Source organism: Adiantum capillus-veneris, chromosome 7 (genome assembly GCF_014529385.1).
Source record: "Adiantum capillus-veneris isolate H3 chromosome 7, ASM1452938v2, whole genome shotgun sequence".
Taxonomy (NCBI): Eukaryota; Viridiplantae; Streptophyta; class Polypodiopsida; order Polypodiales; family Pteridaceae; genus Adiantum; species Adiantum capillus-veneris.
Genome location: NC_140937.1, coordinates 63611290 through 63683378, shown reverse-complemented (window position 1 = coordinate 63683378; position 72089 = coordinate 63611290). Strand labels below are relative to the sequence as shown.

Sequence of the window (72089 nt, the reverse complement as noted above, 5' to 3'; positions counted from 1 at the left end):
CAACTTGTAAACCCACTTTGTACTAGTGGAATTTTTTCCAGGAGGAAAATCACATAAAGTCCATGTGTCATTTTCTATAAGTGCATCATATTCTGATTGCATGGCAACCATCCATTTTTTTGAATTCTATGCTTCATCAAAAGACAGAGGTTCCTCAACATCATGTAAGCTAGGCACAGCCAAAGCATAACAATTTGGTGCATAATATGCATGGCAAGAGAGAGCCTAAGTGAGTGCAACTAGAAATGTGCATCAAATTTATTGTCACGCACTGTATGCATCAGCCATTTTGGCATACCTCTAGCATGCTCATTTCAGCCCTTTCCTCATCAAGTACATCATGTACATCTACATCAGTATGAGGATGATCTGTAACATTTTCAAAAACCCCCATAGGCTGTACATTTGCCTCGTTGGAATTTGCATATGAACTTCCACCACTAAAAAGAGGCAACAAAGTGTCATAAATGTCATACAGGGTCCTTTTGCCCCTAGTGAATCAGGCTCTAACGAGTTGACAACATTATGAGGCCGTGTGAATCCATCCTTGAGACAAAGGTTAATCGCTTTTAATCCAAGATTTGAAAAATACCTCATCCATGTCTCTGAATTAAGGTTCAGAGGATGCTTCGTTAGCCAGCTCTTTTTTAGGGTATCTTGGATGCCTCTACTATGAGTTGCAGTAGCTAGTTGTTAATTTTGATCAAGCTCTAAATATTGAGGTGGTCCGGGGTGGGCAGCAAGAGAGGCGACCTCTAAACACCCCTCAAGGCTCACGTGCTGCTCAATTGGGGCTGGGGCAACCACAAGCACAACAAAACAACAAACCCACGGCCAAAACCCAACTTCACAAGGGGCACCACCTAGTTTAAAAGCAAACTAGGACGCTAAAAAAGGAGAATTTTTAGAGCAACCCAAAATAAAGTAAGGAATTTACACTAACCCTAACACCAATGAAACACTCTCACGCATTAAAACACAAGAGAGAGAGAGAGAGAGAGAGAGAGAGAGAGAGAGAGAGAGAGAGAGAGAGAAAGATGGTGCACAACTTAGCTTCAACCTTATGATTTGCACAAGAAGGCACCTAGAGCTTGCAGATTCAAGTGACAAGTTTTGGTTATAGCATCACTAGCACATTGTCTTAGGGTTATGGGAGCCCTCTCACCATCCACCCTTTTACAATGGTAGCCAACCAACAATAGCCAATGAATCACAAGGACAAGCAACAAAACAACAAACTTCACTGAAACAAGTCACCTTATGAAGCTAAATGAGTTTGTCAAGGAAAACTCGAGGAGAAGCGTGAGCCTTTGGACATGAAATTGCACCCAAAACTACCAATTCATTAATGTTGGGTTAGATACAACAATGGTAGAAAGAACTTCTTCTACTCGCACTCACTCAACTAGCTCAAGATTTTCTATGCACCAAAGTGATGGTGTATAGAAAGCTTTCTCTCTCCTTATAACCAAGATAGAATTGGCATGTGCTACGCTCAATCTAGTGTGCAATGGTGTAGAGATACCTTTTACAAGGAGAGATGGGTTCTATTTATAAGTTTTTGGAAGCTTTGATTAGGATTAGTTCTAATCAATTTTATTGACAAAACAAGAGATTAGAAAATATTTTGATTTTTTAAAATGGGAGTGGGTCTTCCTTATCCCTTAAGCCACATGGATGTAAGCTCAAGGGGGAGAATTATTGAGAGTGAGATGAGTAACTTGGAGGTGCCTACTCTAGTAGATAGTAGAGGGTGCAATTTACGAGAAGGGTTAGTTGTTAGTGATCACTAGAAAATGTTAGTGGCATATTTACAAAAGTGATGATGACTTGATTGTCGAGTAACCAAGGGTGAATGAGGTGGATGAGCTCTTGAGATTGGTGAAACCTCCAAGAATTATGGACTCGCCCTTATGAAAATGACCGCCGGTTCTTCTTCTTCTTCTTATACTTCTGCTTCTTGTGCCGCCTTCACGGTTGATCTCCACGATGAGGATGAGGATTATTGATGAAAAACCTCTGATCTGTAGAGGTTATGCAAGGATAAAGTGCTAAAAATTCATGCCTTTTAGAGGAGTTAACATGAAATTGTAATTTCGGGATAGTAGAGAGCGGTATGAAAGAATATGTGTATGTAGAAGGCTATGGTGGTAAGAGGGGAAGGAGAGATGGTGAAGAAGGTGGGAGGGCATGGAAATCTATACATTTGAAAGAATTATGGAGAGGGATGAGTGTGTATGTGGGTGGAAGTGTGAAAATGTGAGAGAAGAGTGAGAGGATCCTTGTGTGCATAGAGTGGGCAGACTGGGTGGCACCAAAACATTCACCAAAATTCGTGCTGTTCTCCAAAAACGCTGAAATATTTATGTAAAACAATTCAACTCACGAGCTTCATTTTGTATGTTGACAACTTTCGCTGATTTGGATGATAGAAGGGTGCCAAAATTTGCCCAAAAAGCTGTGTATTGTGGGACTGCAAAGGTGCTTATGTGGGACCCTTTTTGGTTGAATTCTCCTTGTACATCCAAAGGTGAGGCCCCCATGAGCCATGCCATGACCTAAGGATTTTAAGTGGCCCTTGACACATGCATGGATGATGAATTTTGAAGAATAAAAAAAAATTGCACATGATAGACCTAGTGCTTCAATTTTTCCTGGCCCTTGTCTTTATGAGCACGTGGTGTATGGAAAAAAATATGTGTAGGACCCATGAAGGAATACCATGATAGGAGTATTTTATTTTGTTTTTGGGTGAAAGAGGAAAATATGCAAGCGAGAAAATATCTAGTGAAAGTGAGTGACATTGTAGAAACAAATTTTGACTTCCACGAGGGTGCGGGATGAAATGCATGGGTTTATTTTGTAAAAAATAAATATTATGGGGTATGTACACACTAACATAGAAATATTTCATGCTGTGAAAGGATGGAAAGAGATTTAGAAAAAATGCACACTTAGGAATATATATTTATATAAATACAAAAATTTTGAAAAAAAAACCTTTATACTTAGGTCCTTCATTTGATAGAAAATATTTACATGTAAAGAGGACCGTAATATTATAAATTTATTTTTTTGTCTCCTAGCCCAATGACTCTCAACAATTTGATAAAACAAATGTGATAAAAATCATAAACGCACGAACATAATTTATAATGAAAAAGCGAGCCTAGTCATTGTGCTAGGGTGTTTCTTTGGGGTGAAGTGGCTTCTTAAAACATTGTATGAGAGCCGAAAAAATGGCTATCATTTAGCCCTCCCCTAGATGATGGTACATTCATGTACCATCAAAAGACATACCTTCCAATGACAGTGTTTTTTGATCCTTCGTGATATTTGGTGCGTTAAACGAATCTTTATCTTGTAGTACCAAGCTCAAAGACTTACATGATATTTTAGTTGTTTGTTGCTCTTGTAGATCCTCTGGTAGAACTCGACTCAAGTAAGGCTTTAATCAATACCCATTCACCTTCTTGGGGTGCTCCTTTCCATCCAAATCCATGAGTTGATAGTAGCATGAAAAATAGGCCTTCTTTACAATGTAGGGACCCTGCCATTTAGTATTGAACTTCACATCAAAGCGATTGTCAAGGCGATTATCGTACCTTAGCACCAAATATCCTTCCTTGATCCCTTTGTCTTTCACCTTTTTGTCGAGCTTGTCCTTTATTTGCATAGCCTTTCTTTGATAGCACTCATAAGCCACCTCATGTTTCCATTCTAGTTGTGCTAGGATGAGAAGGCAAACTTCCCATGCCGCTTCTTCTCCTTGTGCCACCTTTCCATGAAGTCGCATTGTTGGAATGTTGAGCTCGATGGGTTGCAAAGATTCTTGACCATAGACTAGGTGGAAGGGTGTGAACTCTGTCGCTTCCTTGTAAGTAGTTTGATAGGCCCACAATGCTTCATCCAAGAAGTCATCCCATAGCTTTGTCTTGTTCTTTACCATCTTTCGGATGATTCCTGCAATGATGCCATTAGCCTTCTCTACCAAACCATTTGACTGAGGATATTGGGGTGTGCTATGCCGATGTAGAATGTGAAGCTCATCACAAACTTCTGTGAGCAAGCCCTTCCTAAATCCTGGACCATTATCAGAAACAATCTCCAAAGGTGTGCCAAATCTGCAACAAATGTGAGTGTACACAAACTTGCTAGCTGTCCTCTCATTCACTCTTGCCACACTTTGAGCTTCTACCCACCTAGTCATGTAGTCTATGGCCACCAAGATATACAATTATCCATTTTTAGTCCTAGGTAATGGACCCATAGCATCAATGCCCCATTTTTCAAACTAACCATTTGCAAGGACTAACTGACGTGGACCATGTAACAGACGCTTGTTTCCATTAATCTGACAATTGTGGTAGCTTTTACACCAATGTTGAACATCAATGTGCAAGCTTGGCCAAACATATCCGGCAAGCAAAATATTTTTTGCAGTGAGTTCCTATGCAAAATGACCACCACACGTTTCCTCATGCAAACCTTCAAGAATGGCTGGAATCTCCTTGGTTGTTGGTACTCTCCTGCATACTTGATCTTTTCCTCTTTGGTAGAGGACACCTTACAAAAACAAATATGACCTCACCTTCTTAATGAGCCTCCTCTTTTGAGACTTTGTGAATCCTTCTGGAAACTCACTCTCTAAAATGTAGCTCACAATGGGAGGCAATGACTCCATCCCCTGGTACCTTGGTTGTTCAATCACTATTTCTACCATGATGACCTGCACTTCACCTTCAACACATGCAATTTTATTTTGGGCAAGTAAATCAGCATCTTCATTTTGTTTCCTAGGAATATGATACAATTGTACTTCTTCAAATTGATTGAAGAGTTTACGGATGGCATAAACCTTTTGCCTTAGCCTTTCATTCTTACAAGCCCAAATACCTAGAATTTGCTTCACAATGAGAAGTGCATCCCCTTTTACCATGAGATGTTCTATACCTTGGCCAATGTACATCTTCAAACCATGAAGTAGTGTATCGTATTCCGCTTCATTGTTGCTAGTTGAACCTGGTAGATTGACCTTCTCTTTCATGACCACCTCTCCACTTGGGTTGAGCAATACTAGCCCTCCCCTTGATTTTCATGTGGCTCGTCGAAAAGCTCCATCAAAGAACAAGGTAAAAGCATTAGGAATAATTTTAGGTGGTGGCAATGGTAAGGTCTTTACTTCAGGCACCTTTATTTCCTTCTCATGTACCTTATAAGTGAGAGTCCCTGCCATTTGTGCATGCACACTTATCTTATACCTTAAAAGAGTATTGAAACTCTTGCAGCTCCATAATCCACTTTGAGATCCTAGTACTAAGATTCATTTGAGATGACACCCAAGGGAACAAATTTTCTGCTGTGATAATTACAAAAGGTTTTGGTAGCAAGTAGGATCTAAACTTTCTTACTGCAAACATGAGAGAAAGCATCATGAGTTCAGCCTCCGTGTAGCCTCTTTCTAAAGCATTCATGACCCTACTAGCAAAGTAGATGGGTCGCATCCTGGTACTATGGGGATCTTGTTGTAATAAAACTGCACCAATAGTTTTCTTCCCAACACTAGATCTAACAAAGAATGTGTACTCCCAACAAGGAGGCATGAGTGTTGGTAGCTCTAACAGAATGAATTTAATATTACAAAAATACTCTTCAAGATCATCAGACCATGCAAATTCTACTTGTTGTGTCAAATTTTGCAAAGGGTGAAGTAACTCTGAGGCTAAGTGAATGAAGCGTGACATATACTTCACCTTTTGAATGAATGAGATGACCTCCTTAAGACTCTTTGGTGATGATAGCTCAATGAGAGCTTTTGCCTTTGCTAGATCCACCTCAATACCTTTATAGGAAACCTTGTGACCAAGCAAGATCAATTCATCCTCACCTATGTGGCACTTGTCGGGGTTGAGTTGATCTCACATGTCATAAAGTTTTTTTAAACCTTCTTCTACCTTTTGTAGATGCAATGATTTTGAGCTATAAATGCAGAAATCATCAATGAACACCCTGATTGACTTTCCAAAGAATGCTCAAAACACCATGTTCATGAAAACATTTGTCAGGCCAAATGGCATAGCTCTAAAAGCATAACAACCCCAAGGAGTGATGAAGGTTGTTTTCAATTGTTCCTCCAAAGCAATCCCTATTTGAAAGTAGCCTGAGTAGCCATCACACACAGTGTACTTCTCATGACCACCTACCTCATTTAGTATCTCATCCTGAAATGGGAGGGGAAAGTGATCTCTTTTTGTTGCCTCATTGAGTGGACGATAATCCACACACACCCTCCACTTGCCGTTTTTCTTAGGAGTGACAACAACAGGAGAGACCCACTTTGAATTATCCACTGGGTAGATGAACCCTACTGCTAGAAGCTTCCTCACCTCTTTGAGTAGTTCTTGCTCCTTGATGACTCCTAACCTTCGTAGCTTTTGTGCTTTAGGTTTGGCCTCTAGCTTCAGCTCGAGCTTGTGTTGAATGGCATCCACTCCACGTACATCTGTGTAATCTTTAGCAAAAAGCCTAGGAAACTTTTTTAGCACGCTTTTGAATTCCTCTCTTTCCTCCCAAGTAAGAGTCTTTGACAACATACCATCTAGCATTTCTTCATCATGCAAACTTTGCTTCTCCTGGGGGCCTACCTCTTTTAAACCTTTTCAAGATGTCTCTTCGTTATTTGGCCTAAAACTTACACCCATGACTTCAATGGATGACTCCTCCTCCGTAGTACTACCACTGCTTTCTTCTTTCGAGGTGTCATCGGTCCAATCATCCCCGCTTTCACTTTGAGAAGATTCCTCCTGAAGCTCCTCTTGACGTTGCTCCTTCATGTCAAAGACAACCTTCTTGTGATTGTCATTCCTACAAATCAACTTTCCAGTTTCCCAATCCTGTAAAGCTCGCATCCTCATTAGCCACGGTCTACCTAGGATAAATGGATAGCCATTTCCCCTTGTAGACATAACATAGAAATCAACAGCCTTCTTAATGCCAAAAGCTTCCACATAAACATTCTTACAAACTCCCAAACACGTAGCCTTGCTATTATTTGCCATTTTTACTTTGACTTCAGGCGTTTCATGAATGTGCATGCCTAGTCTCTGCATAAGTCCTCTGTCATGATGCAAATTTGTGCGCCCCCATCCACTAGACCCTTCCTAACTAGTTCTCCCTTGATATATCAATCTAGCACAGGTGTACTATCCTCATTCATTTGGGCATGTGCAATTTTAACAATAGGAACATTTTCTTTTGTCCTTCTCCTAGTGCTACCTGCCTTTGTTGACTCCCTCTTAACTTGTGGGCACAATGCAAGAAATTGAGGCCATGATATGCTTGGACCTTTACCTCTCATGTCCTCCATAATGTTGTAGGGAGCCATACCATGTCCAAGAGGAATGTCTTGAATGTTGATGCGGCGCCGGGTCCTCTTGGCTTCCTTTGCTTCCTTTCCTCGTCCATGGTCACATTGTGATGTTACTCCTTCCTTTTCCTTACCTTTTCCCCGCCCCACGTTCGATTCCATTTGCTTCAATGTCACCCTCTTTGGATTGTGTGACTTCTACAACATTGACATTTGGGTCAGTGTGAGGTCCCTGCTCCTTGTCGAGAGGAGCGGAGTACCTTTGATAGGTCTCCAATCCTGATAAGGAAAAACCAACGGACATTGCCTTAGCTACTACGTAGCCACGGGCATGAACCGTTAGTGAAGGATTGGTCCTATCTCGCTATGGCGGAGCATGACCACCATAACCCTATCTAAAAACTATCTATAATGAATTATACTTAAAAGTATAAATCTTAGAGTGACCAACCTGTGCACTATTTTCTCCATGTTTCAGAAGCATAGCCGCCAAGGTTTGTCTCTTTTAAGATTTATGACTAAAAAAACATTCTAGCATTGGAAAGTTACCCGACTCATCGGGTCCACCCGTCCACAGAATGATACCATCGGGGTATCATTCTCCCACTTTCCACACCACACTCACCCTTCTTTTGTTATCTAATTACTACCACACTGTTAAAACATACATGTTCCTTTATTTTATTTATGATACTGGTTCGTTAAAACAGTCCTTCAAACAGTATTACAAACAATTGTCAAACAAGAAGTCGTCCAATTTTAAACCAACAACCCTTGGATTAGGTTCACTCAAGAATCTCTACTGGCGCTATAATGTCCGATCGGTATATACATTATTTATAAAAACCTTTGTCCTCATGAGTGTCCCATACCACTCGACAAGTATTCTTTGTGCTAATGTGGACGTACTCCCGTCACAGCAACAACGGTGCCAATCTGGGCGTCATCCTCACGCCACGGCAAAACAAAACCGCAGTATCCAGCTGGGCTAATCTAGGTGTACTCCCACCACAGCATCAGCGGTGCCATCCTGGACGTCATCTCACACCTCGGAAACTGCCACATAATACCAGCGCTAATAAGTAGAGAGACTTGAGAGAAACCATACCGAAGGTTTTGGACAAACATTCTTTCCTATAGCAACCAGTTTAACCAGACAATCTTTCCTACTTGTCAAACATATGACGAGTTTCTTGGGGTTAAGCTCCGTGGTTTCGGTCCGTGTTTTCTTTTCATAAGGTAAATAATATATTCCTATGGTCTCGCATATGCAATGATGCATAATTTGAAACTGCAATACTAACCTGTACCATAGCTCCGATTGGTCCGATTGGTGGATACATAGCATGTTCCGCAGGAGTTCCACCGTTACTTGTACCGGCTTCATGATCATTAGCGCCTTGTGTTCGAGCACGCTTTGGAGCCATTTTTTTGTACTTATTAGTCCACTAGAGTTTTTGCTCCCTTAGTGGTTTGTGGACGCCTTCTCTCTAAGAGAAGTGACAGCACTTCGTGAGCGCTATAGAGGCAATCTCTATGTCTAAAGTGTGAGCATGGATGCTCTATTTATAGCAGAAAGAAAAACGTCCAACTTTTAAAAAAAAAATATTTTTTTAATAAAAAAATATATTTTTATTTTTTATTTTTTTCCAAAAATCATACCCGCGTTTTTGGTACCCATGAGCTTGACCACTTTGTCATTATCATCAAAAGATAAGGCCACACAAGCCCCCCCTCATTAAGATTAGTCAAGAGTAGCCTCTCCTTTTTCATGTGACAGTGTGTCCCACTTTTTCCCCTCCTATGTGATCCATGTGCCTTCAGTTGTCATCACTGTGTATTCTTTTGTCTTTATAATTATTATTTTTATGTTCTTAATGATAATTTACTTTACATTTTGAAGTTAAACTTTACAGTCTTATATTAACTTTACAGTAGTAAAAGAAAATTCTACAATCAGTAAATAAGTCTTACAATAAGTTAATTAGTGATTCATATAGCTAAACATGTCAGAATTTTGTAGCGTAAATTTTAAATTCTAGGTTTTCTCAACCTACAATTCATAATTTGAACTTGAATATCTTAAATAATGAGTGATGGTTTAAAAAAATTCAAATGCGTAATAGAACTTGTGTGAAATTTGAAAGTAGAGACCTTACAATCTCCCCAACTTAGAATTTGAGATGTTCTCATCTCAAGAACAGTGAAGGGTAATCCTTAAGAAGGGATGTCTCATCTTCCCAAGTAGCATCTTCTATAGGGAAATCCTTCCATAAGATAAGATGTTCTTTGATGGATCTATTCCTAAGCTTTCTCTCTCGAGTTTCTAGGATAGTATCAGGTTGGAGTTGTAGAACATCTTGAGCAGGTAAAATGATTTGCTCATCATCAAGGACATGTTCAGGGTTATATACATAAGGTTTTAACAGACTTACATGAAATACATCATGCACTTTGAGATGAGAAGGGAGTTTTAGTCTATAAGCTTGATCACTTACAACCTTGATTATTTCGTAAGGTCCACAATATCGGTAGCTAAGCTTCTTATACCTTCCAAGAGATAGATTGCTCTTTTTGGGTTTTACTCGTAAGAAAACTTTGTCACATTCTTTGAAAATCCGATCAGATCTTTTTAAGTCGGCGTACTTCTTTTGTCGATCTTGAGCCGCTTGAATATCCCTTCGAATAGCTTTGGTTTGAGCTTCCATTTCTTCAAGCATTTTCTTTGAGGCTTCTACCCTTATAGTGGGGTCAGAAAAGTTAAGAGGTGATAAACATTCTTGACCACAAAGATCATTAAAAGGTGTCATTCCAATACTTCTATGAGTAGAGGAATTGTATGCATACTCTACCAAGGGTAGGTATTGAATCCACTTGCGAGGTTCTCTATTGCAGTAGGCTCTAAGGATGTCTTCAATTACTTGATTAACTCTTTTAGTTTGGCCATCAGTTTGAGGATGATAAGCAGTACTAAAACATAATTGGGTTCCAATAGCTTGAAACAATGACACCCAAAACTTTGAAGTAAACTTGGCATCACGATCACTGACAATCCTCTTGGGTAAACCATGAATTCTAAAAACCTCTTTCACAAATAGACGAGCAATATCTAAAGCTGTAAAGGTTGTCTTGACTGGGATTAAGTGAGCCACTTTAGTAAGCAAGTCAACTATGACCATGATTGAATCATATCCAGCTTGGATAGAAGGAAACCCAGTGATAAAGTCCATGCTAATACATTCCCATTTCATTTGGGGAATATCTAAAGGATGTAATTTACCTGGCATCTTTAGTCTCTCTGCCTTAATCCTTTGACAAGGCAAACACTGCTTGACATAGCAAAGGACATCACCCTTCATACCTTGCCAATAGTAACTTCTCTGAATTGCATTGATGGTTTTGGCATAACCTGGATGTCCTAAAGTTGGGCCATCGTGTGCTTCATATAGGATAGCATTCCTTAGGGTAGAATCCTTAGGTATGCATAGTCGATTCCTATAGTAAATTTTCCCATCTTCTAAGGAATAATGTAGAGGTTTAGGCTGATTTGATGATACCCTCTCTTCACGTAGGATACTAGCAAGCATCTGGTAATCTGCATCTCTGACAGCAGCATAGGAGACCTTGTCTAAAATAGGGTTGTTAGCCATGGAAATTGCCCCCAGAAAAGCTTTACGGCTTAGAGCATCTGCCACAACATTATCCTTACCTGGTCTAAATTTAATATCAAAATCATATTCGTGCATGAGATCTATCCATCTCCTCTGTCTCATGTTAAGGTTAGGTTGGGTAAAAATCCACTTAAGGCTCTTGTGATCTGTTACCAACTGGAATTTGCGTCCCAATAGATAATGTCTCCATAGCTTGAGAGCATGAATAACTGCTAGCAATTCTAAATCATGTGTAGCATAATTCACTTCATGAATCCTAAGCTTCCGAGAAGTATAAGCTACAAGCCTTCCTTCTTGAGTAAGGACTCCTCCTAATGCAAGGTTACTAGCATCTGTGATCACCTCGAATTCTTGGGTGAAATCTGGAAGTTTTAAGAGAGGTTCTGAAGCAAGATACTCCTTCAGCTGTTTGAAGCAAGATTCATGTTTTTCTTCCCAAAGTATCGTAGCTCCTTTATTTAGCAAGTCAGTTAGTGGTGTAGCTTTAAGAGCATAGTTCTTTACAAAGATCCTGTACCACCCTGTGATACCTAAGAACCCTCTGACTTCGGTTTGTGAAGTGGGTTGAGGCCATTCCACAATATCTTTGACTTTGTCAGGGTCAACAGAGACTCCTTCAGGTGAAATGATAAACCCTAAGTAACAGACCTTAGGGATAAAGAAGGTACATTTGCTTTTCTTTGCATACAGCTTATTTCGGCGTAAAAGCTCTAACACTTTCCTAACATGTTCTTCATGCTCTTCCTCTGATTTGGAATAAATTAAGATATCGTCAAAGAATACTAGGACAAAATCATCCAACAATTCTCTAAAGATATCGTGCATCAGACAATTGAAAGTTGCAGGAGCATTCGTAAGTCCGAAAGCCATCACTGTAAATTCGTAATGACCATAACGAGTGTTGAAAGCTGTTTTGGAGATATCAGCCTCCTGGATTCGAATTTGATAATAGCCAGATCGAAGATCGATCTTTGTGAATATTTTGGCTCCATGTAATCTGTACAGCATCTCATCAATACGAGGAATTGGATATTTATTCTTGATGGTAACCTGATTTAAGCCCCTATAATCTATGCAAAGTCGAAGAGAGCCATCCTTTTTCTTTTGGAAGAGAACAGGTGCACCCAATGGAGATGTACTAGGTCGAATAAACCCTTGATCAATCAACTGTTTGAGCTACTCCTTGAGTTCTATAGCCTCTGGAAGTGACATCTTGTATGGCACTCTTGAGATTGGTTCACTACCTGGAAAATTTTTGATTTCATGGTCTACCTCCCTAGGTGGTGGTAGTTCAGAAAGTTCAGCAGGGAAAACATCCGAAAATTCTTCTAGCCACATTGGTTCAGGGTTGGAAGAAGATTTTTCTACTTTGTTTATCTTGACTACAAAAATTTGTTGACCCTTGCGTAACCATTTCAAAAGACAATTAGCTTTGACCAAGTAAGCTTTTGGTCGTCCATTCTGGCCTTGAATAGTAACTTCTTGACCTAGGTTGTCCACAAAAGTAACACTTCCTTGGGCACAATGGATATTGGCATTATGACTGGCTAACCAATCCATTCCAAGAATTCCGTCATAGATTCCTATTGGTAAGGTTCGAAAAGTAGCAGAAGTAGAGTATTCTCCTAACTTGAAATCTATTTTTCCCACAGTGTACTGAGATAACACCTCCTTTCCATTGTCTAATTCAACTCTCATCTTTCTTGCAGGGTGTTGATTAAGTCCTAACCTCCTTAAACATTAAGGTGACAAGAAAGAATGAGTACTACCACAATCAATAAGAAGCTCAAATTTTTCCCCTTGGTGATTTGCACGTGTTTGAATGACAGCATATTGTTGTCTTGCTCTTGGGTTATCAATTGCAGCATGTAGAGTTGCTCTTTCCTCTTGTTCTTCTCGCAATGTTGGTTCTCCTATGATAGCATTGACTCTGGCAGCCATTCCGTGCCCTCGACCTCGTCCTCCATTTCTTCCTCCACGATTTATTATTTGGCCTCGTCCTCTAGCTTGATTAGGTGTATTTGTTGCGGAGACTCGCCTAGGACATACATTCCTGAAATGTCCTAGCTCATTGCATTCATAGCATCTAAGATCTTCATTTTAAGCTCCATTTGCTGAAGCTGCAACTATTGGATGAGTTTGGTGAACTGGGTGAACTTGCCTTTGGTTCCACATCATAGACCGTCCTCTCCTTCCAGCATTCCTTAAATTTCCATTTCGTACCCTTTGAGAGTTTGACATCTCTTTAGCTAAGGGTTTAGCTCTTAAAAGAGCATCTTGAAAATTTACAGGCCTCATGGCTTCTAGACGTGTATTTAAAGGAGCATTTAGCCCTTGGCAAGAATGGGCTACGAGTTACAAATTTGGAGTAGTATTCTTCCACTGTAAGATGAAACTGACATAAGTTGAAGAATTCATTCATCTTAAGGGATTCGTGTGCGGGTTGAAGATAACGTCCTTTGATAGCATACTTAATGTCTTCCCAAGTTTGAGTGTTTTGAGCTACTTGATTATCTTTGCAGTGTTGTTTCCACCAAAGCTTGGCATCCCCCATGAGACGAAACATAGCCAACATTGCCTGGTTATCGAGAGTAGTACCAACAGCAACAAAATAATCCTCCATCGCTTCGAGCCACACTTTAGCATCGCGCTCAACTAGGGCTCCCTCCCCTTTGAAAGAGGGAAGTTTAGCTTGCTTGAGAAGTAGCTTTTTCTCTTGAAGAGATGTGTACACCGCACTCTGTGCAATATAGATTAAGTGAAACTTTATTGGATACTCTAACTTTAATCCACTTTAAGGCAAGACTTGATCAGACAAGAATACAAACAAAAGATAATATTAATCCAAACTTTATTTATATACACATTTTATCTGCTACCAAGGTTGGTAGTCTTTAGGTACGAGGATTGTAATGTCTCTATATTTTGAGTTTAGTGACTACAAAAGGATAGGCTAAAGGATCAAAATAATAAGTTTCCTTTGACCCTTGAAAGCTACGAGATACACATATGGGTTGAATCCTACCACCATGGATAACTTTTGTAACTTGGTTATAGACCCATTGAGTTTTAGATATCTTTTCTCCTCCCAAGGTAATGGTAGCATCCGGATTCTTAGTACCAAGGAAAAGATAAACTTCGATGACTTTTAACTCCTCTGCCCAACGAAGTTTCTTGAGATTGGTATCCATGCACCATATCTTGTCAGCATCGATGGTATAGATTCCTCCAGATGGACTCCAACTGATACCCCATCCTCTATGCACCCTTGGAATAGGTGGTGCAAACACCCTATTCAAAATCATCATCACCCTTTTTCGAAACTGATAATTTGGTGATTGACATGCATTTTCAAACATGATGGTGGATACCTGGAATTTCTGGTAGGTTGAATGAACATTTTCCTGTACCAGGAAAGTTCAGTCTTCAATACCATATAAAAACTCAAAACAATTTTTCTAGGTTCTTCTATTATTTCAAACATTCGCATTCTTCAATATCCAAACATCAATCTAAAAATCTCCCCAAGCTTTAACCTAGGCTCTGATACCAGTGTGAGGTCCCTGCCCCTTGTCGAGAGGAGCGAAGTACCTTTGATAGGTCTCCAATCGTGATAAGGAAAAACCAACGGACATTGCCTTAGCTACTACGTAGCCATGGGCATGAACCGTTAGTGAAGGATTGATTCTATCTCGCTATGGCGGAGCGTGACCACCATAACCCTATCTAAAAACTATCTATAATCAATTATAGTTAAAAGTATAAATCTTAGAGTGACCAACCTGTGCGCTTTTTTCTCCATGTTTCAGAAGCACAGCCGCCAAGGTTTGTCTCTTTTAAGATTTATGACTAAAAAAAAAATCTAGCATTGGAAAGTTACCCGACTCATCGGGTCCACCCGTCCATAGAATGATACCGTCGGGGTATCATTCTCCCACTTTCCACACCACACTCACCCTTCTTTTGTTATCTAATTACTACCACACTGTTAAAATATACATGTTCCTTTATTTTATTTATGATACTGGTTCGTTAAAACAGCCCTTCAAACAGTATTACAAACAATTGTCAAACAAGAAGTCATCCAATTTTAAACCAACAACCCTTGGATTAGGTTCACTCAAGAATCTCTACTGGCGCTATTATGTCCGATCGGTATATACATTATTTAAAAAAACTCTTGTCCTCATGAGCGTCCCATACCGCTCGACAAGTATTCGTTGTGCTAATCTGGACGTACTCCCGTCACAGCAACAACGGTGCCTATCTGGGCGTCATCCTCACGCCACAGCAAAACAAAACCGCAGTATCCAGCTGGGCTAATCTAGGTGTACTCCCACCACAGCATCAGCGGTGCCATCCTGGACGTCATCTCACGCCTCGGCAACTGCCACATAATACCAGCGCTAATAAGTAGAGAGACTTGAGAGAAACCATACCGAAGGTTTTGGACAAACATTCTTTCCTATAGCAACCAGTTTAGCCAGAAAATCTTTCCTACTTGTCAAACATATGACGAGTTTCTTGGGGTTAAGCCCTGTGGTTTCGGTCCATGTTTTCTTTTCATAAGGTAAATAATATATTCCTATGGTCTCGCATATGCAATGATGCATAATTTGAAACTGCAATACTAACCTGTACCATAGCTCGGATTGGTCTGATTGGTGGATACATAGCATGTTCCGCAGGAGTTCCACCGTTACTTATACCGGCTTCATGATCATTAGCGCCTTGTGTTCGAGCACGCTTTGGAGCCATTTTTTTGTACTTATTAGTCCACTAGAGTTTTTACTCTCTTAGTGGTTTGTGGACGCCTTCTCTCTAAGAGAAGTGGCAGCACTTCGTGAGCGCTATAGAGGCAATCTCTATGTCTAAAGTGTGAGCACGGATGCTCTATTTATAGCAGAAAGAAAAATGTCCAACTTTTTTTGTTTTTTGTTTTTTTTAAAATTAAATTTGTTTTCAATTTAAAAAAAAATAATTATTTTTTTATTTTTTTCCAAAAATCATACCCGCGTTTTTGGTACCCATGAGCTTGACCACTTTGTCATTATCATCAAAAGATAAGGCCACACAAGGCCCCCCTCATTAAGATTAGTCAAGAGTAGCCTCTCCTTTTTCATGTGACAGTGTGTCCCACTTTGTCCCCTCCTATGTAATCCATGTGCCTTCATTTGTCATCCTTGTGTATTCTTTTGTCTTTATAATTATTATTTTTATTTTCTTAATGATAATTTACTTTACATTTTGAAGTTAAACTTTACAGTCTTATATTAACTTTACAGTAGTAAAAGAAAATTCTACAATCAGTAAATAAGTCTTACAATAAGTTAATTAGTGATTCATATAGCTAAACATGTCAGAATTTTGTAGCGTAAATTTTAAATTCTAGGTTTTCTCAACCTACGATTCATAATTTGAACTTGAATATCTTAAATAATGAGTGATGGTTAAAAAAAATTCAAATGCATAATAGAACTTGTGTGAAATTTGAAAGTAGAGACCTTACAGTCAGGCAAAGGTGGAATTCCTTCCACGCCTTGTGGACGTGGTGTTGGTCCATTTGGCCTTTGTAGAAGCCTCGGTTGTTGACCAGCTCCTTCACCTTCATTCATCACTGGGTAATTCAAGTTAGGTATCCCTGGATCCCCACGGGGCCAAGGACAATTATACATTCCATGTCCAGACTCTTCGCAATTCCAACATTGCAAGACTCTCCTAGGTCGTGGATCTCGCTCCTCTGACTTCTTTGCTTGTCCCTTTGGACCTACAACTTGTGCAAGGTGAATTGACAGACTGCTTAAAGATTCATTTAACTTCTCAATCACTTCTGTCGTTACCTTAGGAAGCTCCCTAGATGTTGATGCTTGTGACTTACCTTTGGGTCTAAGACCTTGTATTGGAACCTCTCCCCTTAAGCACTTGAGTTTCCTATATTTCTCAGTAGCCCTAGTTTCAGCTGCATCAAAAGTAGCAGGTGCACCCGCCTCTACTTTTACCTTAAGGTCGGGAAAGAGTCCGGCTATGAACCTTTCCTTCTTTAGAAATTCTGCACCATCACCAGGGTTAGCAACATTTCGTATCCATAGAGCCCAAAGACGTAGAAAATCTTGCTTGTACAAGTAGTAGAAACTCTTGCTTGTACAAGTAGTAGTCATCTAAGTCTTCTTGCTTGTGAGAAACAATGTCTTGCCATAATTTTTGAGTGTTTTGGGGATCAAAGAAGTATTTCTTGAAACGATTCAAAACTTTCATGTAATTCCCCTTAACTTCCTCAGGCAAAGAGTCAAACCAAGTGCTAGCATCTTTCCTAAGGACTACCTCAAACATTTCTACACGTTCTTGATCAGTTACTATCTTCTTGATATGGCAAGACATTTTGAAATTTGCTAAGAATAATTCTACATCCTCCCTAGGCTCTCCAAAGAACAAGGGGTAGCCACTCATTTGCCTACTTGTATCCATGTTGCTGGTTTTACTCAAAAATTTCTTTTTCTTTTTTTTTGCAAAATCAAATTTCAAAGTAGAATGAAAATGTAAACATCAAAGCTTAGATCGTAGCCAATCAATGGCAAAATGAATGGATTGACTGAGGCATTGATAGCCGCTACTTGCCTAGGTTCAAACATACGACGGAAAACATGTTGAAATTGTAACTTTGTGCCAACTACTACATACACATCTTGTCTAGCCAAAGGAATGAATGTACGATACAAGTCCTCTTGATTCATTAACCTAGCTAAAATAAGATAAACACATGCACATCAAAAGAGACATTATAGTCTACAAGTGGGAGTATAATAGGATTTGGGGATTGTAGAATATCTCTTAATGCTTCAGCACCAAAGATGAATACAATACATTGTTGAAAAAAAAAATTCCTATCAATGTGAACATTTATCCTAATCCCTTGCACCCAATGAAATTGATGGAATTGAATTGCATGAGCAGGATTAGGAGGTGGTGGAATGTTCATGTAAACACAACTAGTTTTTGAAGACTTACCTTGTGTATGCTAACACAACCACTCGTCCTCAGTGGGGCACCAAAATTGAGGCCGTCTAGGGCAGGCAACAAGAGAGGCGACCTCTAAACACCCCTCAAGGCTCCTGTGCTGCTCAATTGAGGCTGGGGCAACCACAAGTACAACAAAACAACAAAACCACATCCAAAACCCAACTTCACAAGGGGCACCACCTAGCTTAAAAGCGAACTAGGACGCAAAAAAAGGAGAATTGTTAGAGAAACCCAAAATCAAGTAAGGACATTACACTAACCCTAACACCAATGGAACACTCTCACGCATTAAAACACAAGAGAGACAGAGAGAGAAAGATGGTGTACAACTTAGCCTCAACCTTATGATTTGCACAAGAAGGCACCTAGAGCTTGCAGATTCCAGTGACAAGTTTTGCTTAAAGCATCACTAGCACATTGTCTTAGGGTTATGGGAGCCCTCTCACCATCCACCCTTTTACAATAGTAGCCAACCAACAATAGCCAATGAATCACAAGGACAAGCAACAAAACAACAACCTTCAATGAAACAAGTCACCTTATGAAGCTGAATGAGTTTGCCAAGCCAAATTCGAGGAGAAGCGTGAGCCTTTGGACATGAATTTGCACCCAAAACTACCAATTCATTGATGTTGGGGTAGATACAACAATGGTAGAAAGAACAACTTCTACTCGCACTCACTCAACTAGCTCAAGCTTTTCTATGCACCAAAGTGATGGTGTATAGAAAGCTTTCTCTCTCCTTACAACCAAGATAGAATTGGCATGTGCTACGCTCAATCTAGTGTGCAATGGTGTAGATATACCTTTTACAAGGAGAGATGGGTTCTATTTATAAGTTTTCGGAAGCTTTGATTAGGATTAGTTCTAATCAATTTTATTGACAAAACAAGAGATTAGGAAATATTTTGATTTTTTTAAATGGGAGTGGGTCTTTCTTATCCCTTAAGCCACATGGATGTAAGCTCAAGGGGGAGAATTAGTATTGAGAGTGAGATGAGTAACTTGGAGGTGCCTACTCTAGTAGATAGTAGAGGGTGCAATTTACAAGAAGGGTTAGTTGTTAGTGATCACTAGAAAATGTTAGTGGCATATTTACAAAAGTGATGATGACTTGATTGTCGAGTAACCAAGGGTGAATGAGGTGGATGAGCTCTTAAGATTGGTGAAACCTCCAAGAATTATAGACTCACCCTTATGAAAATGACCGCCGGTTCTTGTTCTTCTACTTCTGCTTCTTGCACAGCCTTCACGGTTGATCTCCACGAAGAAGATGAGGATTATTGATGAAAAACCTCTGATCTGTAGAGGTTATGCAAGGATAAAGTTCTAAAAATTCATGCCTTTTAGAGGAGTTAACATGAAATTGTAATTTCGCGATAGTAGAGAACGGTATGAGAGCATATGTGTATGTAGAAGGCTATGGTGGTAAGATGGGAAGGAGAGATGGTGAAGAAGGTGAGAGGGCATGGAAATATGTACATTTGAAAGGATGATGGAGAGGGATGAGTGTGTATGTGGGTGGGAGTGTGAAAATGTGAGAGAAGAGTGAGAGGATCCTTGTGTGTATAGAGTGGGCAGATTAGGTCGCACCAATCAATTCACCAAAATTCGTGCTTTTCTCCAAAAATGATGATAAATTTATGTAAAATAATTCAGCTCACGAGCTTCATTTTGTATGTTGGCAACTTTTGTTGACTCGGATGATAGAAGGGTGCCAAAATTCACCCCAGAAAGCTGTGTATTGTGGGACTGCAAAGGTGCTTATGTGGGACCCTTTTTGGTTGAATTCTCTTTATACATCCAAAGGTGAGCCCCCCATGAGCCATGCCATGACCTAAGGAATCCAAGTGGCCCTTGCCACATGCATGGATGATGAATTTTGAAGAATAAAAAACGATTGCACATGATAGACCTAGTGCTTGGATTTTTGCTAGCCCTAGTCTTCATGAGCACATGGTGTATGGAAAAAAATATGTGCAGGACCCATGAAGGAGTATCATGATAGGAGTATTTTATTTTGTTTTTGGGTGAAAGAGGAAAATATGCAAGCGAGAAAATATCTAGTGAAAGTGAGTGACATTGTAGAAACAAATTTTGACTTCCACAAGGGTGCGCGGGATGAAATGCATGGGTTTATTTTGTAAAAAATAAATATTATGGGGTATGTACACACTAACATAGAAATATTTCATGCTGTGAAAGGATGCAAAGAGATTTAGAAAAAATGCACACTTAGGAATATTATTTATATATTTAAAAAAAAATTGAAAAAAATACCTTTATACTTAGTTCCTTTATTGGATAGAAAATATTTACATATAAAGAGGACCGTAATATTATAAATTTATTTTTTTGTCTCCTAGCCCAATGACTCGCTCAATGATTTGATAAACCAAATGTGATAAAAACCCTAAATGCACGCACACTATTTACAATGAAAAAGCGAGCCTAGTCATTCTGCTAGGGTGTTTCTTTAGGGTGAAGTGGCTTCTTAAAACATTTTATGAGAGCCAAAAAAACGGCTATCAATATGTACTCTCCGCTGACCCATCTTCACCTTGAAATCGTGAAGAGCTCCAAGAAAATTAAGAACTTGGTCTTTCCTTTGAGCCTCTACCACCACCAGGTTCCAGGCTGTCCACTCAATTGTGGCTCCCTCATACCAATCGCTCGGCTCATTGAAAATTTTAATGTGGCTTTTCTAGTTTGTGGATTCACAATGTTTTGGATAGAGAGGAAGAAAAAACATTGGCAGCTCGGCCTCCTTAGCTGGATGGAATATAAGAGAACTGAGAGTCTAGAGCAAATTTCAAAAAATTCAAGACCATCTCCTGGTTTTTCTAGTGTATCATTTTTCTAGTAATTTGGGCCAGATGAAATAGACTCTTCAAATTCATCTCTTGCTCCCTTATTGTCATTTGATTTTGTAGCCCTTAACTACTGGTAGCTTTGTCTTCTAGCAGGGTTTGAATTCTTTGAATTAAGTTTCCTCTAGCACTCTACATTCGTATCAACATTTGTTTAATATGAACCTTGATATTCTTCATACACTGGTACCGAGCAACATTTCTAACTATAATCACAGGGACTTTAGTTTGGTAGTAGAAAGATCCTTCATTAGGCGGTTAACCACCAAATATTTAGTGGTAATGCACCACCCTGGGACTCTTTCCAGAACCTATACACATCTTGGATGTGGAGGCAATTAACAGACCTTTTGATTATGGTAGCTCATTGCCTTCCAATCTAGCACCATCCTCTATCTCCCAAACATAGCATTTGAAATCTCTCCAGATTGGAGTATAGTCTCATCATGCAAGAGTTCTTGTATCACTACAAGAGGTCACTTAAATTTCGGCACAAAATTACCGGCCTCAGTGGCGGGCGTCGGTATAAATGTAGGTAAGTATGGAGGGAAATGCAGTTTTAAAAAATAATAATTTTTAAATTTCCAACGCCTATTCCCATGCATTTTTTGACGTCTATACGAATGCTTTTTTTGACGCCTGTACCGATATCTGTACCGTCGACACACTGCAAAAAACAAACCCGCGGGCTTTCCCTACACATTTCTCTTCTTCTTGTGCCTTTTCTCTTGCTCTCTTCCTCCTCACCTCTTACAAATCTGGTGCAAAACAACTTATCGGAGATGTTAATATCGGAGGTGCAAAACAACTTATTGGAGGTGTTAATCTTGCTCGTGGACTACTCCATAGCACTAAGGTAATATTGTTTTCAGCTTTACTTGTAGGTTTAGGGTTTAGGGTTTAACATGGTGTGTGTAAGTGTGTTTTTGTAGGTTCGAGGGCGTTTACAACACCTTTTCTTGCTCAAATAGGCCACATGTGAGTGCTTGAACTTTTAATACATATTAAATTTATTTAAAGTAATTTTATATTGATAAAAGAAAATTTCATGCTTTAAACATTCAATGCTTGAAACTTTAAATGCTTGAAAAGAAATTATGGTTTATATTGTGAAATTTCGTTTTGAATTATGAAAAAACTTCATTTTGGTTCATGAAAAAATCTTGTTTTGAAGAAATTTTGTTTTGAATTATGTCGGTTTTGAAATTATGCGATTGATGAGGTTTAGGTTTTAGGTTTTGGTTAGGTTTAGTCTAGGTCATATGTTAGGTTAGGGTATATATAGGTTATATGTTCAGTTATAAGTAAGGTTATATCTTAAGTTACGTTAGCTTATAGGACGTTAATTATGTTAGGTTAGGTTCTAAGTTAGGTTTAAATTGAAGGTTAAATTAAGTTGTAAGCTACGTTATGGGTTATAGGATAGGTTAGCTAGATTATAGGTCAAGTTTAATCAACAAGCTAGGTTATAGGTTAGGTTAGGTTATAGGTTGTACGCAAAAAGTTAGGTTAGGTTATATGTTAAGTTAACTTATATTTAGGTTATAGATTGACGTTGTGTTCGGACAGTTAGAACTTATGTACTTTTATGTTAATCTAAACACTTATCGATGAAACGTCCAAACAAGATCATCTACCAGCGTCTAAACCATAACCCTCTAACCCTATTAGCAGAATGAAACGGCCAAACGCTACACTAATTGGATTTGGAGCGACCAAATCAAAAGTTACCAAACGTAAGCAGATTTACATAGCCTACCCTAACGCTCCAAATATAGTAATGTATTAGCGGCCAAAAGAAAAGTCGCTAATCTAAAGCCGATAACCCTTAGCAGCTATCCCTAAGCAGACTAAATGGCCTAACGATACCTTAATATGTTTTAGAGCACTTTACCTTAGGGGATTTACATAGTGTGTCCTAACCGTTCGCACACGGTGCGCCATCTATTAGAGGCCAAACCAGAATCCATAGAACCCTAAGTGGCTAGCCCTATGCATATTGAAATGGGAAAATGATACACTAATCCAATTTGGAGTGGACAAAACTAAGAAATTTTACATAGCGCACCCTAACACTCCAAAATACGGCCATCTATTAGCGGCTAAACCAACACTAGTCCTAAGACGCTAACCCTAGGTGGCTAGCCCTAAGCGGATTAAAATGGCTAATTGCTATCCTAATCCAATTTGGAGTAGCCTAACCTAAGCGGCTTTACACACCATACCATAAGTTCTAACTGTCTGAACAAAACATCCATCTATTAGTGGCCAAACAAAGATGACGTACTTGTGTACATTTAAAAATGCAAACGGACTTTGGTTAGGTTAGGTTATAGGTTAGGTTATGTTAGGTTAGTTTAGGTTTAGGTTATAGGTTAGGTTAGAGCTAGCGACAAATAGTAGAAAGAATGCAAACGGACTTCGAAGATGACTCGTGTACTTCACAAAACACAAACGGTTAAGTTAGCCTATAGGTTAGGTTTCGGTTATAGGGTAGGTGAGATTATCGGTTAGGTTAGAGCTAGCGGCAAATGAATAGTAGAAAAAAATCAAAACGGCCTTCGAAGATGACTCGTGTACTTCTAAAAATGCAAACAGACTTCAGTTAGGTTAGGTTATAAGTTAGGTTATGTTAGGTTAGGGTAGGTTAGGTTAGGTTTAGTTATAGGTTAGGTTAGATTATAAGTTAGGTTAGAGCTAGCGAAAATAGTAGAAAAAATGCAAACGGACTTCGAAGATGACTCGTGTACTTCAAAAAATGTAAATGGAATTCGTTTAGGTTAGCCTATAGGTTAGGTTTAGGCTATAGGTTATGTTAGGTTAGGTTAAGTTTAGGTTATAGGCTAGGTGAGTTCATAGTTTAGGTTAGAGATAGCAGCAAATGAATAGTAGAAAAAATGCAAACAGACTTCGAAGATGACTCGTGTACTTCTAAAAATGCAAACGGACTTCAGTTAGGTTAGGTTTAAGTTACATGTTAGGTTAGGCTAGGTTTAGGTTATAGGTTAGGTTAGATTATAAGTTAGGTGTTAGAGCAAGTGGCAAATAGTAGAAAAAATGTAAACAAACTTCAAGAATGACTCGTGTACTTCAAAAAACGCAAACGGACTTCGGTTAGGTTTTATTATAGGTGAAGTTATAGGTTAGGTTCAATTTGGGTATAGGTTAGGTTATAGTTTAGGTTATAAGTTAGGTTAGGTGCACACAAACTTCAAAAACACTAATATATAGTCATTGACGTTGTGGTCCTAATCTCCATGCACCTCTAGACCGAGGTGTGTGTGCGGGGATCGGACATGGCTAGAGAATGTGAGATTGTTAGAGCTTGAGCTAGGAGGAAATAGTTGAATGTGAGATTATTAGAGCTTGAGCTAGCATCAAATTGGACTTCAAAAGTGCACACAGACTTCAAGAACCCTGATATATAGTCATTGACTAATAAAGACAAGATTATTACCTGTGGTCCTAATCTCTGTGCACCTCTAGACCGAGGTGTGCAAGGATCGGGCCTGGCTAGAGAATGTGAGGTTGTTAGAGCTAGCAGCAAATAGTTGAAAAAATACAATTGGACTTTCAAAGTGCACAGAGCATCAAGAATCTTAATATATAGTCATTGACCAATAAAGATGAGATTATAACCCTGTGGTCCTAATCTCCATGCACCTCTAGAATGAGGTGTGCGGGGATTGGGCCTGGCTAGAGAATGTGAGGTTGTCATGTATTGCCATGTACTTAGTAGTGTGTAGCTAAAACAACTAGAGTGTTTTTATTATTTGTTGCATCATTGGTAGATAAAGTATGGACGATAGGACGGCGTGTACTTGTGTGCATTGCAAGCATCAGATCTTTCAAAAATGAAAAATTTGCGACCAACATATACACAATCATGGTCTCTTTTCGATTGAGCAACTACAAGACCTGCATTATCGATCTCATGGTCTAGGGACTGAAGGTCAAACTCTGCAAGTAGATATTACTCCAACTTCATCCCAGAGAAGATGATTTTCAAATGAGCATCCATCAACTGAGTCCTCCCAACCAATACCTGATGTGGCATTTCAAGAAGTAGAGATGGAACAAATGTTGGACGCGTTCTTTGACATGGATCCCATCATTGAAAACATAGAAGACGACAACATTGAACGCAGCACTGTGGACCAACCTCAGTCATCCCATTTATATCAACGGCATGATAGAAACAATAAAGAGGGTGAGATGATTCAAAGTCTTGCAAGCATGCCGCTTTACATTGTGCAAAAATCTCAGTTCTCCATACCATGTTGGCAATGCTTAATTAGCAGTCTCTCTACGGTTGGTCTGATGCCTCAGCCACAGAGCTTTTCAAGCAAATACATTGTATCCTAAGCATGATAAAGTGAAAATTGTAGTTCAATAATGTGATCAAGGGGTTGACTTGTTCATGTAATAATGTTGAGGTCAAAGAGGTGATTCACGAACAAAGCGCAGAACCGAAAGAAACTTTAAGTTTAGATTTTGAGGTGGATGTCAGCAGTGAGCAATTGTCTGAACCTAGAGATGAGGTGTCAAATACTGAAGCTGATGTGGAGAGTGACAAAGAAGTAGAGTTCGATGACGAAGATGCAGAAGCACAGATTGAGATAGACATCTTTGGTGCATCAGATCTCATAGAAGATGAGAGATTAACTAATGATTTTTGCTAGGAACTCTTTTGTAAAACTCTTTTTACTAGTCTACAATACACTCTAGATTCACTCATTTGTGTTGCAGCTTCATTTATTTGTTATTTTGTATTGATTAAGCGTCTCTTCTATAAACTAATGTATTTTATGGGTGTTCTTTGTGTATGATTAGCCATGGCTGATATGACGATGAGCCATACTCTCCTACTTTAAGTTTTCCTGTCATTCCGGCCGGCATTTCACCCGAGCAGATGGGCTCATTTTTGTCTCAGTTCACACCAGAGCAGATCGCGATGGCACAGCACCTTTGGACAGCAGGTCCGTCTAGACCTACTATGGCCAACCCTATGCCCAAAACTAGTGTGGTCCCTACACCGAGCGGCCCCACACCTCGGTCTAGTGTGCCCCCTATGCTTAGGACTCGTGTGCCCCCTACACCAACGGGTGGTTCATCCTCGAGACAAGGTAGGCGTCATTCTGGAGGCGGTAGTTTCTATGGTAGCGGTTCCACCGATGCGCCCACACCATTGAGAGAGCGTCCATCACTCTCTTCAGTAGATAGTTCACCAATTGGCACACCACGTACACCTTGGGGATCACACGAGCATGATCCTAGCAAGGTGTACAAGAGCAGAGATGGGGCATTCTGGCGGATAGGGTCGGAAAGGCCATGGGACAGAGAATTCGGCAACTCTGTATGATTCAGTTTGGTCACTCTGTGATGGAGGTTTGGCATAACCTCGATCTTGAAACAAAGAATTACATCGTCGAGGCCATTCACAGAGAGTATAGGCTGGAAGAGGGGTACGATCCAGTATCAAACCCCTGGATTTGAGTGTGGCGAAGGCCACAATGTAAGATCGTCGATCAGAGGCGAGAGACAAGTATAATTCCGGTAGTCCCAAGCCGGCATGGTTGGACACAGAGGAGTGGGCGGGGATTGCACGAGAGACACAAGACAATCCTGAGAGATTTCAACAGCAGAGAGATGCATCCAGAGCACGTTTGGAGTCTGTTGGAGCGTCACATCTAGGCTACGATATGCTTTGACGTGAGTTTGTAAGTATTATAGTATGCTTTAGACTACTAAAAATATATACGTTATTTGAAGATTTATCTAATGATTAAACCATGATTTTGCAAGAAGTTGTTGGGAAGCACCCTCCTTCATGTCGAGAGGAGAAGTATGGATAATAGCATGGACTTTTGGCCCTTTTGACCCAGCTGCAAGAGGAGGACAGAGAGGACATTGACTGGGAGGCATTACCATGAGGGTCTTCTTGAAACATGTTTACCCAGTCATATTTATATAGTCTTCTTAGTACAGTCTTTTTTTTAGTTGTGGTCTTCTTGATACAATCTCACTCAGTGATTGTTTCATATGTACAATTTTGTAGTTCTTATGTTTATGGTTTATGGTTATGTTTATGGTATGGCACAGATGTTATGGTTAAGGTTTGGCAGTCAAGTTAAGTTTATGGTTTTGCTATGATGGTATGGAAATCATGTGATGGTTATTGTTATGGTTATGGTTATGGTTGTGCAATGATGGTATGGTTTTTATGGTTATGGCATGACAAGCAAGTTATGGTAATGGTTATGGTATGGCAAACGGGTTATGTTTATGGTTTTGCATTTTTTGACTCATGTTTTAATTATGGTTATAAAGTCTTTATGCTCTTATGCCATGATCAAGCTTTTGATTTTGTGGTTATGTTGTTCTTACAATTTTGATAAGTTCCATACACTCGCTCTCTAGCGTCAGCTTGTAGGTGGAGGGCGGTTGCTTGTGCACTCTTTCTTTGGGCAGAGAGGGTTGTTTTATTTTGCTGCAGTATATGCTGTTGGGGTATAAAGCCCAATGTGGTCGCCCAGGTAAGTGGGCGGGCCGCCAGGTATGTACACATATTCTTTTGTAAAAACCTAATAAGAACTCACTATGATCTACACATTACAATAGCGTGAGTTCACCATATCATCATGCTCTTCTTCTCGCACTCTCTCTTGCGTCGCACTTCCGCTCGTACTCCTTCAACTGGTATCAGAGCTCAGATCGAGGCTCGGGACAGCACTGCAGGAGGCTAGAGTCACCAGCTCAGATTCGAGTGAAATTCGACAGGCGAAGACACGGCCCCAAATGCTGTGGGAGAGCCAGAAGGGCTTGATGTTCTCAGAATTTCATTCTGAGGTCATCTCGGCCACCGTTCGGCTTCGACAAAGGTCTGTGCAGGCCATTTTCGACTACGTGGTCTTGGCGGCTGCAAATCCGACTATGCAATTTGGGGTTTTCGGCCTACGACTGCAGGTGCTGAGGATATCGACACTCCCAGAGTGTTGATTTGTGGCTGTCTACACATCGAAGGACGGCTCACAGTTCTTGGAGGCGTGCCACATACGACACAGACGCATCTACACACACACTGTAGGCGACATCCACTAGTTCATCAGGTAGCTTGTGTTTGCTGCTTGATATTCCAGATTTCATCCTGACATTGCAAGTACTTCCACATGGGATGTATTGTCAGAGATGATGTATGTTTGTTGAGGGTTTGCTGGCTGTGAGTCACACAGCAAACAACCGACGCAGCGGTTACAGCATATAGTGGGAAATTTGTGGATGTATGACTTTGTGGGAAGTCTATGTACTGTCAGATTTACTGCAGCCTTTGTTGAGGGTCAAGTGAGGTTTTATTGAGCTGGGGGATTCTCGAATGTTGAGATCCTTTTGGTGATACAGGTCTTGGAGCGATCCCTCGAGCACCCTTAGATAGGCAGCTAGGATGTATTGACTGTGAGTTAGACAGTTGGGATTGCATCTTTGCTTTACTACCGTTGAGGCATTGTCACAGTCTATGCTTACAGGACAGTGACAAGACAGTGAGAGACAGGACAGGTGCAGGACAGGTTTACCCGCAGCTTACAGTGTCAGAGAGACAATGTTTTTTGAGCTATTTTTTGGTCTGTTTATGAGTACACCAGAGCCATTTTACAAAGGAGACTCTGCCGAAATTTATGCAGAATCTGAAGCTTTCTTGGCTCATTTGACAGGTTGATATTGGTTCAGAGGTCAGTTTATAGGGGAAACTCTGCCAAATTTTTCCCAGGAAAGTAAACCAGTGTGAAGCGTAGCTATGGCTGGATCACAGGACACTGCTCTTTACAATATCAAGAAGCTGGATGGAACCAATTTCCCATTGTGGAAGAAGCAGATTTTGCACGTGTTAGTACAAAAGAAGCAGATAAAACCTATAAAGCTCAAGGGGATAAAACCAGAAGATATGGACGAAGATGAATGGAGCGAAATGGATGAATTGGCACTTTCTACCATTATGCTGACTTTGGCAGAAAGCGTTTACTTCAATGTAGCAGACGAGATGTCGGCTTATCAAGCATGGTTAAAGCCGAGTGATCTTTATGAGAAGCAAAGTGCAGCTTCACATGTATACTGGCTTAAGAAGCTTGTTGACTTGAAGATGAAAGAAGGGACACCTATGTCCAATCATCTGAATGAATTCAGCACAATCTATAGTCAGTTGTCAGCTCAAGGTGTCAAGTTTGATGAACCTGTTAGAGCTATGTTCTTGTTGATCACATTGCCGGAAAGTTGGGACACTTTTCGCACAGCTTTGAGTAATTCTGCACCTCCAGATGGTTTGAACATAGCAGGTGTAGAAGGAAGTCTGCTTACTGAAGAAACCAATAGAAAGACAATGGACAAAGGCAAAGGAACAACCTTAGTTGTCAGGGGAAGGACCAAAGAAAAGTACAAAGGTGGAAAGAGGAATTAGTCTCGTAGCAAGTCCCGCAGTGCTAAAGGCAAGAGTGACATAGAATGCTACCATTGTGGCAAGAAGGGTCACATGAAAAGAGACTGCAGAGAATGGAAAGCAGAAAAAGGCAAAGAGAAAGCTGAAGACCATAGTGAGAAGAACAAGTCCTCAGTGAAGATTCAAGAAATAAATGTGACAAACACTGTTGCAGAGGATGATAGTCTAGTGTCAGAAGACATCTACTTCTTGAAGAATACAATGGACTCAGCTCTTCTTACAGCATCTGATGGAAATGCACTGAGTGACTGGATTATAGACTCAGGGGCATCACTTCATGTGTCTCCAAACAAGGAGTGGTTTACCTCTTATGTGACCACTAAAGATCATGTTCGGCTAGGCAATGGGCATACATGTGAGATCTTAGGTGTTGGAGATGTTCAATTGAAGTTTCAGAATGGCTCTTCTTTCACGCTGAAGAATGTGAGACATGTTCCCGTAATTACAAAGAGCTTGATCAACACAGGTTTACTTGATGATGCTGGCTACGTCACCACTTTTGGACAGAACATGTGGAAGATATCCAAGGGTTCTATGACAGTAGCACATGGAGTAAAGTCTGGAGGACTTTACATGATTTATGTATCAAATGTCTCTAAAAATGTAATCAATGTAACCGAGCAGCCGAACGTTTCTTTGTGGCATTGCCGGTTAGGACATATGTCCAAGAAGGGAATGGAAATCTTGTCTCGTTATGGTTATTTGCCTAGCTTTTCATTTAATGATTTTGAATTCTGTGAACATTGTCTGTATGGTAAGCAAACACAGCAACCGCATAAGCATAGAAGCAGTAGAAGAGATACACAGTTGGCACTTGTTCATAGTGATTTGTGTGGACCTATGCCTAACCTATCTCTAGCGGGAGCTTCTTACTTTATGACATTTATAGATGATTACTCGAGGAAAGTATGGGTTTACTTTCTCAAGCACAAGGATGAAGCGTTTAGTGTTTTCAAAACGTTTGTGACACTTGTGGAGAATCAGAGTGGCAAGAAGCATAAATGCTTACGCACTGACAATGGTGGAGAGTATGTTTCAAAGGCCTTTCAGGACTTTTGTGAGTCAAAAGGTATAAAACGTGAACTTACTGCTCCTTACAATCCTCCTCAAAATGGTGTTGCTGAGAGGATGAATAGGACCATACAAGAGAAGGTCAGAAGTATGTTGTCTAATGCACAGTTGCCAAATGGGTTTTGGGCTGAAGCTGTATCAACAACTGTTCACCTTGTAAATAGATCTCCTAGCAAGGTTTTGCAGAAGGATTCAGTGCCAGAGATGGTATGGTCAGGAAAAATGCCCTCATACAAGCATCTCAGAGTCTTTGGCTATGAGGCATATACTCACGTTCCAAAGGAATTTAGGAACAAACGTGAGCCAAAGAGTAAAAAGTGCATCTTTCTAGGCTGTGGTAATTCTGGTGAGATGGGGTACAGACTTTGGGATCCCGAATCTAGAAAGGTTGTCCGCAGCAATGATGTTCACTTTAATGAATCCAAATATCATTATAAACCAGAGAGGTTTGAGGAGATTAGAAGAGTTGTCTTTCAAGAAGATGGACCTGCACGTGCAAGACAAAATGTTAGGGCTCAAGAGGAGCAAGGACAGGATAGATTGGAACCACAGGTTGTGGCTGATCCTGAGCCACCTATTGTGTGTAGATCTAGACGTGTCACGCGACCTCCTGATAGGTTTGTTCCATCTATGAACTATGTCATGTTGACTGATTGCAATGAGCCTTCATGTTACAAGGAAGCAGTGCAAATGAAGGACTCCGGGAATTGGCAATTGGCCATGCAGTCAGAGATGACAGCTCTGCATAAAAACCAGACATGGAAGCTAGTTAAATTACCACGGGGCAAAAAGGCTCTACCCTGTAAATGGGTTTACAGGTATAAGATCACCGCTCATGATAGTCAGCCAAAGTACAAAGCAAGGCTTGTTGCCAAGGGCTTTAAGCAAGAGCAAGGCATTGACTTTGATGAAGTCTTCTCTCCGGTGGTCAAAATGACTACATTGAGATGCTTTCTTGCATTGGTTGCCATATTAGATTTGGTGTTGCACCAAATGGATGTCAAGACAGCGTTCTTGCGTGGTGATTTAGATGTGGAAATTTACATGCAGCAGCCAGAAGGGTTTGTTGAGAAAGGCAAGGAAGATTGGGTATGCCAGTTGTTAAAGAGTCTTTATGGCTTAAAACAATCCCCGAGGGCATGGTACCATAAATTCCACAAGTTTATGCTTTCTCAAGGCTACAAACATAGTGAGTTCGATCACTGTCTATATACAAAGAAGGCTAAGGATGGCAGTTGGCTGATCCTTATTTTGTATGTGGATGACATGTTGATTGCTGGCAAGCACTTGGAAGAAATTTCAGCTTTGAAGTCAAAGATGGCAAAATCGTTTGACATGAAAGACATGGGTGAGGCAAGTCATATACTTGGTATGCGCATTGAGAGAGACAGATCAAAGAAGTTGATTTGGAAAGGCATTGAGTGTTCCATTGCCACCATATGTGAAACTTAGCAAACAAGATTGTCCTGTGTCTGAGAAAGAACAGGCTGAAATGGATAAGATTCCATATGCGTCTGCAGTGGGTAGTTTGATGTATGCAATGATTTCTACTTGCCCAGACATTGCATTTGCAGTGGGAGTAGTAAGTCGATACATGTCAAACCCAGGCAAGAAACATTGGGAGGCAGTGAAAGGAATATTGAGATACCTGAAAGCTACAAAGAGTATGCGTATATGCTATGGGAGTCAGGAGCTAAGTGTAAAGGTTTTTACAGACTCAGATTATCTAGGTGACTTAGACAACCGAAGGTCTACGTCAGGGTATGTCTTTACATTGGCTGGTGGAGCAGTATCATGGCGTTCTAGATTACAAGGTTGTGTTACTCAGTCTACTATAGAGGCTGAATATGTCGCAGCATCAGAGGCATGCAAAGAATCAATTTGGCTTAATCGACTAGTAACAGATTTGGGAATCAAAGAAGAGATGCCTGTGTTATATTGTGATAGTCAAAGTGCTATACAATTGGCTCGCAATCCATTTTATCACTCAAAGACAAAGCATGTGGATGTGAAGTATCATTTCATCAGGGAAATGCTCGAGGATAAGCAACTTCAGCTTGTCAAAGTTCACACCACAGAAAATCCTGCTAATCTACTTACAAAAGGACTTCCCTCAGAGAGCTTTGCGCATTTTTGCAAGCAGGTAGGTGTAGGGTAGTACATCACTTCTCTACATCTCTTGTATATTAGCTTGTATAGTAGCTTCTCTCACACTTAAAGTACCACATTGGACTTTAAGTGGGAGGTTGTTGGGGTATAAATCCCAATGTGGTCGCCCATGTAAGTGGGCGGGCCGCCAGGTATGTACACATATTCTTTTGTAAAAACCTAATAAGAACTCACTATGCTCTACACATTACAGTAGCGCGAGTTCACCATATCATCGTGCTCTTCTTCTCGCACTCTCTCTCGCGTCGCACTTCCGCTAGTACTCCTTCATATGCATCATCAGTTCCCAGCCCTCTATGCCCAAAAAAAAATTGCAAGTTTGGTCGTTGGTACAGAGTATGATACAGGCATCAATATACACTTTGGAACAAGCGTCCAAATATTCTTTACAATATCCGGCGGTTATTCCATAGCTTATTCTGATGCTCATTTCATAGTTTATCTCGACACAAAATAAACCGGTACTTATACCGACGTCATGAAACCGGTGTCTTTTTCGAGGCCTATTTCAACGCTTTTTAGATTTAAAACTAACTTTATTCGTCTCGGTATCTGCACCGATTTTTGTGCGACGTGTTGTAGTGTATCTGGAGTGAATTTTTACTTTCTCAATCATTTATTGAGCATAAGTAGCTCATTAGAGCGTCCATGATTAGAATCAAAATTAGAGTCTGGGACAATACACTTACCCTTGACATATTTTTGAGAACTCATAGTAGTTTGTTGTCTGGCCTATTGTTGGTTAGGTGGTGGAGTCTGCTGCTAGGAGAGTCAGCTATTGGTTAGGTGGTGGAGTCTGCTCCTAGGAGTACACTGGTCTGGGTCGGAATGATACTGTTTGATGGGGGTTTTCCCACACCAATCCTATCCTTAGCCTCTACAGTTGTACTCGTTGTCTTATGGCTTTTTGTTGTTTGAGTAGGTTATGTATCAATTGGTTCCTATACTCTTGTATAGAATCTCTCTATCAAGGTTGTGGTTTTGGGCTTCTTATTGGATGAGCATGCATTTGTTTGAGGTATTGGTCTTTTCACACCCCGTGCTAACACTCTCTTTCATTTGCCTTCAATTGGTGGCTCCATTTCCGTGTCTTTTGATCCCACACCGTTCCTTTACCTTCATTCAATTTATTTGTTTCTGTGTCTTGTGAAGTTGATGATAAACAGATTTTGTGTGGTTTTGCACTCTCTCCAATTGCTTATTCCATGAATTATAACCTTACTAATAAAAACATAATAGAGACTAATGATCCACATAAAATGAAACATTTTCCTAGCACAGATAATGCCTAAATTTTGCAGCACTGAACACCAATCCTAGTGCTTCTCTTTCAACAATGGAATAGCCCTATTCAACTGGGCTAAAACTCCAAGTGGTGAAGTAAATGGGGTAGTTTATCTTCCCGTCAGGATAGGCCAGTATAGCTTCCATTGCGATCCTAGATGCATCAACATACACATGGAAAACCACATCGTGGTTTGGTTGGTGAAGGACCATATTCTTGTTGATCGCATCGTTTAAGCGTTGGAAACTTTTCTCACATTCTTTAGTCGCGATAAATTTACTTTCCTTCTCAATGCTTTAGTTACAAACATGTGAATAAACCTTCTATAGAAGTTGATCTATCCCAGAAAGGAACTCAATTCATATACTGACGTTGGTGTTTTGGCTTGCTGAACACAGTTAGCCTTGTCACTGACCATCTCAATTCCATTTTTGGATACAATATGTCCCAAAATCTGTCCTTTCTAGACAACAAATATTGACTTGAAGGGATTAAGATAGATCCTCTTCTCTTTGCACCTCTGATAGACCATCTGCAAAAATACTAAATGCATTTATTCCATGGAGAAGATGGTAAAGTCATCAACAAATATGGCCAAAAACTGGTGCAAAAACTCATCAAATATTGCCATCATGCATCTTTGGAAGGTTGTTGGAGCATTGCAGAGTCGAAATGGAGTTACTAGATACTTAAATACTCCCCATTCAATAATGAATGTAGTTTTGTCCCAATCTTTACATGCTATCTTGAGTTGATTGTAGACAATGTATCCATCCATAAAACTACACATTTCATGGCTTGCATTCTCATTCAGTAACATGTATGTAAAGGGTAGTGGGAAAGGATCCTTGATGGCTTGAGTATTTAACTTTATGTAATCCACATATACCCTCAGTTTTCCATTCTTTTTAGAGACAACCACTATAGGACACAACCAATCATTTCTTGCTACCTCTACAATGAACCCTACCTTGAGGAGATTGTCTATCTCCTCCTTGACTTTTTCACATAATCTGGATTATTGCTATTCCTCTGTAATTTGATTGGTCTGGCATCAAGATTTAATGGTATCCTATGCTGATACACTTTTGAATCTAATCCTTTTAAATCAGTATGTTCCCGTGCAAATACATCTTTATAGTTTTGGGACAATTTTGCTTTATCCTTGATCTTTGGCTACATATGTTTATTGATTTCATTTGTTCATGGGTTTTCCTCTGAGTCGAGATTCCACTCTTCAACTTTTTGGTCATTTGGGAATAACTAATCTGGGCCCCTCCCTTCTCTTTAGCCAGTGAATCAACTTCTTTCTCGATTTAAATATTAGCAACATAGTTGTTGAAAGGATTTCCTAACTCTACTAATCTATTTTGAATCTCTGTTTTCTTGATTACTTGGCTCCCCTCATCAAAATCTGTTGAGTTGCTTTTCCTTGTAGGTTTGAAATAAAATTTGTATGGTGCAGGATCTAGAGTTCTAGAAGTGGGTTTACACATTGTTCACATCTATGTATCAAGAACCTCCAAGAAATTATGGTATGGAGGTGACTAAAGCATTTGTCAAGGGTATGATCACATGTATGGATGTAGAAAAATTACACGCAAAGAAGGAGTGATGGGAAATTTTCCATTCCTCCTTTGCCCCTCAAAGTTATCAACAAATGACAAGGAGTTCGGATCACTTGGAGGCAAGACAAGAAACTCTGATCTATAGAGTAGATGATGTGCATAAATTTTTTTTTTTTTGGTCCACCATCTCTTGCAAATCTAGATACTATTTACAACTTGGTTGAAATGAGGCATGATTTGGCATTTTTAGAGTGTAATGAGGCTACCAAGAAGCTTGAATTTCATAAGACAGATGTGCACCAAGATAAAGGTGCCAATGTCCTAGTAGACATGCTTATCAAGAAATCGAAGGATATAGAGGCTGCATTACAGAAGGCAAAAGACAACTTGGATGTTTTGGAAGTAGTGCATGTGGAGAAGCTTAGAAATAATGTTGGTATGTTGTACTGACAATCCAAACATTGCAAGGGAATGTTGTGGAAAAGGCATTAAATGAGGCTATGGCTAGGGCTCAAGAACAAAGAGATATAGCACATGAAATGGAGGAGTGTACATGTGTGCATGTGGATTCTGTGAGAAGCATGCAGATCCAAAGAAGTATAGTATTTTTGTTTGTGTCTCCACCAAAAGTTCCACCTATGGATTTGTGCATATTTTCTTTCCACAAAGTTTGTAGTGCTTGTGGGTTGAAGGTGTGCGACAATGATGCACTTGGCATGTTTCTGTTGTCCTGTAATCATGCCTTTCACATGTACTATTTTGGCCACAATTCTGCAAGAAAAGATACATGCATGGAGACGGGATGTGTGAAACCCATTTTGAGATCTATGCATACTTTATTGATGCTCGACAATACTGATGCCAATTTATGAGTTCAATCATAAAGCGAACCATCATCTATGCATTTAAGCAATTGTGATGCATCTAAAAGCATGGACTATGGTATTCACCCTAACTTCTTTCTGTATCATTGAGTTAAAACTTATTTTCTATTTGTTGCTATCAAGGGAACCCTGTGAAATGTAGCTTCTTGTATGGTAAGTATTAAATAATGAACATAGATAGATCAATCCCTATCACATAGTGGTGGCTACTATGATAGGGTAGTAGCTACCTCTGGTAGATAATGCAGCTACCACTATGAGATTGGTACCTATCAGGATCACATTGGTAGATTCCAGTGGTTAGACTATCCATTGCCTAGACTAGTAGCTGCTAGTATAGGATTGGTAGGTACCAACCTCATGGTGGTAGATGTCATGCTATCCCTCGTAAAGGTATCTACCACTATGATATTGGAGCCTACCATTTATTGATGGTAGCAAGGTATCTACCACTTTCAACTTAGTAGTTGCTAGGACCACTCTCAGCACAAAGTGGTGGCTACCAGTGTTAGTGTGGTAGCTACCTTTGGTAGACAATGTAGCTACCACTATGAAATCGGTACCTACCAGAATCATGTTGGTAGCTATTAGTGGTGGTTACATTATCCATTACCTAAACTAGTAGCACCAATATAGGATTGGTAGCTACGAACCTCGTAGTGGTAGCTACCATTAGCTACTAGTATGGAAGTGGTAGCTACCATACTGGTAGCTACTAGCCTCATTGTGGTAGCTACCATGCTATTATTGGTAAAGATAGCTACCATTTTATTAGTGGTAGCTACCAGTATGGTAGTGGTAGCTACCATTCTCCCATGAAAGTCCTACTAGTAGCAAGGTAGTTACCACTATCAACAAGGTAGCTAATGATGTAATAGTAGTAGTTGTCCTTATGGTACTGATAGGTACCCTTATGGTATTAGTAGCCATTATTACATTGGGAGCTACCAAGTTGATAGTGGTAGCTACGAGTCTCATAGTGGTAGAGCTCTAAGTTGTGTCTTTATCAAGGTAGCCACCAAGATAATAGTGGTAGCTACCATTCTATCATGGTTGCCTTGGTAGAGTAATGGCAACCACTACTAGTTTGGTAGCCACCTTTACAGAATTAGCTATCATAATACTACTTGGAAAGGTTACTGCTAGGCTCTCATTATGTGAACTACCACTATTAGTCTGGTAGCTACCAAACTAGCCAGCTACCAGGATAGCATTGGTAGCTTCAGGATATGATTGGTAACATCCAGGATAGCACTGGTAGTTAGTCTCATAGTATTGGTAGATCTCAGTGATATCCTGGTAGATACCATTGTCATGTTGTAGCCATATGTAACTTGAGGCAATGTCCTTAATTCCTTAATACTTGTCATGACTACAGAGGCTGAGCCTGCTAAAAATCTGGAGATTGTAGTAGGTAGAGAGGAGGTAACAATTGTGAAGGACAAATTTTGAAGGCGCACGTATAAATTGAGAAGGAAGGTGTGTGAGACCAAGATGGTTATGTCTTGTCCTTAAGGCAAATATTAATGTTTAAAGTTAGATCCTTATGGTTGTTGCTTCTTTCCATCATATGAGGTCGTTAGAAAGCCTATACAGGATGGAGAAGGGCCAAGAGGGACATTGAATGACCACTCAACAAAAATATTTCCAAAGTTGTTGGAAGAAAAGGTGCTACTTCCATAGTCGAAACCCAGTTTTAGCATTTTTTTGAAAGCCTATCACCCTTTTTGTCTTTAGTTTACCATTTCCTATCTATTTTGAAAGCCAAAATTCAATTTTTGGAAAATTATCAAAATACCCCTATAAGTTGTGGAAATTCCCAAAGCACCCCTCAAATTCCAAAAACTCCCAATGTACCCCTTATATTTGGCCAAAAATCCTCAAAATGCCTTTCACTTTTGCCAAAATCCCCCAAATACGCTCCCCTACTTAACCTCACAAACATCTCTAAAAAATAATTTTTTTGCAGCTCTTCATAGGAAGATTGGTTCTCCTCAATAGAATATGATAGAACTAGGATTTTAAATGGTATCAAGTCCTCTTCAGATGAAATTGTTCATCATTTTTTTAGCATAAACACCTCTATTTGTGAGCTCATTGGTGACTAATTTTTTCTACAATGCTAAAAGGTAGATCTCCATTGTCATATATATTAGACTATGCAAAAATTGGGCAAATCATCCCAAAATGATGCAAGGGCATATTGGGAATTTCTAAAATTTGAGGTGTATTTTGGTAAATTTTCCTTCAATTTTTTAGGTCCTGACTATCATTGTTTTTTATCTCTTTATTATTTTTTATGCTCAGATACTGCCACTAGCCTCAATGATGATCTAGATCACATAATCCATGTGGTAGTAAATGATACAGTAAAAGACTATGGTAGTTGTGATGAACAGTTTTCAGAGGCGCACGCACATGTTGAGAAGGAAGGTGTGCTATGAAAGGCCAAAGGGTGGACTGGCATACCGTTCTCCTACCAACCTCCCTATTGATAGCCCTTGGCCCTTGCAAGTAGGACCCCTTAACTTATGCCTGGCCCTTGGCTCCTAGCCGCACTGAGTCATTCAGTCCCTTTGGCCCTTGGCTTGAAATTAATCCCCCCTTGGAGAAGCGTTTTTGTCCGCGAAACATCTTGATTTTTCACATTTTTGTCCCTTTGCAACTGTATTGTATAACCGGCCTATATCCAATGTAGTGTGTAGACTCCATTTAGAACACACATGAGCATGCTAAACAAGTTATCACCACAAAGATATACTCCAAAGAGTACCTCTTTTCACTTTCCATGAAAGTATAATGCTGTCGTAACTCATCAGCCAAACTTAAGTCCTTAACTCTTTATCTTCTCATATCAATAAACAACCCCATGATGACTAGTTCAAGGTTAAGATCCTGACTTATACATGAAGAGACTAACCCTAGTTGCAAAACATGCTTTAACTTATGATAAGCAAAATCCAAATAGATCAATAAATGATTTTTAATTGGATTTCTTAGTGCTAACGTACACACTTTGCATATCCTTTAGCACAAAAATGGCACTTTGTAATCTGCCTATCCCCTTGGATACAAATAGTACTAAGGTTTTGTAATATTCCTATCCCCTTGGATATTGATAGTACTAAGGTGGGTTTCCGCGTGGTTTACAGACAGTCTTCCAAAATGACTGGTAAATAATAGGGATCATCGTTCCTTTCAACATTGCTGAGAAATCAGCAATGTTAGGAATAACCATCTTGGTTAACTTGAAAGATCTACAAGCCCTCAAACCAGGACCTCTATTGGTGATTGTTAGATTTATGTCATGAATGTGCATGCCATTCCAAATCATCCTTTGCTAAACACTAGGGCCCCTAACACCCTAGTGTGCATCTCGTGTGCATGCATTCAGCAAAAACAGATCCAAACCTGAAATCCATGTCTGTCGTGGCCCTTGGCCTAACATTGGACCATAATAGAATGTGAAAATTAATCACACCTAGGTACCAATGAAACATGTTCATCACTAGAACAAAGCCTTGCTACATATATAAACAACTATCCGTTAAAGTTGTTTAACAACACTTGTATGTTAACAAGTCTAACTAGGTATCCGATAATTTTTTGCCTCTAAAATTGTTCCTGATACAACGTGCTCAAATGGTCTGATAAATGGATTTGACCAGCACATGAGACTTTGTCACGACACCTCATTGAAAAAATAACATGCGCCAATATCAGTCCCAAAGACTCAAATTCTCCTCATGTGGAATATGTGTCCAATAAGGATGGTTGAAAAAAGAACATCCTTCAAGTACGAGATGTACTTGTGTGTGGAGGTAACTGTAAACATGATGTGACATGCGTGAGAGGGACCCTCATTAACCTTGCTCCACATTGGCAAAACCAAACTCCTTCAGTTACTAGACCATGTTATCATCATGTGACAACATGTGTCAAATCAACCCTTCAAGTGGGGTCATAACTGCATAATGCAAAAATGTATGCTGGACACTCTTGCCCAAAATACCTCGCTCTTACATGACCTTGTCATGTCTTAGAAAAAGCAGAATGGATGAAAACATAGAAGTTTATGCATCCTACTTTGAATAGTAAACACAAACATTTGCAAAAAGGAAATAAAACCAAATTAGATGTGTACCTGGAGGTTGAACATAATGCTAATTTACATGTAGTCAATTGCACATGACCATATCTCTCATCTACAAAGGTGTAGTAACACTAATCAAAATATTAGTGAAAATCAAGCTATATTGCACTGGGAACCTTGGTTGTTTCTTCTGCAATCCAAACCCCTTGGAAAGAATCTACGTAGTCACACCCCTTGGAAAGACCCTACATAGAAACTATTCAACTAGTAGGTGACGATGACCAACACAGTCAATCGTATGTAAAAATCTTGGAAATCAACTTAAGAAGTTTTTCCACTACCCCTTGGTAGATTGGAGACTTCTTTCCTTGAAAATATAATTGTGATGAGATCAAACTGTGATCCTCAACACCTATCAGGTGATTGTGTATTAGATGGGCCATACCCCTGAAAGTACCACCACTAGAAACATAGTCAATGCTGCATCCAAGCCCCCCCTCTCCCCTCCTCAAACACACACCCACCCACACACACACACATAGAGACACACTCCTCCCCAAAACACTCTCCTCACTCTCTCCTCTCACTCCCTCCTTCAATCTCTCTCTCATCTCTCTCTCTCTCTCTCTCTCTCTCTCCTCTCTCTCTCTCTCTCTCTCTCTCTCTCTCTCTCTCTATTCCCCTTTCCCACCGCCCTTGTCCTCCCCCTTTCCCACCACCCTTGTCTATCCATCCCTCTTTCTCTCTGTCCCCTTCCGTCCACCAAAACACACACGCACACACACACACACACACTCTTTCTCTATCTCCCTCCTCCAAAACACACTCTCTCACTAGCCATATGTGTGTGTGTGTGTGTGTTGAGAATCGTTTCCATTTATCCATGTCCATGTCTTTTCATACTTTTTTTATGTAACCTCATCTCTCTCAGCTCTCAACTCTCTCTCTCACTCCTTCTTCACTCCCTCTCTCTCTCTCATAGCCATCTCTCTCTCTCTCTCTCTCTCTCTCTCTCTCTCTCTCTCTCTCTCTCTCTCTCTCTCTCTCTCTCTCTCTCTCTCTCTTTCTCTCTCTCTCTCTCTCTTGTGTACCCTATCTCTCTCTCATTATTGTGCATTGAAGACGGTGGATATAGAACGAGCATGCACATCCGATGCATTGCATCCCTTTTCATAGCCTTTCATATTCTATCACCAAATGCAACAACTTATGACTAGTATTGAGTAGCACTTATACTCTCAAACTTGCAGTGAGCATGATGTACATAGTTGATGTGACTCTTTTCCACTCACCAAGTGTCTCGTCTTGCATTGAGGGTAGTGGGAACTAGGCATTGAGATAGTGTGTATCATTGACAAGTGGATAGTCTCAAGCATATTCAGCAAAGAACATGGTTTTGTAGCTGGAGGAAATATGGATGATGTAATGTATGGAGCATAGAACGTTGGATTCTATCAAAGTTACAATACACTTGTGTGTGTGTCTGTGTGTGTGTGTGTATGTGTGTGCGTGCACACGCTGTTATAGAATTGACATTTTATTATTTATTGCAGCTGACAGGTGGAAAAGACTAGACTCAGCTTGGCCTATGCAAATGTATTTGTAATCATGTACATTTTATTATTCAAGTGCTCTTTTATGAGCTTTGGCCATTTTATGACCGGCCGGCCAGTTTGTAACCAATTTGACCATTCAAGAAATCTATATAACAAATACGTGCAAGAGGGAAATGGTCACTCTTGCATGGGGGGAGATTGAACCCAGTGCCTGCGCCAGTCTTCTCCTCTCTTCTGTTATCTCTCGTCGTGCTGGCGTAGCACTCCGCTTTAGGAGGTGCGCCGGTAGGCTTCTTTCCTCTCTCTACCGCTCTATGTCTCTCTTTGTTCGAGTACGGCGTTGCATACGCGCTATGGATTGCGCCAGGTATGCCGATTTGTGCCTTTCATGGATTGCAATGTGTTATTTCGAGTATTTTGCAGGGCAACCGCGCCTTCCGATTGTAGCAGTGGTATCAGATCTCAAGGAGACGGTCTTGTATGCTGTGGCGAACTTCATTTATCAAAGCTAAGTGTTGCATCATTTTTTTAAATATTATATTATGTCTCATCTTTGACATTAAACGCCTATGCTTCATCTACACATGTTTGATTGCCAATTAATAGTTGGATATGGCTAATTGAATAGCGTAATATTGCGATTAAATTACATATAAAAAGTAAATTATAAAGTACTTATTAAGAATTTGTGTGCAATTGATTGCACTATGAGTAGCATGTACATGAATTGTCATGCTTGGAATCGATGAATTAAGAGTTGGGTACGATTGAGAGGATAGTATAGGACAAGAAAAACAGCCGACGAAGGTAGGAGAAGCTTCAATGTTGAAGGAATGACTTTGAGTCATAGCGGGAACCAACCCCGACAAAGCTTCAGCAATTCAACGAAGGAAACAAAATAAATAATAATAATAATAATGATGAATTAAATCTACTGCTCACGCTAACATAAGATATCATATGAGGTTTAGCTACCTGCGCTAGAAACTCGGCAACATGCAGTAACCAAAGCGCCCAACAGCTCCCTACATCATCGTTATTGTGCCACAGTAAGTACACCAAACCAGTGCCCATGTCTCCCAACTGCTGTTCGATGCCATCATAGCTAGCGATTGTGAGTAGCATGCATGATAACGGCTACCAGCAAACGATACTAAACAGCTAGTGGCGTCCATTTTTTTTTTAATGCTATTTTATTTCCTTTTTCATGTTCAGAAAGCATGCAGCCAGTTGTTTGCAGTGCACTTAGCCACCCCACATCTCCGCCTTTATCCCTCACTCTTTACGCTAGATGCATCGCATGACAGGCGCCGAAAAGGCCAACCCTGACAACCACTCGATCCCATCCTCGGCCATGCAAAATGGGCGACGCTCACTAATTTGCCAGGTAGCTATTATTTGCAGGCCAACTTTGAACAGCAGCCGCCCCTCCCACTCAAGAGAGTTGCATGCATCACCCACAAACCGCTTGCTCCCGTTCTCTATCACCCAGACTAGCCTTCATGCCTTTTCGTTACAGCCAGTTGCAGGCAGTTTCAACTCCCGATCCTCGGTGGACTCTTCATCTGTACTGCTTTTGCGTGTGCCACTCGTGCACAGTCCTCACATTCACTTTTGCACGCAATTGTTGGCAGTTTTTTCTCTCTATCTCACATTATCGCTATCTCTCTCTGGCCACCAACCACTAGCTTCAGTACAACTGCATGCCAACACTCAGAGAGGTACACCAGTCCTCCAACTACCCCTGGCCCTCCCTTGCGCATGCAGCACAGTCACATGTCTCTCTCTTTTCCCACCAACTTGCCCTCTTCGTCTGCTGCCGTAATAAACTCATCTCTCCCACTCTCTCAGTTCAGTACGAAGCCGTCATCCCTCTCTCTCCAGCTCGTAACCTGCAGCAGCCCATCAGCTCTCTCTCTCGTGCTTTGACGTACCCAACCGATCACCAGCATGCATGCCTGACGCAACCCTCCATCAACTCTCTCACCCTCTTTCTCTCTCTTTCTCTCTCTCTCTCTCTCTCTCTCTCTCTCTCACACACACACACACACACACACACAAAATACACACAGACATACTACGCGTCTCGAGTTCAAAACATTCACACTTATCCCCACACGCACGTAGAGGAAAGAGGAGTCTCAGCTTTGGATTTTCCTGCGAGCGCATTCCTTTCCTTCTGTAGTGCAGGGCAGATAGTGCATGTCTGTGTGACTGGAGGTTCTGGATTTTTAGCTTCTTGGTTGATCAAGCTTCTGCTCGAGCGTGGCTATCACGTCCGGGATACTGTGCGTGATCCTGACGACTTCACAAAGACAACACACTTATTCAGTCTGCCACACGGAAGAGAGAGGCTGGAACTTTTCAAAGCAGATCTTCTGGATGAAGGGTGTTTTGACACCATTGTGGAGAATTGTGAGGGGGTTTCTCTTCCCTCCCCCACTACGATTCTTTGTAACGACGGACACAGATGAAGCATACAATAGCCTTTCGGACATCACCGGGTTGTCAAGCATATTCGGACATCCGCAACGCTCCTCAGTGACCAACTTCTTGTGATAAATGTCGCCTGCCAACCATCCCGGGCATTGAGATGATCATGATGATGACGATTTTAGTGTGATTTTTTCAGGGTTTTTTTTTTCATTTAAGTTTTTCACTTTACTTCATTTTATTTTAGTACCCAAACATTGGTTTAGATCCACAAGGATTGTATCAGCTTGGACTCAGAGGAAATTTTGGCATTTTGAAGCCTATTAATATAACATTTCATTTAATTTCTTTCTCTATCTCTCTCTCTACATTGATGATGCATAACCAATTACCCTCTCTCTTACCTACACGCCCACAAGCTTTGTACAAGACCCAATATACTCGTGTAGGTTTATGATCAATGCAATTCGACCATTGAAAAGCCTTCTTGTCAATCATGTGTATCTGTTGCTAACGAAAGGTAGGCAAAATATCTGGTAGATTGCCCCCATAAGGCAAGAAATCATGTTTCATTTGGTATCGCTTTGCAGATTACAATGAGACTTATCATGTCTCGTCTCGAGGGATACTCGACTTGTTATTCGGCTATCCATGCTCACCCAGATCTAACAAAAATAATAATAATAAGTAAATCTTATTAGTATGTCGTTGTTGTGATTTTGTTTTGGCTTTGCATACTCTCAAGCTGTAATATTCAAGATTTCCTAGTGAAAGTAGTCACAAATTGAACACCATTTTCTAGTCCTTGGTAAGTTCTAATTGTTTGTGCTAGTGAGTCTATGGTATATCACAACATATTTGCTGACCTTCAACAAAATAAAAATTATTTGCAATGAAATAACGATCAAATATGACCATGGTAAGGCTTTACTAAAGCTTTTAAACGTAAAGTTATTATCTTTGATGGGCACAAATACTGATCATTTTCTATTACATTTTGTTACAAATGATAGTCCAAAACTTCTTATCATTGTTATATTTCTAAATTTCAATGGATTGCTTTGACAGAGCTTGCCAAAGTATACACAATTGTCATTATTTATTTCACGATTCAAAAGCTACAAGTAGTGACACTGCTAACTTTTCAACCTCAATCCTTGCCCAGTACCATAGACCACCCTCTCGAGCAAGATAAGTCCTTTCCTACTTTTATATGTCAAGGTCTACATTTGTATAGAAAGAACCAAGACTCGTGGACTTAGAAGGTACTATCTAACCTAACCTCTTAATAAGCACTTCATTTGTCAAGTATGCTAACTTTCTTGTCTACAACTGCCTAAGCACAAGTTGCTCTCCAATAACTTGCACTTCGTTCTTGTATTTTTTGGTTAGTGACACTAGTTGACCTATGCTATTTCATTAGAACTGCAAAAAATTCCTTTTCATTCAGTTGCCTCACATTTGTCTTAATTGTCTACTAATCCCTTCTATAGTTATCATTGCAAGTTCATGATCAATTATTAACCTCACGCTAACACATTTTGAAACTTTTAGCTATACTTTGATGTAAGTTTGCTAGTTGCAGCACTTGTACCTCTCTCCATGCGCCAACAATGGTATATATATTTTCAAATACAGTATACCCTCCTGGGATTTTCATTGAGATAATTTAGCTATGCAGCTACTCATGTGAGCTAAGGTAATCTGGGATAGTAAACAACAGTTTGTAAGTACCCTCCTACTCAAACACGCTCCACATTGATGTTACACCTATGATAAATGTTATATTTTTATGTCTCGCCTAGTCCATTGGTCACAGACACACAGATTCGCCGGTTTCGGCAGTGTGTAGATAATCATCTTTGTGCAGATTCGTCGATTTAGGCAGCACATTGATAAATTATAGATTCATGATTTTTAAACAGTATCAAATGTAGATTCGCCGATTTAGGCAGGACGTTTTATTGGTGTAGACTCGCCGGATGAGGCAACACCGATCACAAAATCATGCTGCAGTGACTGGCCACCACTGCAACTGGTATGATTTTGTTACCCGGGTATATAATGAAAGTGATTTGGATTTGGACTTATATTGTGGAATTGCAAATGGATTGGGATTTGGTATCTCGTGATTATTATGGCACTGTTTATGTGATGAGATTGATGATGAGTGTGACCAGTGATATCCTGATTCATCAGGGTATGACATATACTGCTTATTCTAGTGGTATGGGACACTAGAATAGGTAGTATGTGGATGAGAGCAGGCATAAGCAATATTGTCTAATTGTATGAATCTTGTTACTATTTGATACAGATTTCTAATCATTGTTCTTGACGAGTATTGTTTGCAGATTTTTATCTTCGCAACTGAGGACAGTTGCTTTCCAACGGAGAGGTATGTTGACATTTTATTATTTATTGCAGCTGACAGGTGGAAAAGACTAGACTCAGCTTGGCCTATGCAAATGTATCTGTAATCATGTACATTTTATTATTCAAGTGCTCTTTTATGAGCTTTGGCCATTTTATGACCGGCCGGCCAGTTTGTAACCAATTTGACCATTCAAGAAATCTATATAACAAATACGTGCAAGAGGGAAATGGTCACTCTTGCACGGGGGGAGATTGCACCCAGTGCCTGCGTCAGTCTTCTCCTTTCTTCTCTTATCTCTCGTCGTGCCGGCATAGCACTCCGCTTTAGGAGGTGCGCCGGTAGGCTTCTTTCCTCTCTCTACCGCTCTATGTCTCTCTTTGTTCGAGTACGGTGTTGCATACGCGCTATGGATTGCGCCAGGTATGCCGATTTGTGCCTTTCATGGATTGCAACGGGTTATTTCGAATATTTTGCAGGGCGACTGTGCCTTCCGGTTGTAGCACACGCGCGCGCGCGCGAGAGAGAGAGAGAGAGAGAGAGAGAGAGAGAGAGAGAGAGAGAGAGAGAGAGAGAGAGAGAGAGAGAGGAGAGAGAGAGAGAGAGAGAGAGAGAGATAGATAGATAGATAGTTCTATTATCGTCCTCGGAGGTCAAATATGACCTATGGGACCAAACGAACATGTCGCATGGTGTGAGTGGAGGTCATAGGTGACTCTCGATGAGCAAAAATGACTGAAATGAGCGTCGCAATAGAGAGTACACATCGTGGTTGAGAGAGGAAGGTATGTAGGGAGAGCTCATGGCTGAATATATGGGGAAAAGAGGACCTAATGTGGTCAAAAGTTGAGCACTCAAGCAGTGTGTGGTACTCACTCTCTCGCACTTGACGAGGACATAAGGTGCAATGAGACTCCTCGCGAGTGCCTCAACGTGCTGTCTCGCAGCGTAGAGAATGCGAGCTAAGACAAATGGAGGCAATGGTGAAGATTGCACTCAATGGGATGGGCTCAAGGATGTAGGGATGGGTTCGGTTACCGCGCTCGGATAAGAAGAGATATTTGTAGTTTGGGGCAATGTGTGTGGTGTAATGGCTGAAGCGAGACCCTCCGGAATTCTCCCAAGCCGTGATACATTGGCGTTGTAAGAAGGCCTCATTAACTTGGGAGTCGATCAATGCATCCTTGACCAAGTGACATGCATCCCATCTTCCAAACCATTTCTTGATGTCAAGCATCCACCCCAAACTTAGTATTTTGCTCTTGCATGTCTTTGGAACCTTTTGACTCGCTTCATATGAAATTCTAGGAAGTCGATACAAAGGGCTACATTGTGTCTTAAGCATGTATTCCACAGCCCTTTGCATGCCCAAGACCTCAATGGGAAGCGATCAGGACTCAAGAAGTAAGAGCATGTAGGGTGTTTGCGCCTTGACTTGGAAAAAGTTGGTGAGAAAACGCTTTTGGACATTCTCAAACTCTTTCCAAGTAGACTTCCCGATACTACCACCCCACACTTCCACTTCATAAATAAGCACCGGTGTCACCAATGTGTCAAAGAGGTAGTTTTTGAGAGCCCAACACTTGATCTCTCAAGCATTGCACATGTTCTCAAATGCATAATAAGCCCTCTTTCTGGCTTCCAAGTGACTCATTGCGCAATCCTTCCATCTATGATTGGATGGAATCTCAAGGCCAAGGTACTTGAAGCTATCTACCACTTCAAGTTGCTCATTGTTGTATACAATGCATGGATTTTCATCATTGAGGGTCTTTACAAGCATAACCTTGGTTTTGGATCCATTCACGATCAGCCCGCTATGTAGGCAAAAGCGTTCCAAGACACTCATAAGCTTTTGTGCATCTTCTAAGGTATGTGCCAAGAGCAGTACATCATTGGCATAAAGCAAAAGCATGATCACCGCATTTCCGATCTTAACCTCTTCTATGCCTTCTTGTTGCATAAAATCAAGAACCATGCATTCCAATTCATCAATGAGTAGCCCAAAGAGGGTTGGGGAAAGTGGGCATCCTTGTTTGACACCAATGGTGCTTGCAAATGTTTTTGAAATTCCATCTCCCATACGTAGTCGGCATATCACTTTTTGGTAGATGCGAAAGACTGCATGCATAAATTCTCTCGGCACTTGAAGGCTTTGCATACGTCTCCAAGGATTTCCTCGTGGTACCATGTCAAAAGCTTTCTTGAAATCCACAAAGCAACAATACAACTTTTTTCCTTTCAATCGAGACGCTTCCACAAGAAGTCGAAGAGTGACAAGGTGATCAATAGTGTTATGAATCTTTTGAAAACCTGCTTAGCCTAGCACACGTTTGTCATTCTTTTCAGCCCATTCACTATCTTCATCTCCATGATACATCCAAATAACTTTACCATCAAAGAACCAACCATTATAGTGCGGTAGTTGTTCACATTGTTTACATCTCCTCCTTTGTGCAAAGGTTTAATCCCATTTTCACCCCAATCATGAGGCATGCCATGCTGAAATGCAAGGTTAAACATATTGCATATCCAATATCGTGTTTTCTTGCTTGTCCATTTAATCATTTCAGACTTGACACCTTGAAGGTCCCCTACCTTGCAGGTAGCAAGTTTCTCAAGCGCGCAACATACATCTTCAATGGTAAAGAAGGGAGGCATAAACGGAAGGGAGCTACAACACTCCATCTTATCAACGTTGGGTTGATCATAGAGGTTCTTGCAAAGCGTAAACATATCCTCAAGAGTCAAGTCACCAAAGCTCTCAACACGCTTGCCTTTTAGATTTTGCCAAAACTTGCCACATGCATGTGCTTTTTCTTGCGCTAAAAGAAGTTGTTTTGACTTCCCACCTTCTCCTTTTTTTTTGAACAAGTGCTTTGTATGTGTGTGAATGTTCCAAGTAACCTTCCTTGTCTTTGCTTGCATCCAACCTTAGAAAGTGTTTTCGGGCTTGACTACATTCCATGTCGAACCATTTCTTCTTGGCGATACCTTTCTTAGATCTTTTGCAAGGATGTGTTTCACCGAAAATCATTCCCTCGCACAAGAGAAAATTACTTCTTTGAAAACTTTCCACTTGCATTATAATGTTGGGCTCTCTTGATGCTCTGTCGTGCTTAACATTAGGCCCACCATATAAGCATATATAAGTGCTAGTTTGAATTCTAGTCGTAGGTACGAATGATTCACATCATGATTGGAGGCTACATGCTCGGATCTTTTACCACACTTGAGATCAATACATAGCATGTTATGATCCGATTCCGGATTCCATTCACCAAGTGTAAAGCTTTGTATGCATTCTATAGTGGCTTCCGAAAACAACATATAGTTGATCACACTATCACCATTGTGCTTTCTACATGTAAAGCCATTGGTGCCTTGCCATAAAGATACACCATTTGCAATGAGCATTCCAGTACTATTGCACATATGTAGAAGTGACTTTCCATAGTGATCCAATTCTTTTGCATCATTAGAACTTCGATTATACATGTATGAGTCATCCATTATTCTTGAGACATGTGGTATGTCAACTTGTTGTGTGTCATGTTGTAACCTATTTGTGTGAGCATTCATGTCTCCAAAGACAATGACTTCACCTTGGTCCTTGTAATGAGCAATTTCTTCCTCTAGTTCAACAAAGGGCTGATCTCTATCCATATCCAAGCGAGCATAAAAGTTAGAGTCAAAGTGAGGAATGTAGCAACCAACCACAAATATGACTTGACCATTGGGTGGGCTGATTTTCAGCCATAAGTAGTGTTTATACTTATCTTCTTTGATAATGGAAACATCTTTCAAACCCTTTTTGATCATACATGCTACGCCTCTTTGGCATATACGTTCCTTTTCATTTTGGTCCACATCAAAGAATACACATCATATTTATCAAATCCAAGAATTCGTTGCGCATCATGCTCCCATGTTTCAACAAGAAGTATCACATCGGAGTCATTGGTAAGCTCATCAATGCCAATTCCCCCATTCCATGGATAACCATTACAATTCCAAAAGCTTATTCGCAAGCGTGAGTTGGTCTCATAGATCATGTGTCCCTATTTGTTGGGTAGACTTGCATCCTCCTCAAGTGACTTTTCTTCCTGAGATGACACCTTGACCTTCTTGGTTCTTTCCTCGTATGCTTTGCGACGTACATTTTGTTGCATAAGAGTGCGATCCTCATATACATTACAATCCGTTCCTTTGAGGTAGATCCAACTGTTGTCAAGGATGATCTTTCTCTTTACCTCATCAGCCATGGTACATACAATAGGTCTTTCTCCCGAGTGAGGGACTCCTTGTTTTCCAACTCAATGTGCACCATAAGCCATGATTCTAGACATGCCAAAGTGTGTAGCAAAAAAATCTTCAATAGCAACCGCAAGAGATTGGGGTGTTTCCATGCTTTCCTCCTTGACTCCACAAATGACGATGTTCTTTGAGCGTTTTTTCCGTTCTTGCAATTCTTGAGTGTCCACATCCTCTACATTCTTTGCTTGCACAACGGCTTGCATGATAGGAGATGTAGAAACCACATTATCCTTACATATATCAGCCCATGATTTGGATGCATTTCTCATCTCACACACATCATGTCGTATTGTATCTATCGTTTCCTCTTTCAATACATGATCACTCTCAACTTTGTTTAAGCGCTCTTTCAATATATTCATGTCCACAAGAGAGTGCTAACATTCTTTAACTTCATTTTCAAGATGCACCAAGCGTGTTGTTTGCATTTCAAGAACCTTCTTGAGGTGCTCATTCTCCACAACAAGAACTCTTAAAGTACCATTCTCCATTGCAAGTGTGTGCAACTCTTCACCTTGCTTGTTGATGATTTCTTGTAATGAGATCAAGTAAGCCATGATCATTGCTTCTGTTGTTGTAGACGATGTGGTTGGATTAGCATCAAAATTCCTTGGAGATTTTGCATCATTCTCCATGGCAAGTGTTTTGTCCGACATTGCCTTCAAGTCTGCAACAAAAATGCAAAATTTTGACAATTTTTCAGTTTTGAGATACTGTTATAGCAAAGCCTTCCATTGCTCGGAAAATTTTTTTCTTTACATCAATGCGTAGAGGGCTTCGTGCTCTTCAATTGAGGCTATAGATCACCTAAATCAGAGTTCAAATGAAGAAGTTATGATCAAAAGAGTAAATTGTTGTCTACTAGGTCAAAAAACGGAGAGAGAGAGAGAGAGAGAGAGAGAGAGAGAGAGAGAGAGAGAGAGAGGAGAGAGAGAGAGAGAGAGAGAGAGAGAGAGATGAGGATGAGAATATGGGGATGAGAATATGGGGTGAAAGGGAACCAACGATAGAGAGGATAGTGGGCAAGGGATGGAGGAATATGATTTGGGAGTGTACCAGAGAGAGAGAGAGAGAGAGAGAGAGAGAGAGAGAGAGAGAGAGAGAGAGAGAGAGAGAGAGAGAGAGAGAGAGAGAGACAAATATGGCGTGGGAGGGGACCAACGAGAGAGGATAGAGGGCAAGGGACGTAGGAATATGATGTGGGAGTGTGCCACACACACACACACACAGGCAATAAAGCATCCCATTCGCACTCCAGTAAGCATACAACCATGAGCGTATTCTTGGTGTAGATCAGTAGAGACGCGTCCTCTAACGATTGGCCAGGGAACGTGTTTGAATGGCATCACCGACTTGGTCTTTTGTTTGGGGCAAGTTGAGTCCTACAAATGGGACACAATTTTTTTACACTACGAGACACAAAAGCTTGTCACCTTTACTACGTGCTGAGCGAAAACATTCAAGGTTTATTTCCCGGCTTGGCGACCTCTTGAGCTACACGCTGCATCCTTTCAACCTCATTATCTCGCAGCATATCCTGAGATTTTTCCCCGGCATTTTCAGTGTCCTTAATATGGAGCTTTTACCCTAGGTGCCGAGTGAAGGGTTGGCTGCATGACGATGCCTACCATGTCGGGTTCACCTGCATGCATGTGGTGGCGATAATCGTATTGCCGTTGTGGGTGCATGTGGTGCTGGCGTCCGTGTTTTTGCATGTATTGTGTGTTGATGCCATGGACTACCATCGACACAAGGGTGCACCCAGCTATATGATAGCTACATGATTCGTTTTTCCCCATGCTGTGTACAACTATGTTATCTGCTTGTCAAAATCTCCAGTTGGGATCACGTTAACGGCTTCTATATGGCTAATGTTCTTTAAACGTAGTGTTATAGTCATGCATATTTTTGAGTTTTCCTCAGCTAATCATGGGAATTATCTTGGGGCAAGTTCCTACCGCAAGAATGACAATAGGGAAAATAATTGTTCTCAGGCTCCTTTTACCTTCTGCAACAATCCTCCACCTTTTCTTCTTCCTCTAAACTACTCCGTGAAATTTTCCTTCTCCAGCTAAATTCTCTAGATAGAAATTATCTCCTATAATTGTATATATCTATGCTACTAATTTGGGGCCGTTTACTACCATAGGTGGACAAATAAAAGAGAGGATTTCCATTTTTTATTCTTCTTCCACCTACTACCAGTCCTCTACCACGTTAAAACTTCTTTTATTCAAATCTTCTCTTCTTCTACTCTACGCCTTAGTTAAGCCCTATTAGTACATACATACATATATGTATCTAGCCATGTATGAGGTTCATTGTATGTATCTTATCCAATGATCATTGCAACCAAATGCATTGCAATTAGGTCTGATCTAGTTAAAATAGATATACAATCATCTTTTTTCCACTAAACAAAGAATCCACAAGTTCTTAACAATGCAAACAACCTTGCAATTCCCATGAGATTAGTAACAAAGAATCCACAAGTTCTTAACAATGCAAACAACCTTGCGATTCCCATGAGATTAATAATAATTATCTACAAAGAATGATAAATAACAAAAATCAAGCTAACGTAAGCATGATGTATCTTTAATAATGATAATCTCCATAGCTATGATTGTTTTGTGAGACCAAGAGCATAGCCATAGCTCTGATACCACTGCTACAAATAGATGCACTGCGTCCCTGCAAAATACCTCAAATACCATGATAGAGAGGATAAAACACCGCAAATATGCATACCTGAAGAATCTTGTGAGCATATAATCAAATCGTACACAAACACAGAGAGATAGAGAGTGGTAGTGAGTGAGAGAGCACGTGCAAGCACACCTCCTAGACCGGAGTGCTACACTAGCATGGCAAGAGAGGAGTGGAGAGGAGAGAAGAATAATGCAGACACTGGGTGCAATCTCCCCCCGTGCAAGAGTAACCATTTCCCTCTTGCACATATTTAGTTTATAAATTTCTTGAATGGCCAAAGTGAGTACAAACTGGCTAGCCGTTCATAAATGGCCAAAGCTCATAAAGGAGCACTTGAATAATAAAATGTACATAAAATATCTATCCGTTCTCATAGTCCTAGATTGGTCAATCTTTTCCACCTGTGAGCTACAATAAATAGTAAAATATCAATTCCATTACAATTAAAAATTTCATCAAAGATGTCTACTACAACAAAACCACTTGAAGGGAACCAAAAGTTCAAAGATTCATAGTAGATTGTGAAGGCTAAAGGTAGTTTTTGTGGATAAGCCCTACATATTTAACTAGAATTAGTGTTTGGGAAAGGATTCCATCAGCTTAGCCTTGAGCCGGTTGAAAATCAAGACTAGCTGGTTGCAAACCATGGTAAAGGGAAGAAAAACCAGTGAAATATGTGAGAAAATAGTTCAAAAATCCTATAGATTCCAAAAAAACTTCTAGTGTTTCCAATTTGCTTCTTTGCAAGGAGGAAGCTTGGTTAGCGGGCGCTTAATAAGGGAGACTTTCCCAAACACTCACTGGAATGAAGCTATAGAATGCACCCAAAAATAGACCCTTCACTAAGGACTCCTTATGTAGTCCAAAAACATCGGGAATACATTAGAGAAAAGAAAATCATCATGAGTCCTACAAGGGTGGGGCTAGATAGCATGCAGCCTTTTTACAATCGGACTTATATAACATAGTGGGACTCCGCATGAGAGGGGTTGAGTGGTATGACTTGATTGATTAGACATTTTGACATGACTACAGCTCACGCAAATGCGTAATGGGAGGAGGGGTAGCTTTTGCAAATCCAATAGAGTTAGTAGAGGAGGGAGGGGGTACCTTGAAAACAATTACCCAATTTGTCTTTAGGCACTTTTTAGTAGCATCCTATTCCTCAAGTAGTAAGTCCAATTTCTCTTGAATCTCTTCCCATGATGCAGCTTGCAAAAAGAGCTCAACTTTATCTTAGTTTAGGTTATCTTTTTTAGTCCTTGACAATTGACCATAATGTTCAGCTTCCCTCAGACGTTTGGTAGGTAAAAGTCCCTCTTTTGGTGTAGCTACCCACTCTAAAAATGTTCTCTTTGTCATTCTTTTAGAGTCCTCCATGAAATAATCTTCCTTCAAGGCCAATTTTGGTTATTTGTAAGTTCCCTCATGTTTTTTTCTAATTTCCCTTTTACATGCTCTTTGATCTTAGGAACCACACCTAGCTTAAAACTTTATACCATCACTGTTTTATGTATTTGATGCAGCTCTATCTCCATTACATATTGGCAAAGCTACTTTGTTGCATCTTTACCATCATATTGGTTCATGTTTTTTCTACCATCAACTGAAGGTCTACGTTCCCTTATTTTAGCAGCTTGTCATTGCCTCATAAACAGAGCAAACACGTGAAACATTTGCATTGTGATTGGATCAAACACCTTTCTCTATTGCTCTTGTTTCTCCATAGCTTTGAATATTTGTATTGAGACATATAAATGAATCTTTTGAACCCTTACCCTCATTTTGGGGAGGCCATGGATTATGGAAATTAGAGCCAAGCAAAATTGGGAGAGTAGGGTGTTTACGTTTCCTGATAAAGAGAAAGTAGGGTAGATAGTGCTAGATTTGAAGACCAAAGAGATCCCTGCTCATCCTATGGTGGAAAAAGATGAAGACAATACCACAACCAACTATGAGTACAAGATTGAGAGGATGTACAACAAAGGCTACACAGATACAAAGCAAGAAGAGAGTGATGGTGATATGTTGTAGATCGATGTCCATTTATTTGGTGTCACGATGGAAGACAAAGAGGAGATGCAACTGCAAGTCCAAGGTGTAGGAGGTGAGGAGATAACAGGTATGATGAGTGAGGATTTGTCCAAGTAGGAGAAAGAGAGTTATGTGCATCCTATCCAAATCTTTTTGTGGCAGAGTACAAAGATCTACAAGGTACGAAGGGAGTGAAGCACAAAAGTGTTCTCAAGGAAGGTTACAAGCCCTAAGCCCAGAAATTGAGGAGACTAGGGGAGATACAAAATCAAGCCCTTTGGTAGGAGACAAGTAGATTGCAAGTATCATATACCCTATGAATGAGTCGGAGTGGGTTTCTCTAATGGTTATCACTCCAAAGAAAAATGGGAAGTGGAGAGTATGTGTTAACTACAAACCACTAAACTTGACCACCAAGAAAAACCACTACCCACTGCCATTTCAGGACAAGACCTTAAAACAAGTAGATAGCCATGAGAGGTATTGAATTATGGATGGGTTTTCAAGGTACTTTTGGATAGCTATCATGCTTGAGGATGTTGGGGTTCAACAACACATGAATAAATACTAGAAATAGACAACACAAACACAGAGATAATCAGACAAAGCAGAGAAGTAGACTAGGGCAAAACACATAGCTCGTATTCATCATCAAGAAGAGCTTACAACATCAGAGCTTTCAGTTACAAGTCGTGCTCTCTCTCTCTCACAGAGACACCAAACCACAGTTATTATGAACTTCTGGGCCTGAATACAGTTGTAACCACCTGAATCTTGGCACACTAGAATATCCGACTTACTAAAATCTGACTTACTAACAATATCCAACCTACCAAAATCCGACTTACCAGAATCAGACTGATCAGAATTAGACATATGACATCAGATCCGACATCAGATAATCAGATAGTCAGACAATTCGACTTCAGGTAATCAGATAATCAGAGATTCCGACTGACCAATATCAGACTCAGCAATAATCCGACTAAACAAACATCAGAAAATATTAGACTAAGCAATATCCAATCAGACATTCAAACAATTAGGTATTTGACTGAGGAATATCCGACTTACAACCTTTCAACACATGGTACGTCCTGGTGGTGGATTTCGTAGAAATTCGACTTGGATCCACACATCCCTTGATCAAAGTCAAATGCCTTATCCCAAAATATCAGTGCTACTAGCCCTATATGATGCAAAGTGTAGTGCCTGGAACTTAATCCAAGATACACAACATACACCATACAAAACAACTAGACACCACCCAATAATTCCAAAAAACTTACATTGATATCCCAAAGTATTACGCAGTATCTCACTAGACCAAGTGAATTACTTGTGCACCAATATATAGCAACATGCCAATACTCCGACATCATCATATACAAACACATCCAATCCTCCTCATACAAGATAAACTTGTAAAACCAATAATCAACAATCATACTCAATCTTCTTGAAAATAAATTCAGCTTCAAGAACATCTTCATCTCTGTAAATTATGATAGGTGCATCAAAAATTTAGAATTCTGATATTGCATCCAAAATATTGATCCATCTAAAAATCTGCAATATCTGCTTCATAAAAACTTTGCAAATAGACAAAACTCTTCCAACATTGAGTTAGAATTGTCTCCAAATCTGAAATAAAGTCATTCTCTTCAAAATCAAGAATTTCAGGTAAATCAAAGATAGAACAACTCCTTCCATAGAAATCAATCATTCCATTCAGCAAAGTCTGTAATTTTGTCATGAAAAACATCCAAAATATCATATCCCTTTGAATTCCACTTGAGTTCTGTAAAATCAAAGGGAAAATACTCTTTGCCTGATCATCAATCTGCAAAATCTGATTCAAACAATAAGAAATATGGATCCTTGAATCATCATGCTCAATATCTTGCATCTGCAAAATCTGATTTGCAACTTCTGCATTGAGAAAATCAGTAACATGTACTTCAAACATAAAAATCTGATCTTGAAAAACTCCACAAGTTTGAATATTTGCAACTTTTGACTTTGAGAACAAGCTCAAATAGCTAAGATACATCTCCATAATCAACTTTAGCCACCAATTTGCAGCAAATAACACTTCCAACAAACCAATTTTCACTTCATCATGACCTGGAATTGGTTCAAGATGAAAAACCCTCTTTGCAACCATCAAGCAATGCTTCTTCAGCATCTGCAACATCTTAGAACATTGATACTTGGCTTGAAAATCTGTGTTAGTCTTAAGAAACTCAGTTTCCTAATTTTTCACATTCAGGACAACCAATTTGATCTTCATTTGCTTTGATCTGAATTGATTCAAAGCTATAAAACAGAGTAGTAGCATCATCTTCACACAAATTTGGCAAACCTACATTAGTTTGCTCAACTTCCTCCTCAAAAAACATCATAAAAATTTGAGTTTGGCTTCAAAACACATAAATTAATAAACTGCTCCTTAATCTGCGCACTTTCATGAATACTTTCAGCTGCAAGGAACTCCATAAACACTTCACAAAGTTCAAAATCAATGCCTTGCATTTCAACATACTCTTGTTCGCATTTGGGAAAATATGTCTGATCTTCCATTTGAGAGAAGTAAGCTTCAGAATCAACAAACGTAACTTCATCTGGCTTACTATTTGGACCTTGCATTGCAAAATGAAGAAAACTTCCAAAAAGAATGATTTTTTGAACATTAAGGTATTCCAATTCTCCTTCTTGAATTTCAAATTCAGTTGGTCTACTTGCTGAAAATTTAGATATCTGTTTTTCTAATGCAAGTGTATGTGTTTTGCACACATTCAATGCATCATTGAGATTCTCTTTTGGGGAGTTGCTTGATATTGGTGTAGGGGTATCTATGGGTTTTTGTTGGCTACTTTGGTTCACACCCATGTGTTCTCCCTCTCCCTTAATCATCAACACTCCCATTGGATAACTCCACTCCTCTTCCTCATCATCACTACTCTCATCAAACCTAAACTCCTCTTCAAGTTTCTCGCTTAAATGCAAACATACCTTTTGCAAAACTATGCTTCCCTTCTTGGTAGAACAAGATTTCAGCCTTCTACCATTGTATTTAGAAAGATACTCAAATGTATCTTCAAGTAGACATTCGGCATCATCTAACTTCTCCTTGGCTACCGAGAACTTCCCCCTTGATGATGCTTTGTGACAATGCGTGACAACTTTCAAAACCTTTGTGCACAATTCAACCATACAAAAATATTTGCAAGCATCTCCTTTAGTGCACTGTACACTCAAATAAGGACAATCACCCATGACAGAATCATGCATCCAATAGATTTGACATCTCATTTTCTTCTTCTTCTTACCCATTTCCAAAAATCAAAAATCAGATAACAAGTGAGCCCTCATTTTCAGTGCACCACACTCAACTGAGACTACATGTAATTTGAAAGTGGAGAGCATAGGATACAATACCTAGATCCACTCCCATCTCGACATATAGGTGCTTCATCATGCTATACAACTTCTAAAATCAGAAATTCAGATAAACTTTGTGCAAAATTTGAAAGAACTCTTACTTGAAAGACTCCACAATTCTCAAGGTTTCTTGTGTTGCTCTAATTGTTTGAAATAAATCTCAGCTTTAGTTGCATCTACAGGTTCTGATTCAATAACAAATTCATTAACTTCAGGTTCAGATTCAACAAAGTGGATCGTCAATCTTGCAGCCCTTCACTACTGCCTTGATTTTTTCTCTGGAATGTACTTTGCTTCCAAGAAACCACATTGTCCACCATCATAACATCAGTGTCTCTCATGCTTGTCATGGCTTGAAAGATCAACACGCCACATCACTAGACCCACTCACAAGCCTCTATTAGAGTGAATCTATGATTCAACAACAGTCCTCTAACTCTCAAAATTGCTAATTTGAATCTATAGATGAATCATCTCCCAATGGAACACACAACCCAACACACACAATGCCGGAACAGAAATACATCAAGCACAACAGAGAGTATATATAAGGCACACAGAGAATCAGGTGTAGCAAAAATCAGGTGCAACAGAAAATCACGTGAAGCAAAAAATCAGGTGCAGCAGAGAATCAGGCTCAGTAGAGGGACAAGCTCAGTATGATCCCCAAACGTGTTGGAGTTCAACAACACATGAAGAAATATCGGAAACAGACAACACATACCAATTCAGAGCTATAGTATGACTGTGCAAGATAAACACACAGATAATCAGACAAAGCAGAGAAGTAGACTAGGGCAAAACACAGAGCTCGTATTCATTATCAAGAAGAGCTTACAACAGCAGAGCTTTCGGTTACAAGTCGTGCTCTCTCTCTCACACAAAGACACCAAACCACAGTTATGAACTTCTCGGCCTGAATACAGCTGTAACCACCTGAATCTTGGCACACTAGAATATCCGACTTACTAAAATCCGACTTACTAAAAATATCCGACCTACCAAAATTTGACTTATCAGAATCAGACTGATCAAAATCATACATTTGACATCACATCCGACATCAGATAATCAGACAGTCCAACAATCCGACTTCAGGTAATCAGATAATCAGAGATTCCGACTGACCAATATCAAACTCAACAATAATCCGACTAAGCAAACATCAGACAATATCAGACTAAGCAATATCCAATCAGACATTAAAAAAATCAGGTATTCTGACTGAGTAATATCTGACTTACAATACCCTGTCAACAAAACACCAATTGAAGACTACATTCATCTCTCCATGGGGATGCTTTGACTACCCAGGATGCCATTTGGGTTGGTCAATGCTTATGCTACTTTCCAAGATTGGATGAACAGGGTGTTTGGTCCCTATTTGGACATGTTTATCAGGGTATGTATGGATGATATTGGTTGTTATAGATCTAGAGAAGAGAATTTGTCAAAGTTGTAACTCTGTTTCCAAAGGTAAGATGAAGAAGGAGGTAAATTGAACCCAAAGAAATGCAAGTTAGAAAAAGCTCGAGTGCATCAATTTCCATCAAGGGGCTAGACGTAATGTCAAGCCCATGGAAAACAAAGATAAAAATGATGCAAAGGGGAAATACAATGCTCAAAATAATTCCCAAGGCACTTCCAACAACAACAATAACAGCAACAACAATCGGTCCAAGGAGAAGGGAGTTTACAAAGGTAAAAACAAACTCTCTTTTGAAGAGCTTGAAGCTTTTTGCAAGGACCATAATTGTTTCAAGTGTGGGGAGCAAGGACATGGCTATCGTTCTTGCCCCAAGAAGAATACTCGCAATGAGACTCCTAGGGCTTCCACCATCGAAGCTCCAAAAGAGGATGCTCATTGCAAAGGATCATCACTCTCCTATGCTTGGGGAAAGGTAAGAGAGCATGATGCCTTCATCTTGTTTGACCCTGGCTCTACTCTCAACTTCATATCAATAGAGTTGGCCACCAAGTTGGGCATTCAAGCTTTTGAGATGGGAGATATAGTAATAGCTGATGCAGCTTTCAAGGGACAAAAAGCCTCCGTTACTCCCTTGATTGGGAAGTTGAGGCTTCATGTCCAAAGCTATGTCGACAAAGAAGACTTCTTCATCTCTCCTCTCCAACATCAGGATGTTATCCTAGGGGCACCATGGTTTGATCGCATGGTTGCCAACATGAAGTTCCCTGAAAGGAGAATTTACTTCACCTATAGGGGAAAGAACATGTATATAGATGCTAGTGAGCGTGGTCGCACTATTCCACTTGTAAATCCTCTTTCTTTTGATAAATCAATGAAGAGCTTAGTTTTTGCGTACATGATTTATGTCAAAGAGTCTCTAAAAGCTAATAATGTTTCATCAAATGAAAATGATAGGAATCAAGAAGAGTTAGACTTGTCTACTTTTCTAAAAGGATTCCAAGATGTGTTCATCGATGATATCCCTATGGACCTACCTCCAAAACGAGGGGATGATGACCATCGTATTGAGATCCTTCTAGGAAGCTCACCGCCTAACAAACCTCCTTATCGAGTCTCACAAGCTCAACAAGAGTAGATTATGAGGCAAGTACAGGAATTGGTAGACAAAGGGGTGGTGAGGCCTAATTCCTCTCCCTTTTGTTCTCCAGTCCTTTTAGTGCAAAAGAAAGATGGTACATACCGTATGTGTGTGGACTATCGAGCACTAAACCATATCACTATCAAAAACAGATTTCCCGTGTCTCGGGTAGAAGATCTGTTCGATAAGCTACAAGGCTCTACCTACTTCAGTAGGATGGACCTTAAGAGTGGCTATCATCAAATAAGGATAGTGGATGAAGATATCCTAAAGACCGCGTTTCGCACAACATTTGGTCTTTATGAATATCTAGTCATGCCTTTTGGCTTGACTAATGCACCAGCTACTTTCAATCGTCTCATGGAGAAAATTTTTAGACCATATCGTAAATTCACTGGAGTGTTCTTTGATGATATCATCATCTACTCCAAATATTTGGAGGAACATAAGCAACATCTCCAAGTGATTTTTCAAGCCTTCAGGGAAAACAAACTTTTTCTCAACCAAAAGAAAAGTGAATTCTTCCTTCAAGAGATTCAATATCTAGGTCATATTATCTCTCACGATGGTATTCGTATGGATCCATCAAAGTTAGAGGTAATAAAATCATGGCCTAACCCAAGGAATCTACATGAGCTAAGAAGCTTTATTGGTATGTGTGCATACTATAGACGCTTCATAGCAAAATTCTCTCAAGTAGCAGGACCACTACACGACTTAACAAAGAAGAACGTTAAGTTTGTATCGACTTCTAAGGAGCAAAATGCTTTTGAAAAACTCAAAGAGAAGCTTACTTCCCAACCAGTCCTCGTGCTTCCAGATCTCTCAAAACCATTTGAGGTCCAATGTGATGCTTGTGGTGATTGCCTTGGAGCGGTTTTGCTTCAAGAAGGGCATGCCATAGCATATGAGAGCCGAAGGCTCAATAGTGATGAACGAGTCTTGGGCATTTATGAGAAAGAGCTTTTAGCTGTTCTACATGCCCTAGATACATGGAAGCACTACCTATTGGGGACTCCATTTATCCTACGAACCGACCACCAAAGTCTCAAGTATTTCATGACGCAAACCAAACTTTCCGACAAACAAATAAGGTGGGCAAATTTTCTTTCGCAATTTAATTTCCATATTGCTCACATAGCTGGTAAGCACAATCAAGTTGCCGATGCACTTTCACGACGACCAAAAGTTAATGCGGTGTCTATAGCTACTCACAATGATCTATCCTCTATGATAGATGAGTATGCTACTGACCCTGACTTTAGAGTCATAATGTCAGCCCTTGCTTTGGGGAATAAAGAGGAACCATTCACCTTGCAGGATGGTTATCTTCTCCACGGCAATAGGCTATGTGTTACCCATTCCCTTCGTGAGAAGGTTATGTATGAATCCCATGCTCCTCCATATGCTGGGCATAAAGGTATTCAACCTACACTCCGAGGAGTAGAGACGTATTTCTATTGGCCTACCATGAAAGTGGACATACAAGAGTATGTTTCAAAATGTGTAGTATGCCAAAAGACCAAGTATAATAGAGGGAAGCAACCTGGATTACTCCAGCCATTGCCTATTCCAAATTCACCATGGGAGAGTATATCCATGTATTTCATCTTTGGATTACCCAAGTCTATCCATGGGAATACAGGAATATGGACAATAGTCGAAAGGTTTAGCAAGAAAGCACATTTTATTCCTGTCAAAAAGACTATTAAGGCACATCAAATGGCAACTCTCTTCATATCTCAGATTTTCAAACACCATGGATTACCCACATCCATCGTGTCAGATAGAGATCCTAGAATGACCAGTAATTTTTGGAAAGGTCTCTTTGAAAATCTAGGAACAAGATTGAATTTCTCTTCGGCCTATCACCCACAAACGGATGGCCAAAGTGAGATAGCCAATCTTACGATACTCGATCTACTCAAGACTTATGTTCCCAAAGTAGATCAACGCTCACAATGGGAAAAGTATTTACCTCTAGTAGAGTATGCCTACAATATTACTGTACATACTTCTACGGGGAAAGCACCTTTCGAGATCATAGAGGGAAGACCTAAAAGTCCCTTGCTACTCAAAGTACATGGGAAGATCTTCGCCGCCGATGAGTATAGCCGTGACCTACAAGAATCTTTTCAAAAGATTAGGGAGGCTATAGCCATCTCTCAACAAAGGCAAAAAGCTGCTGCTGATAAGCACAGAAGATCCTTAATGTTCAAAGAAAATGATTGGGTCTTACTCAAGTTTCCTAAGGCTCGATTAAGGCAAACGACGGGCAAAAATCCTACGGGCCATCAAAAGTATTATGCTAAACTAGCAAAAAGATACTATGGTCCTTTCCAAATCTTGAAGCCCATCAATGAGATGGCTTATCAACTCAAGTTGCCCAACCATTTGCTTATACACAATGCCTTTCATGTAAGCCTACTTAAGCCCTACAAAGGAGAGCCACCAACTGAACCAATTATTGAAGACCCTCCCGAAGTTGAAGACCAAGAAGAGGTGCTACAACCCGAACCTGTCCTTTGGCATGAAGACAAGGTACTACGACATGGTAAGATAATCCGACGGTATCTTATTAAGTTCAAAAATTATCCTTTTGAAGATGCTAAATGGATGCAAGGAGTACAACTTAAGGATAGTATGAACCTTGTCAATGCTTACAATGCTACATTAGAGTAAGCAAATGTACAACTCTCTTTAAAATGACTCATGTTTTTGTCTTATAAGACTAATCCTCTTTTTAATTGTGCACAAATTTAACTAGTATGCATGCTTAGAATCATGTTTGTGATGACGACGTCTCTCAAACACCAAGTAGAATTTGTCACTCTACTTTGGGAGAATGAAATGGACTAAAGAGCAGACATGCTTGCGGCAGCTATGTCTCCCAAGCACCAAATGGATTAGTCATCCATCTTCAAAAGATGTCGTAGGGTAAAAAAGGGATCCTCTACCCGCTAAGTACGATTGGCTAATGACTAAGGCTTTATCTCTTCTACCTCATAGTCGAGGACGACTATGATTTCAAGAGAGAGGTAATGTCATAAAATCTAATATCCAACCAGCCCAAATGATTTTCTCATATTAAATTGATCACTTAATGTGGGAGAATAAACGGGAACAAGTGTTAAGATATAGATATGTTCTTATAGATTTATCTCAACACGGGGCCAATAGTAAAGGGGCCCAAATGGGAGATGGTCTATCAAGATCAAGGGTAACCAATGGAGCATAAGACCTTAGGGTTAGCTTCATTGAATACCTCCAATAATGTGTTTAAAAGTACTTTGACCTTAGGTAAGTTAGGGCTGAGCTTGAGGTGGGAACCCGGCCCAAGCTCGAGGTGCTTGTCGTGCTTGAGGTGCTTGTCCTGCTTGAGGTGCTTGTCATGCTTGAGGTGCTTGACTGGATCCATGCTTGAGGTGCTTGACTTGGTGCATGATTAAGGTGCTTGAGGTGCCTTGAGAAGCTTGCCTGAGATGCTTGTGGGAACACCCCCTACTTCAAGTGTTTAGTCATGCTTGATGACTAAGGGGCTTGCTCATCCAAAGTCAAAAAGATCCCTACAAGGAGGGGGGCGAGCCTACAAGGGGGGGGGATGAGAGAGAACACACACACACACACACACACACACACACACACACAAGGGAAGCCCCAGCTTGAAGAGGCAGCAAGGACACTTGTCAAGTTCCTCCTCATGTTGCCCTCATGGTGTGCCTGAAGCCTATTGGTTGGCCACCCAAGGGGTCCAATGATAATTTAGGATATTTAATTAATTGATTTTGCATTTATCAAGTCCTCTCTCTCAAAGGGGAAAGGGGGACACTTGTCCCAAGGCTACCCCTGTTGCTTGTAATGGCTCCTGCTTGTGATTGGCTAGGCCTGGAGGGGTCCAATGAGCTTCAAGCATGAGCTACAAGGGGGGGTCGACCCAAGGAATCTAGGGGGGTGCTTAGGGGGTATACTCACCCACACACACTCACAAACACTCTCATTGTGTACTATGAAAAGTGCAAGAGCTCCCTCTCCTTCTCCAAGCAAGTAGAGGTTGAGAGCCTACACCAACACTCTTGGCTATGGAGTGCAAATCCATCCAAGAGCCATGCTTCAATGCTTGATCTTGCCATCTATTTCTTCTTCATTACTATGCTATTATGTATGCTAGCACAAGAGTTATGATAAGTGAGGAACTAGCTCTTTCTCGTATGAAATGTTTCTTCTTCCTCTTCCCTACCCTCATTCCCTGCTAGCTCTCTCCACCTTCGAAGGTGTTTGAGGTCTTGGGACTGAGGCTTGGTATAGTTGAAGCTTTCTTCAAGTTTAGGCTATGCTATGATGGTGATGCATGAAGCTTTCCATCTTCATTGCTTCACCTAGGTCACAAGGACCACAAAGAATGTATTGTAGCAAGTCTCTCTTTATGGGAGAAATCATAATACAAATGCCTATTGGAGGGGGGACCGGCTCCACATAAATCCGGTCCTCAACTGTTGTCATGCTCTCTAAATTCTCTCTCTTGCAAAAGTATTGTCCATGCCAAGTTAACTAATTGCTATGATTATGTTTCTATCTTCAATTATGTCTACCCGCTATGCTCACAAAATCATTTCTTGAAAGTACTCTCATTAAATTCCGCTACTCTCAAATTGAATAGGCAAATTCCATTACAAAATTGGGGTTTGGAAGCCATTGGAAATTCAATAAGTGGGAAGAAGTACCTTGTGGAATCCATTGACTACCTTACATGGTGGGCGGAGGCAAAGACAATTAAGGAGGTAAATTCTCATGTTGTGGCTCAACTTGTTTTTGATAACATTTGTTGTCGTTTTGGAGTTTCTGAGTGCTCATTTTTTAAAAGGGGACAGGATCTAGAAGCAATCTTTTACAGGCATTGGTTAAGAAACTGGGAATTAAACACCAGTTTTCTTTGCCCTATCATCCTCAATGCAATGGTCCAGTGGATAGTGCCAATGGGAAAATCATAAAGATGCTAACAAAGTATTTTTACAAGAAGGAATCAGAGTCGGAAATGAATCTCGAGAAGTGTTTATGGTATGAAGGATTTCATGCAAAGGGGCTACTAATTTTACTCCGTTCAGGTTTGTATATGGTAAGGAGGTGTTACCATATACATGTGGTAGTGATGTGTGTGAACACACTAGGACCGCCGGGGCATTTTTTCCCTCTTTAGGAGGTTTTTTCCCCCGTGCATTCTATATACGCCCATCACTCTAGGGCTATCTATCTTTTCCATTTCACACTAAGTAACACACTCTCTATTGTGTGCCTTGAGCTTCCTTTGTCTTCTCCAAGCTGTGTGTGTTTCTCTGCAATCCTAATTCTAACAATTGGTATCAGAGCAGGTCACGTCCTCCCGGGCTTAGTCGCCAGCTACTTCAGTAGATGCCTGGTAACTTTCTCCGATTTCAGTGAGCTTTGACGAGCGTTCGCATGGGCTGCTCAGAATTTTGATTTGGGCTCATTTCGGCCTCCGTTTCCACTACAGGCAGTACTGCACAGGCGATTTTTTCATTTTGTGCAGAATTTCTATCAGTGCCGTTTTTTGCATAATAGGTGCCTTATAGTCTTCTACGGTTTGTGTTATATAGCACAGGTTGTTCCCGCTCCGTTTCTCCTATTTTCGGGCAATTTTCACATCAGGTGCAGCATTTACCATGGCTGACAACAACAACACAGATGTATTCAAGATGTTTCCTGCTGAGGACAGGTTGGATGGGGACAACTACCCTATGTGGGCTTATATGATGCAACATGTTCTTGTGACAAAGGGTGTCTGGAACATTGTGCAGGGCATTGATGTAAGTCCTGGTTCTGAGGATGTAGGTGATGTTGAGGATGTTGCAGGTCTTGCTGCAAGGATTGCAGCTGTTAAAGTTGTTTTGCCTACGGCAGAACAAGCTCGTTGAAATGTTAAGACTGTGCAGGCTCATGCATTGATTGCGTTGTCTGTGAAGCGCACCATTGTTCCTCACATCCGTTCAGCAAAATCTGCAAAACAGGCTTGGGATATTCTAGCAGGTCTTTACGCAAGCCTCAATGAGGCTAAAATTGCTTTGCTGCGTAAAGAGATGGAGTCGAAGATTATGCATGAGGAAGATGATATGGACACTTTCCTTGCTAGTGTCAAGGATATCAATGAGAAGCTTATTTCTGCAGGTGAAGTCATTTCAGACAGTTCCCTTGTGCAGACTGTTCTTGATGCCTTACCAGATTCCTACCAGACTTTTGTTAGTACTTGGAGACTGATGACCCGAGGAAATCCTGAAGTTGTCAAGTTTGATGCATTATGCACATTGCTGTTGCAAGAGTCACTTTCTAGAAAAAACAGGACTAGTCAGCGTGCTGTTGAACAGGCTTTTATTGCTTCTCAAAGAAAGGGTGGTAACAGTAATGCATCCACTTCTTATGGTTCTGCTACGAGTGGAAAAAATTATGTTCCTAATGCTTCTGCTGGCAACAATTTGTCTGGAAATTCTGGTGATAAGGGCAAAAAGAAGATGCGTTGCCATTATTGTAAAGTCAATGATCACTTGATCAAGTCGTGTCCTAAGTTGAAGGCCAAAGAGGCTGAGAAGAAAGAGGGTGGTTCCACTACAAATGCAGCCATTGTTGAGTCTTCTGTGAAAGGAGACTGTGTTGCTCATGTTTATGCAGAATGGGCTTTTAGCGCAGAGTGCACTTACAATCCTGCTGTCTATGATGCATGCTTGTCAGTTGCTGCTGATTCACATGTGTGGTATTTCGACAGTGGTGCTAGAAAGCACATTACCTCACATCGTGAATTGTTTACCTCTCTCGAGTCTCTCCCTCATGGGAATTCAGTCACTTGTGCCAACAACGCCTCTTATCCAGTTCAGGGAGTTGGAAAGATTGTGTTCACTGCTGCTAATGGAAATTCTTTCACACTTGTTGATGCACTTTATGTACCTGGGATCAAGAAGAATCTCTTATCTGTATCCGCACTTGCTAGACTTGGACTTGTAGTCAAATTTGTGGATGACAGATGTACAGTTCATGATCTCAGTTTTGGTGATGAAATTGTTGCATCTGGCCTTTTGTACCGTGGGCTGTATAAGCTCACTTTGTATGACAAGTGTGGACAAAATTTTGCAAATGCTGTTGCAGATTCAAGGGCTATTTCAGATGCAAAACTTTGGCATGCACGTTTTGGTCATCTGAATTTTGCCAGTTTGCTGCGTTTGCAGAAATCTGATATGGTTGCTTCTTTGCCACCTCTTGAAGCACATGTCAAACATGTTTGTGAACGCTGTATTTTGGGTAAGATGCAGTGTTCTAAATTTCCAAAGGATGGTTCAGTTCGGGCCACACGCAGGTTGCAGCTTGTGCATAGTGATGTTTGTGGGCCCATGCAAACTCCGTCCTTGGGCAATTACCTGTACTTCGTGACCTTCATTGATGATTACTCCAGGCATGCATGGGTATTTCCGCTTAAAGCGAAGTCCGAAGTTTTTATGTGCTTCAAACAATTTCTGGCTGTGGCTGAAAATGTCTCGAAATGTACTATGGGCACCCTCCGTTCCGATCGAGGGGGGGAGTATATGTCTCATGAATTTAATGCATTTCTAGCTAGTCGTGGGATAAAACACCAATGTACAGTGCCTTATACACCTCAGCAAAATGGTGTTGCTGAGAGGAAAAACAGGTCAGTTATGGAAATGGCACGATGTATGGTCAAAAGTCAAGCTTTACCGCATTCTTTTTGGCTTGAGGCCATCATGTGTGCCACTTATGTACTTAACAGGTGTCCTACGAAAGCTTTGCAGTCTATTACTCCATATGAAGCATGGCATGATAGAAAGCCTTCTATTGAGCACATGCGTGTTTTTGGTTGTTTGGCATATGCTTTGGTGCCACAAGTGCAGCGCAGAAAATTGGACGATAAGGCTGTCAAATGTATTTTTGTTGGTTATAGTGCTGAAAGCAAAGGATATAGGTTGTATCATCCGCAAAAAAAACGTTTTCTGGTTTCTCGGGTTGTAGTGTTTGTGGAAGATTCTGTTCAGCCCTTGCTGTCATGTACTAGAGATAGTAATGTAAGCTCACAGGACATTTATGACACTTTGTTCCCTCTTTTCAGTGGTGGAAATACGAATGTAAGTTCCAATGAGGCAAATGTACAGCCTATGGGGGTTTTTGAAAATGTTTTAGATCAGCCTATTACTGATGCAGATGTACATGATGTACTTGATGAGGAAAGGGCTGAAAATGAGCAGGCTAGAGGTATGCCAAAATGGCTAGTGCACACTTTGCGTGACAGTAAATTGGATGCACCTTTGTCTAGTCGTACTCGTTCAGGCTCTCGCCATGCATCTTATGCATCAGATTGTTATGCTTTGGCTGTGTCTAGCTTACATGATGTTGAGGAGCCTCTGACTTTTGATGAAGCACAAAATTCAAAAAATTGGATGGCTGCCATGCAATCAGAATATGATGCACTTATAGAGAATGACACATGGAATTTATGTGATTTGCCTCCTGGAAAAAAGGCCATTGGTACGAAGTGGGTTTACAAGTTGAAACGCAAACCGGATGGTGAGATCAATCGCCATAAGGCTCGACTTGTTGCAAAGGGTTATGCACAGCAAAAAGGCATAGATTATGAAGAGACTTTTGCTCCCACTTGTCGTATGAGTACTGTGCGTTTTCTATGTGCATTGGCAGCTCATTTTGGTTGGGATGTACATCAATCAAACATTGTTACTGCTTTCTTGAATGGTGTCATATTTGAGGAAGTTTATGTAACGCAGCCTCACAGTTTTGTCATAAAAGGACAAGAGGACAAAGTGTGCAAATGTAACAAGGCTTTGTATGGGTTGAAGCAATCTCCTCGTGCTTGGTATGAGAAAGCTGACACTCATTTGGTCAAACAAGGCTTTCGTAACAGTCCAACAGAAAGCACATTGTATGTAAAGCGTGAGGGTGATGTATTTCTCATCGTGGTTCTTTATGTTGATGATTTGTTGATCACTCGACCAAATGAGAGACATATTGCTGAATTTAAGGCTGATTTTAATGCTACTTTCAAGATGAAAGATTTGGGGCTGTTGCATCATTACTTGGGTATACAGTTTAAGCAGTGTGATGGTGGTATTGCCTTGTGTCAGAAAAGTTACATAGAGACATTGCTATGTAAGTTTGGACTTGAGGATTGCAAACCTATTGCCACTCCCATGGAAACAGGTTTGAAGTTGAGTCTACATGATGCTGGCGATCCTGCTGATGTCACTCTTTACCAAACTTGTGTTGGCTGCCTCATTTATGTATGCAACACGAGGCCGGATATTCAGTTTGCAGTCTCACAGGTCAGCAGATTTATGCATAGCCCAGGGTCTAAGCATTGGCAGGCTGTCAAGAGGATTTTCCGCTACCTTAGTGGCACTTTACATCTTGGCTTGTTTTATCCCAAGGGGGGATCATTGCCGCCAGACTTACATGCTTTTTCGGACTCAGATTGGGCTGGTTGTTTTGACACGCGAGTGTCCACAAGTGGTTTTTGTTTCATGCTTGGCAATTCATGTATATCATGGTTGAGCAAGAAGCAACCTACTGTGGCCACTTTGAGTTGTGAGGCTGAGTACAGGGCAGTCTTCACAGCTACGGTTGAGTGTGTATGGCTGAGACGTCTTATGGCTGATTTGGGTGTTGGACAAGACACTTCCAACACGATCTACACTGATTGTCAGAGCGCATTGGCAGTTGCGAGGAACCTAGTTTTTCATGCTCGCACAAAGCACATTGAGGTGCATTACCACTATGTCAGGGAGAGGCTCTCAGCAGGAGAGATCATCTTGGCTTATGTGCCAACACAGGACAACCTTATAGATCTTTTCACAAAGGCATTGTCTCGTGAGAAGCTTGAAGCTTTCCGCAAAGCTTTGGGCTTACTCCCCTTTGTGGACTGATCCTGTCCTCAGGGCATGGCACTTCCCTTTACTCATGTGCCAGCTCTCGTTCACCGCATCACTCCAGGGGGGATTTGTTACCATATACATGTGGTAGTCAAGTGTGTGAACACACTAGGACCGCCGGGGCATTTTTTCCCTCTCTAGGAGGTTTTTTCCCCCGTGCATTGTATATACGCCCATCACTCTAGGGCTATCTATCTTTTCCATTGCACACTAAGTG

At 40.4% G+C, this 72089-nt stretch overlaps 1 pseudogene; it reads left to right on the top strand.

The window, feature by feature from the left end:
• The first annotated feature begins 35469 nt into the window (after positions 1-35469).
• On the top strand, positions 35470-42550 carry LOC147453971 (uncharacterized; annotated as a pseudogene).
• Positions 42551-72089: the final 29539 nt, after the last annotated feature.